Consider the following 72,089-nt stretch of genomic DNA (forward strand, 5'->3'; position numbering starts at 1 on the left):
AATATGGAGAAGGGAATGCAGATGTGGGAGGAAATTGAGGAACAACGGCTTAATGGGCTGTCTAAGTTTGATAAATACAAAGACGAGATACAAAGATTGGGATTTGTTCATTTACTGAAAGATATATCGGCTGATGAAGCTTCAGAGAAAGCTTCCAATATGAGGTCTCAGATTTATATCTTGTGGGGTACTTTGTTATATGAACGTTCTGTTGTGGAATTCAAGTTGAGTTTGCCAACATGGGAAGAATGTTTGGAGGTTGCAGTCGAGAAATTTGAACTTGCTGGAGCTTCTTCAACTGATATAGCTGTAATGATAAAGAATCATTGTTCAAATGACTCTGCTGTTGATGGTAAAGAGATTTTTTTTTTTGATTCTTTTTGTCTGTTAGTAATTTAGAATATTTGTTTTTGTTTTGTGTTCTTATTGCAGGTTTCGTATTCAAGATTGATGAGATAGTACAGGCATGGAATGAGATGTACGATGCGAAAAGGTGGCAGCTTGGCATGCCATCTTTCAGATTAGAACCTCTATTCAGAAGGAGAGCTCCAAAACTCCATTCCATGTTGGAACATGTTTGAGATTTGTTCTTTTTTTTGTTATAGTAATGTCTTAAAAGATGCACGAGATTCCAGCTGCTGCCTATTTGCTATGTTTTCATCAAGTATGATAGGTAAATCATTATCTGCTTTCTACGATTATGTTTTAGTTTTGACCTTCATGAGTTCAATGTGGTAACTTGGTGCTTTATCTTTATTAGTAGTTTTGAAATGCATAGAGAACTAGCTAGCTAGTGGTGTTATCAAGTTGGAGCATACACCTCATTCATGTTTGAATGTTCCCAATTTGTCTTTTAAGTCTGAGGTGTGATTTTATCGAAAAAATCACAATAAATATGGATTGCACCACCCATGGTAGCTGAACTGGTAAGAGTCTTCAACTTATGAAGTTGAAGTCTCAAGTTTTATTCCCACTGGAATCACTTTGATAGTAAGGGTAAGATGGAGTAATGGCAGTGGATAATTATGCAAGCCTCTTCCAAAAAATAAATCCTAGTCTAAAATAAAAAGTAAAAAACATATGGATTACTTATAATTTGTGAGTTATTAATAGTTACCTTCCTATGTTTCTTTTGGTATTTTTTTTTGCGACCAAAGTTTGTTCTCTATAGAAAGCTAGCACGATCCCTCACTGGTCTCTCATGTAAATAGGGTGTTCTTAGTTAGAATCAAACTTGAGCTACTTTGGTGGGTTGTTTCTTTTGGGGTTGGATTGTGCTGCCCTAATTTCTTGCTTAACATAATTATAGTTTAAAATTCCACGAACAAAGTATCCCGGGCACCACCTTTGGAAATTGCCAGACATCTTGAGCCCTAAGTTGAGGATTAATAATGGAACATGGTGAGGGGGTCATGTGCCTTTAAGCTTGGTAGATTGTGATCACAAAATATATGGACTTTTATTTTTAGTTTTATGTCTGATGTATGCTTTCATAAGTATTATAGGCAAGTGATTGTGATATGATTTGAAGGATTTAAGTAAGGTTTTGTAATAGAAATCGGATCAACTAAATTAAAGAAGTGAGAAAGGAAATGCCTAATCTCCTGAGAGAACCATGAAAATCTTTCATAGCTAAGAAAACAATAGGTGGACTCGTGACACTTTGTTTCTGTCTGGACTCTGGATCGGTTACATTAAGAAAAACAATTGGGCTTCCACAACCAAGTACAAAAGTATATATGGTATTTTTTTCTCTTCTTTTTAAAAACTAAGGCACAACCCCACCACTTCAATTAGGGCGTTTTCAGTTCCAATTAAAAGTCTCTTAGGCAAGACTAATAGTTTTTTTTTGCTTAAATTTGTAACATCATACTTTGTACTTATCTTGATTAGTAGTTTTAAATGCACAAAGAACTGTAGTGTAGAAACTGCTGATTTTGTAAATTGGATTGAAATTCTCATTTTTTTGGCCAGTTCACAAATCCTGCTATGTATAGAAGATGAGTGGATAATTCATATTTTCATCTGATCTTGCAGGTTTTGGCCAGTCTCACAGTTCGTTGGAGGCAAAAACGATGTTTTCTGCCATATTTTCCGTTTTTTCTCTTCTAATTTGAATCGACTATGGAGCCAGCCATATAGGCATTCTTTTGACATCCCTGGTATTTGGAGGAATGAAGAACTCTCAAAGTGGTATTTTAATTCTTTGACCCTGATAGTTAATTTGAAGATTTTGGTGGTTTCAATATTTATTGGTTTTGTAGTCATATTTGAAAAAGGTTAAACTATTGTTGCTATTATTTCATTGTTGTCAAAGAAAAGAGGTTAAAAACAACGGGTTTAATTAGGGTTGAGTTTTGTTTTGGGCAAATCCAATCCCAACCCATTTTTGTTTTTGTTTTGTATAATCTATTTCGGGTTGGTATAATTTCGGATTAAATATATTGATGAGATAATAAATTTTTGAGTAATATATTTGAGTTATTATATCATCTCATTTAGTTTGGTGGTAAACCATAAGGACTCACCTTGTTAAGATCATAGTTGCTTTTATTGGATCTATGCATTTTGTAACATTTTAAATAATTATTCTGCACAATTAAGGAATTTATTCTGGCAGTCTAATCATATGGAATCTTGCAAGTTATTTGATATCGATTAATATTTTTGTGGCATATAAGTTTCATTAAGTTGTAATAGTGTTGCACACAAGTGTAATATTGTTTTTTTCTAAATGTAATTTTATCGGTGTTTTGACATTTAAATTTTGTATTCATTTTAAGATTCTTAACTATTTAGTCGCCTTCAATAAAATAAAAATTGTTTTGATGAATTTAAGCGAGTTGACAAATCAAATTTTCGACAATCGAACTGAATTGAGATAACTAGGGAGGGAAAATGAAAGAATACGGGGAAGAAGATATATATACAATTAAAATATTTGAGAGTTTTAATTTTAATTCTTTTTTTTATACTTCTTATTAGGAATGATAATGGGGTGGTTCGGGGCGGGGAATGCATTTACCATCTCCGCCCCGTTTTAATTTTAGGGATTTTTTAATACCATTCTCGCCCATTCGGTTTTTTTCGGTTTCGGGGAATCCCGCGGGACACCATTAATAATTTTTTTTAAAAAATAAATAAAAATTATATAAATAAATTGTAATATATTAAAATTCTATATTATTATAAAGAAACAACCTTATTACTCTTACAAAATATAATAAATAAATAAATATATTAGTAATTTAATATATTTAATTATGTTTATGATGTTCGGGGTGAAATCGGGGCGGATCGGGGGCGGAGAACACAAATACCATTCCCGTCCTATTCCCGTTTAATTTCGAGGAAAAACCATCCCAAACAAAATAATTAGGTTGAATTTTCGCGGTATGTCAAATTGCCATCCTTACTTCTTATTCTTTGTATTGTTTCCTTTTTCTTTAATATCCCAGAATTAATAAATCAACATCCTAATACATGTCTCTTTCTTTCAATTAGTAATTTTTTTAAAATGATATTGATAATTAATAAATGTAATTAATTTTATATTATTTTTAACATAGAAAAAAGTATAAAAATTAATCACATGTTTGATTTTTTTATTTTGCTACAAAATTATTTTCTAGATGAATAAGTACAAATAGTTTAATACTTTTTATTTGATATAAAATTATCTGAAGATCTATATTATTGTGTGTGCTTTTTCTTCATTTGGCTTAAAATTTACAACCATAACATAATATTTGTTACTTGGTTTATCCTTGCAGCAATACATTCACAGCCTCGATGTCTCACTCCGAGAAGAGATGTCGAGGAATGCACCATTATATGGAGCAGGTTTAGAAGCTTTATCGATGAAGGAATTAGAAACAGTAGCACATATCCACGAAGAAGGTCTAAAACAGATCCATACTCTCCAACATCGAAATGGATTGTTGTTTCCATCAAATGCCCCTCAAATGGGTGTCGGTTTGTCTCCTTCTTCGAATGGGCATACTAATGGTAACATAGGATCTTGGTTTAGCCATTCTACTACACCCATGTAAGGTGATTGATTCTCTCTTTTCCATTATTTTTTTTTTTTTTTTGTCTTTCCCATTTCCTCTAGATGGCTTTGAGCAATCTATATTTGTGTTGGGTTAGGCTTATTTTGGCGGATGATAGAATTGTTGAAATATGCAATGGAGTAAAGAAATAAGATAGAGATTTCAAAGCTATGGCATATAGGATTTTTTTGTTTTGTTTTTGTTTTGTATTTCTTAGGTTTCTTATTAGTTCAACAGTAAAACATCTGGTATTTGAAAAAAATGCCTTATTGTCACCATTCCTTTTTTCTTTCAATGAAAAAGGTTCTATTTTTATGGAATAATTTGTTTTTTATTTTGCCAATCTTTTAATTGTTGAAATTTTCTTATTGATGAGTAGGACTGATCTCAACTTGTCTAAAGTTGGCATACCGCCTTACTTTCGTTTGAAAGTTGACGGTGGTGAGTTGTTTCGTACGATCTCGTGATTGTGAGGTTGTTCTAGCTTTGTTAGAGAATAAATTTTGATTTTTAGAAAGAAAAATTTAAGTATGAGAAACAATATAAGTTCTTAGTTGTTTGCTATGTATTTGTCTTTTTCAGTATTATTTATGCTTTTAGGAAGTCTATTTGTAGGATTTAGATTAAGATACTTATGTGATAGAGTAATTGTTATGATATTATAATAATTTTAGGTTAAGAAAATATATTATTATATATTTTTTTAAAGGGTATATTAGTGGTGTACATTTAAATTGATCCGAACATTCCATCCAATGTATCTACAAAATTTAAATTTTATAATAAAAATTGATATATTATTAGTGTTGGATATTATATCAAGTTAAATGTGAATTATTAAGTGTATATGGTTGAATATTTAAATAATTATCCGGACTAAATTTATTTAAAAACAAATATCTAATCCAATGTCTCTTAATCATGCATGACAAATTTTGTTACAAAATAAAAACAAATTTTAACACTATTTTTTTTACTTAACTTATAGAGAGAGCACTTCAAGGGTGTTTGGTTGAGATCGATAATTAAGTTTTGTTTGGGTAGAGGAATAATACCGATAATATTTTATTGGTACAGTAATTAATAATTTTTATATTTAACTTTTATATATTTATAAACTTTATTAATTTTGTTTATTCTTTTTCTATTATTATTTAATTAAAAAATATATAAATAAATAAATTAATTCAATGTATATAAATAAATAAATAAGAAAAAAGAGAAATAATTAGTCAAAATTAATTTTTTTAATAAATTTTATATTTAATTTTTTATTCTCGTTATATATATTTATTAATTATTGTGATGTAATTTGGTTTATTTATATTATAAATTTCAACATGTTTATTTGAATAAAAATAATTTTGATAATTATTAATTTATGTCAATGTATTTTTGTATTTGATTTTGATATGAAAAAAATATTATCTTATATTAAAATTAATTAAACAAGAATCACTAAAGTTATAAAATATCATACTAAATAAAAAAATTAAAATTAATAAATAGATATTAAATCATACCTAATAAATCGCAATTTATATATATCCACTAAAATAAAAAATATCGAGTTATAATAATTTAATCTACAATTAATGAATTTTATACAAAATTATATCTACTAATATAGAAAAAAAATTCACTTCATTAATTAAAACAACCTACCAAATATCCATATTTAATTCCTTTCACAAGTACAAAACCAAGTACCAAACACTAATTAAATTTATTAATATATACTTACTAAAAAATAAAAAAATAATATTTAGAGTGTAAGAATGGTGCCAAAAGCATAACTCCAATATTTTGTTTTTATTGGAGCACAACTTTATTGATTCACAAAGTAATTTGTAATCTTTATTATTTTTGGAAAGAGTGATATAAGAGAAAAAATTGAAGGAGGAATATATGGCATCTCTCACAGTTCAGATCCTCTGCTACCGATTGCCGTGTTCCCCTGTGGCGGACCAATCAGATTGCAGCATTATTAATTTAATAATAAATCAATCTGGGCAGGAGACGGAGGGAGGGAGAATCCGGAATCCGGGTTTAGGCCCGGGTTCACACAAGACGCCGTTAACGGAAGCGCCTGTTAACGCCAGGAAATAATATAATATTCAGATGATAAACAGATAAGATATCTTCGCTCCGGGACCGTGTCAGAGGGAAGGGTGAGATGCGATGGGAGCGAAGATCTACACGCCCGTTGCCATGACCCTCATGTAAACCCCCCATACCCACTCATGAGAAGACCGCCTGCCTTCCATGAAAATACACTTACACGTTTATGTAAAGACCGAATTGACAGGGATTTTATATTTACGTTTATTAAATATTAATTTAATTTATTAAAATACACATGCAACGATATAATATTCGCTTCAATTAATTCATTCATTTTTTTCTAGGAATTTTATTTAATTTTTTTATTTCATTTTTTGGGCTTGGAGACCCTCAGGAGCGAAGATATATTTGCTTCAATTAATTTTAATAATTATATTTCCGTTTATTACATATTAATTCAATTAATTTAAATTTTTTTTAATTAATTTTATTTAATTTTGTTATTTATTTTTTTTTGCCTCGAGACACTCTGGAGCGAAGATATATTTGCTTCAATTAATTTTAATAAAAACATCATGTAAACCCCCCAATCCACCCATGAGAAGACCGCCTGCCTGTCATGGAAAGACACTTACCCGTCTATGTTAAGACCAAAATGACATTGATTTTATATTTCCATTTATTAAATATTAATTCAATTAATAGAAGATGACATGCAGCAACCGAACAAATCTTCGCTTCAATTCCTTGGCTATTTTTTTTTTTTATTTAATTTTTTTTGGCTGGAGACCCTCATGAGCGAAGATATATTTGCTTAAATTAATTTTAATAAAAACCTCATGTAAAACCCCCATACCCACCCATGAGAAGAGCGCTTGCCTACCATGTAAAGACACTTACCCGTCTATGTAAAGACCAAAATGACATGGATTTTATTTTTCCGTTTATTAAATATTAATTCAATTAATTGAAGATGACATGCAGCAACCGAACAAATCTTCGCCTCAATTACTTTTCTATTGTTTTCCTTTTTTTTTATTAATTTAATTTTATTGGCTGGAGACCTTCATGAGCGAAGATATATTTGCTTCAATTCATTCTAATAAAAACCTCATGTAAAACCCCCTACCCACCCATGAGAAGAGCGCTTGCCAACCATGTAAAGACACTTACCCGTCTATGTAAAGACCAAAATGACATGGATTTTATATTTCCGTTTATTAAATATTGATTCAATTAATTGAAGATGACATGCAGCAACCGAACAAATCTTCGCCTCAATTACTTTTCTATTGTTATCCTTTTTTTTTATTAATTTAATTTTATTGGCTGGAGACCTTCATGAGCGAAGATATATTTGCTTCAATTCATTCTAATAAAAACCTCATTTAAAACCCCCCTACCCACCCATGAGAAGAGCGCTTGCCTACCATGTAAAGACACTTACCCGTCTATGTAAAGACCAAAATGACATGGATTTTATATTTCCGTTTATTAAATATTGATTCAATTAATTGAAGATGACATGCAGCAACCGAACAAATCTTCGCCTCAATTACCGGCTAGATTTTTTTTCATATATTTTTTTTTGTTTATTAATAAATGTTAATTTAATTAATTTAAAATGACATGCAGCGATATAATATTCGCTTCAATTAATTCATTACTTTTTTTATTTATTTAAATTTTTTGGCTGGAAAAGAACATTTGTTCGCCTAGACCATGTTCCATGTAAAATGGATTGAATAGTCGCTTCTCGAGAGAACACTTATTCGCCCCTGGTCCCTGTGTCATGTTACATGGAATGAATAGTCGCTTTTCGAAAGAAGACATGTTCGCCCCGGTTACATGAATATATATACCCCCTAATATGATTATTTTATAATCATTTCCGCCCGATTCATCTCTCTCTCTTCCTGCCTCCTTTTCACGGCGATTCGTAACCGGCTCCCCGTCGACCGAACCTGAATCCACATCTTCACGACTCCACAATGGTACGTATTCCTGAACAGTAACTTTTCATATTTAGGATTATGGAACTACTACACTAGATTCTGTTATGTGATGTTGTTGTCTCTTTAATCTTTAGGAAACCCTACTCTCAAAATGTCACCTTCACTGTAAATCAATGTTATTTAGGATAAATTACCTATTGTTATGTTTTGGGATATTATTTCCCTGAAACCCTAGTACATACTAACAAAGACCGTTTTTTTTTTTCATGCACGTGCAGGCAACTGCCTCAGCATCCGTCCAAAACTTTGGCAAAGACTGGATTTTATGTCCAAATCAATTAACAAGTGAAGAGATAGTACTCTTCGTGACATTTCTCCCTTTTTTTTCCATATTGTTTAAGTTTTCATCCTGTTTAACTGAAATATTTATGATTGTTCTTAAACAGCACTTGATTCAACAATATGCTAACACATGTGGTGCCACGGTGTCAATGAGGTGGAGAGACGATGTGACCCACGTCATAGCATCCACCGATTCTAATGGTGGATGCGGTCGCACTATCAAAGTATTGAAGGGCATATTGAACGGGAGTTGGGTCCTTACCATTGATTGTGAGACTCTGTTATTCTTAACCCTTTACTGTTAACTCAATATTCCTTTTAACATATATGAAACTAAAAACACCTATTGCTTTTATACAGGGATAAAATCATCAATCAGATTTAACTGTTACGTGGACGAGGAACCATACGAGGTGCAGCGAGATAATCATGGGACTGTGGGCGGTCCAAGAGCTGGCAGAATGCGGTATTTGAACAATGTAAGTTTTGTCTTATTCCTACTCCTCCATATGATATTCAATTGTCCATGATTACTAATAATGTTTTGTATTTTCTTTCAGCTGCCCAAACTCTTCGACAGTTACACCTTCATATTTGCAGGGGAATTCATCCCGGCTTACAAACTTGATCTTATGGGGTTTGTAATTGCTGGAGGAGGTACAACTAAAGAAATGGAGAATCCATTTGTCGAGCCCGAGCACGACAAAACTATAGTTGTATACGACAAGTCTCGGCACGATGTTAATGAACTTGTTTGGGTATTTGAGGCAGAGAATCCTCTGAAGACATATTTGGATGTGTTTGGTGTTCCTCACACAAGCTTGCTAGAATCCATTGCTGCTTGTGATTTGCAGCCTTTGTTTTTGTAATAGACATGTGTTGGTTTAATTTGTTACTTAATATTTGAATATTTTGCATTCTTGAAAATTCAATGTCATATTTGATTTCAGAATTATCTTTTTTTTTTCTTCGAATTGTTTTTTTTTTAAAAGATGAGCCTTATATTTAACTAAATCTTGAAACATTAAGAAATACTGTATAACTTGAATTATAAATTTGATAAATAATTAATATTTTTTAAAACTACTGTCAAAATAATATTTGTAAAACAATTGTGAAAATAATAATGTGAAGAAATCTTCGCTTACTGATTGATTGATTGATTTATTAATTTAATTTCATAATAATTTTTGTCATTTAATTATTAAAATGAAATAATTTTTTTAACAAGTCACCTCACCGCCACCTAACACCTGCCACCTTTTCATTAAATGCTGCATGCAGCAAGCCATGCTGCTAAGCTAGACAACTTTGTACTCTTCTCTCTCTCTACTGTACGACCATTTCTTCGCCGGAGTTATACTACATTGTCTACCATCGACCTCTCCTTCGCCGGAGACTTCATTATAATATCAATCCATCTTCCTAAATTATAAAATGGTATGTTTTTGAATGTCATCTATACCTTCTTTACTTTTCTTCCCAACCTTTTCTATGTTTTTTGAATACTCGACATGAAATGTTCTGTTCTGTTTGATTATCAGGAAGGAATACGTATCAGCGAGAATGATATGGACGAGAATGATATTATTGATTTAAGGTAACATTGTTTAACTTCTCCAATTTTTGTAGTGCACATGTAAGCGAAGATCTCTTCACTAATATATTATTAGATAATATCTTATAAAGCGAAACTATATTCGCCTAATATTACAATCTTCATACTGTTGAAGTGAAGCTTTCTTCGCTTATATTGTTTTCATTTTCCAATAATCTACAAGTTCTGGTTAGTTGAACCTTTATTTTCCACTTGTTCAAACTGAACAGCGAATCTGCTACTTGTCGTCGTCAATTGAATTTCGATGGAAACGGCCAACCTTTGGAGGACATCGAATCCAACTTAATTCCACTTTTAGGTAGAGAATTTGAGAGTGAAGAAGAAGGCTACGTATTCTACTTAGCATACGCTAAACTAATAGGATTTGGTATAAGGCGCAGTTCAAAACATGTAGACAAGGAGGGTAAAATACTGGATAGAGTTTTTTGTTGTAGTGCACAGGGTGAACGGGGAAAGGACAAACGTGATGTCTATGTGAAACGTAGACGTTCTGTGACTCGGTTCTGTTGTGAAGCGAAATTGAGGATAAAGAGGGCAGACAATGGAAAGTTCCAAGTGGTAAATTTTATTAGTGATCATAGTCATCCTCTTGCAAGTCCAAAGAAAACTCACCTGTATAGATGCCATAGGAATATTTCTGCAGTTGCAGGCTTACATATCGAGATGGCCACTAACGTGGGAATTCCTCCTAAGTCATCACATGCTCTAATGTCTAAACAAATCGGTGGAAGGGAGAATCTAGGTTTTCTTCCTGAGGATTACAAAAATTACCTGCACACGAAAAGAACCAGAGAGTGTAATTTTGGGGAAACAGGGGGTGTATTAGAGTATTTGCAGAAAAAACAATCCAATGATCCTGGCTTTTATAATGCTTTTCAACTTGATGCGGACGATTTGATAACGAATATTTTTTGGTGTGATTCCAACATGCGGTCCGATTATTCATACTTCGGAGACGTGGTCAGTTTTGACACCACATACAAGAAGAATAATGAAGGTCGTCCAGTTGCGCTTTTTGTAGGCGTCAATCATCACAAACAATCAATTCTTTTTGGAGCAGCTCTATTATACGATGAAACTGCGATGACTTTTGATTGGTTGTTTGAGACTTTCACCAAAGCTATGCATGGGAAAAAACCAAAAACCATTCTTACAGATCAAGACGCGGCCATGGCTAAGGCCTTGGCGTCTCAATGGCCCGAAACAAATCATCGTCTCTGTATTTGGCACATATTTCAAAATGCAGCCATACATCTTAGCTCGGTGTTCCATAATTTTAGAGATTTTTCTAAAGATTTTTCTTCGTGTATATATGATTTTGAAGAAGAGATAGAGTTTGTTGAAGCTTGGAATCAAATGTTGACAAACTACGGGCTTGAAAACAACGATTGGTTGAAACGCATGTTTATCATCAGGCGAAAGTGGGCATTAGTGTATGGACGACAAATGTTTTGTGCTGATATGACGACAACACAGAGAAGTGAGAGTATGAACAGTATGTTGAAAATGTACTGCTCCTACAAACACAAGTTTTTAGAATTTTTCAAACACTTTGAAAGACTACTCGATGAAAGAAGATATGATGTGTTGAAGGCTGATTTCAAATCAATTACCAGCCAACCAAGTCTTAACTATCCAGTTTTGATCTTAAAGGATGCCTGCAAAGTTTACACCCCAGAGGTCTTTAAGTGCTTTGAACAACAATGGTTTATGTCGCATGATTGTGGTGTAGAAATGTTAGAGGATGTCGACACACACAGAAAATACAAGGTAACACCCCACACTAGGAGATGCTCTCATACAGTTACAGTTCATAAGAATGACGATAAGAATATCGAGTGTAGCTGCTGTAAATTTGAATTTGGAGGGATTTTGTGTGCTCACATCCTAAAGATTTTCACAACGATTGACGTGTTGAAGATTCCTCCGGCGTTGATATTGAAGAGGTGGACAAGAACAGCCAAAGATGGAATATTTGGAACTGATCCAATCGTGGACAGTACTAATGTTGATCCGAGTGAGCTTCATAACATAAGATACAGAGATTTGTGTGGGTTGTCCATGCATTTATTTACCAAGGCAGCCGAAAGAGATGACACTTACAATCATGTCAAAGAAATCATGCTGAGCCAGTGCACGTTTGTGGATAAAAAATTGCAGGAGAGTATAAATATGCAAACTCCACCAACCGGTTTATCACGTTCTGCCGAGGGTGCCCCTGTTCAAGCAAAAGGAATGAAAACTAAGAAGCCAACAAAGTCGGGTAAGAGAAGGAAAGGTGGACTGGAGAAGAACTCAAGAAAACGAAAATCAACAAGACTAACTAGTGAATCACATATTCCGGTATGAAATTGCTGACTTACCTTCTTTACTAATAATTGTGTTATTAATATTCATATAATCACATACTTTTAAATAAATTTGATATTCCTTTCCAGCCATCAAGTGCAATGCCAACGACAACTCCTCAGTTCTCAACTCCTCAACAATGGGACGAAAGTTTCAGCATGGACGCCAATACTCCGTTCACTGTTCTTTTGTCATCTCAACTATCGAATTCCAGTTTCATGTGAAATCTGATATGTATATAGTATTGTATGTACGTTGGATTTGAAACAAACAATAAGGTCGAATGTATGCATGCGAAGTTTTATGAAATACCAAATGAATGACCACACTAATTCATTTCTAAAAAATTACAAACACCTAAATCAATCGAATATTTATTTGCCCCCAGTCAACTAATATTAAGTATCCTTTTAGTTGCAAATGGAGAAAATGAAACATAAAACTGAGGCGAATATGTGTTCGCTTGAACCTCACCATGTATCTCGGTCGAATATTTATTCTCCTCATATTTGTCTGATGAAATTGATCTTTATGTTGAAACTGGTATTTACATGTCGGGGTAAGTGCAGTGACATGACAAGTCATCCCGCTTCTCATGGATGAGATGGTGGCTTTACATTATCAATAATTTGAGGCGAATATGTATTCGCTTCATCGAAAATATGTCTTAGAGGCGAATATTTATTCTCTTCATATTTCTTTCATGAAATTCGAGGCTTCACATATATATTTTATGAAGAGAAGGTCTTTGAAGCGAATATTTATGCGGCTCATGTTTATTTCACTTAATTTATTCATTTAACACATAATTGAACAAGTATTGGAAAATCAAATTTCATAAAAAACACACTTCATGTATACACGTTCATTAGTGTGAGGATGTGAAGTAACAATTTTTGAGAATTGAAATTACACAACATATTCTTTATTGTAACAATAAATCATTACAATTATAGAAATAGTTTAATTACCCCATCTGTCTATGAGTACATTATTGTACTCATGTGAACTAAAATTCTTTGTAAAATTTAATTACACAATATGTATACAGTTCCTAATTCATTGACTTATCCATTTACGGCAGGAATTGTAGACCTTGCTCCTGGCCTTGTTGAGCTCCGAGCCAATGACACGCCAACAGTATTCCATCCTCAATGTCTTTATTTGGTTCCTTACATTTCTTTTAACTCCAAAGCCAGTTTTCCACCCCTTCACCTCACCTTCATACGTCTCCATGTGTCTCATGCAAAAAATCCCGCAGTTAGTGTAATTCTTTGAATCCTGCCATGGCAATTTCAGACATATCTTTTCCAAACCGCCATACTTTTTAGCAAGAACGGGGTCTACGTCGTTCATATATTGTTGAATGTAGTCATCCTGATACATCATTACAAACAACATTATGTAATGTATTTTAGTGCTACTAGAATTCCAAAATTGAACTATTTTAAATTTTAATTGTAGTGTCATACCAAGATTTGTGCATTCTTATATCTTCTTTCGAAGGGCGATTGCATAGGTGACTGCCGGTTATCAATTACTTGAAATTGCCTTTGTATGAAGTTATAGCAAACAAGGTAGAAATGTCTGTCATCAATGATTGGGAAAAACAACTGTGGATAGAATTAAAAAAGATTAGATTTGAACTGAGTGGTAAATGATATTATAAGGTATGACAGCCAGAGATGTACTTACGAGGTCCACTTCCCAGAGGTCCATTTTTGAAATTTGGAAAGCCCGACCTTCTAGACAGAACCTGTCATTGAATTTTTCTCGCGTAGTTATCCCACCTTCACGAAAAATCTGTTTACAGCAGTCTTTAGTCTCACAAGAATAACATAATTGATAAATAACAGTGCTAGTACAACTTACGGTGAGCACGGTTGTGTAGAAAATCTTCTTGTAACGACGTTTGACATTTTTCCTAGAAAGGTCGTGCAAAATGTATGACCAAACATCAATAATCATACTGTCTACCCAGGTTTGATCAGCCATTGTAAGCATGTCCCCGCGCGTCACGTGTAGACATAGGTTTTCCGCAATAAATAACATTTCACTGCATGAAAACAGCAAAACATTTTTCAAAATGGTGTACAATTCCTATTTTTTATGAATAATTAAGCATTTGCAGGAAACATTACCTTGGATCAAGTCCTCCAGCAAATACAAAACCCACAAAAATCTTCTGAAAGTTTGTTAGTTTCTTGTCATCCCTAAACATTTTATTGAAATGTGGTGTTTTCAAAGCTGTAGGCAAGTCCAATGCTTTAAGCCATTCTTTCGTTTGCATGTTTGGACGAGAAGAGCCAGTTTGAAGTGGCGGTAGTATGGATGAGATGCCTTCTTCAGGTTCATTCTTTACTATCTCCAAAGAAGAGGCTGTGTGAAGTGGCGTTAGTAGACTGAAGATGCCTTCTTCAGGTTCATTCTTTACTATCTCCAATGAAGAGGCGTTTTGAACTGGCTGTGGTAGACTGGAGATGCATTCTTCAGGTTCCTTTTTAACTATCGCCAAAGAAGGGGAGTTTTTGTTGGTTTCGGTTTTGATGACATCGGTTAACCAATCAGTTTTCAAATTTCGTGGGGCTTTTCTTTGGACATTTAAGGCCTTTGAAGGTCCTGCTTCCTCTTTTTTTTGGATAATTAGGGTAGGAGGCAAGGCTGGGGTGGTTGGAGTGCTGGTGTTCGTGTTGGTTTCTGTTTTGGGAGTAATTGGGTTGGCTTTGGGTTTGGCTTGTGCCATTGGAGGGGGTGTGGTTTTGAGTGGATGAATGGGGTTTGCTTTGGCTTGTGCCATTGGAGGGGGTGTGTTTTTGAGTGGAGGAATGGGGTTTGCTTTGGGTTTGGCTTGTGCCATTGTAGGGGGTGTGGTTTTGAGTGGAGGAATGGGGTTTGCTTTGGGTTTGGCTTTTGCCATTGGAGGGGGTGTGGTTTTGAGTGGAGGAATGGGGTTTGCTTTGGCTTGTGCCATTGGAGGGGGTGTGGTTTTGAGTGGAGGAATGGGGTTTGCTTTGGCTTGTGCCACTGGAGGGGGTGTGGTTTTGATTGGAGGAAGGGGGTTTGCTTTGGCTTGTGCCACTAGAGGGGGTGGGGCTGGGGTTTTGGTATCTGTTTTGAGTGGAAGGGGGTTCTTGTGGGATTGGGGTGTTGGTGTGAGGGTGGGTTGTGTGTGGTCTAGGGTGTTTAGAGGATGGGTGTTGGATTTGGCTTGGTTGTCTGCGTTGATATTTTTGTGGATGTTGGGAGAAAGTGTGCTCTTGTTGGATGGGGCCGTTGGTGGGTGGTTGGCTTTTGTCTTCGTTTCGGTGGTGGGGGTGAATGTGTTCTTGTTCGATGGGGCCGTTGGATTGGTGTTGGCAGGGTTGTTGGTAGGAAGGGTGTTGCCTTTCGCTTGGGTTGTGGCTTCCGTGTTGGGGTTAATGCCACTTCCTCTGGGCTGCTGCTTTTTGTTTTGGTCCAGACTCCGCTGTAACCCTTCCCTCAGGATTGCATTGGAGTTTAGCACCGTGGCCAATGGCTCAAATACAGACTGTACAAGTTCCATGGCGTTTATCTGGTGCATCTCATTCAGATATTTAGCCCCTTGTGCCAATTCTTCGGCAGCGGCAACAACCTTCCTCAAACATGACGCCAGGTTTTGTGTAATTGGAGCATGCTCAGTTGGATGGTCATCTCCAGTTTGTGGTGGTGTTGGCTGCACATTTTGTTGCATCGGTGGTTGCTCATTCGGAATGGCTATGCGAGCAACCACCCTACCATGTCCAAACCCCCCCTGTGCAGCCTCATACTCAACCCTTTCGTACATCTTCTTCTCGTCCCAGCATCCTAGAATAGGAAAACTCCTTGAGATCTTACTGTTTACCTTGAACTCAACCACACGGTCCAAGTAGCACAACTGATACATTAGCATGAACAAATATATGTTACGTTCAAAGTCATCAAAAAATTATGAATGGACAACCTCCAGCCAATAGATTTCTACACTCACCAAAAGAAAGGTTAATGGTCCATGGAAATAGGATGTCTTCTTTGCTTTCCACTTATAAACACTGTCGACTAGCCAGTCTAACGTGAACTTGCACCAGTTGTAGTCTTTGATTTTAGATACATCCTGGAGGGATTTCAGTACTTTGAATCTGAAAATAAAGAAGTAGTGACTCAAGCCATGTAAAATGATATTGAAGTTCTAAATGAGATCACAGAATTAATGCTAGGTTCTTTGGGTTTACCTGCACTGTGGATTTTGGGATGTCCACAAAAAACTGGATACAACAAACACCACGAAGTCCATCTTGAAGTTACTGTCTCCTTCTGTGTTCTGTAGAATTTTGTCAGGCATTTGGTAGGTTGAAGGACCTCCACTGTTCTCGAATCCCCATCTCCTTCTCCACGCCGTGAGATGGTCCTTGTACACCTTGTCGTCCGTGTGATTTCCTAAACACTCTGCCACAACTAATTCACCTCTGGGTATGTTCAATACACATTGAACATCCTCTTCATCAATCTGCATCTCCTCTCCACTGTGTAGGACGATGCTCCTCCTTCTGGGATTGAATAGACTCACAATGCACCGTGAGAATTGAAGTGGGCATTTTGATATGCCAAGTGACAGAAGGGAACCAAATCCTATGTCCCTCACAGCCTGCTTCTGTTCTTCAGATAACCTGTTAATCAGGTGATGAAGGCCCGATGGAGAGGTTCTGCTCTTGAAATCGACATCAGGGTCACGAGTCCTTCTTCTTTTCTTCTGAACCTGGTTCTCACTAAGTGCTTCATTCGCCGCGTTGGCCAGAATATCCAGTGGTGTCGTGGGCGTGCCTGATGCATCGGGTTTTCGTTTCCTTTGTTGAACACTACATTATCATTCGCAAATTGGATTACTTACCTAATCCAAATATAGTCAAATTTTAACAATTGTAACATTCGCGTAATTACCTTAGTGTGTTCACTTCAGTCGTGGATTCAGTATATGGAACTATTTGCATATCGGAATCCTGATTCTGAGATGTTAAAGTCACATTTAGATTCGAACGACCTAAACTAAGAAAACGAAATATGCACAAGCATGCAACCGTAAACACTTCTTACCATTTTTGCTGGAGCCGAAGATACTAACCGGAAGAGAAATGGATTCGTAGTCGAAATGCCGGAGACGACAGCGCTAGGTCAGATGGTAGAATAACCTGGGTGTATTACGGCCGGATTCGGGCTTCAGATGTTTTACAGTTTTACTTTGCAAAGTGCACTGTTAGTGTGAATGTATTTTCATGAGGCCGTATCGGTTTTCACAAACATGAATAAGGAGTTTCTCATGAACTTCGTACGAGTCGAAGCGATATTCGCTTTTGTAGTGTGAAAGGTAATTATGCATTATGAAAAGTAACATACTACAATAGACGAGGATGTATTCGTGCAGAACTCCGCAATGTACGAATATATCTTCGCTTAGTACATGTCTTTCTTGTTTCACATTATTTGAAAAAAAATTCCCACAAAATGAACAACTATTTGCTTCTCAATGCTGAATAAGCGAACAAATCTTCGATCTTGCAATCTAACAGATCGTATCCAATCAAAAGGAATGACATTTGATTCGATGGTAGCGATTGACTGGCCGTCGTCACAAAGCCTGAGACTTTGTGACAGTTGACTTGACATGTGGAAAATTTTTTGGCGCTTCATTGTACTAATTTCCTTTTTAATTGAGCTGTCAATTAAATTTAATTAATTTTTTTTTAAATATAAATGACAATGTATATATTTTACTTTGACACTCATGTAATAAATATAAGGTTTGTTATGTATGAACAATTTAATATTTCATATAATGTTAATTATAGTAAATGTAATTTTTTTATTTATGACCGTAGTATTCAGCATTTTTTAATATAAATTTTTGGTTTCGATAATAAGTGTAACAAGATAAGATCAAACATCACCTAAACTTTTTAATTAACAATATATAAATTATGATTGATGTTCCCTATCTAAAATAATGAAGACTGGTCCGATTCGATGTATAATGATTACTTTAAGATATGATGTACCGTACAAAAATATGTCTGTAATGAATTATAAATAAAAATGAAATGTGATCCAGGGGATAGAAATTGAAAAACGGTTTGTAGCGAAGATTTATTCGCGGCGTGTATTTTCCTCCCACATTCATTCATCATTTTGGTCTTCACATACAAGCGTTGTTGTACTTACATCAGGTGTAAAGGGTCTTCTCATGTAGGGGTTGTGTGTTTCACATGTACGTCAACTTAGAATTCATTCAAGCGAAGATATATTCGCTTCATACTAGTTTCTCATAATTTGCAATTTTCACTGAACACGGATATATGTTCGCTTCTTTTCTTCTATAATTAGATGAATGCATGTGTTTAAAAATAGAAAAAAAAAATAAGTTGCAACTGTATTAAAATATACTATTTTTTACTTTTTGTGATGTGACAACAATACTGCACACTGTTCAGATTTGACATGTCATGACAGGCTTATTACTTTTACTGAATCCATAGATATGAAACGATTTCTTTATAGGGTTTTATACAAAAACACATTTCTTTTTCAATGATGACATATAATTTCTGCATGATGTGACAATTCAAAGGACTGCCTACTGATCCGGCAGGTCATTTGAGCGAATATTTGTTCGCTTAATGTCAGTTATAATAATTTCATATAATATGAAATAAAGGGAAATTTAAAATACATTTAATTTTGGTCTACACATACACGGTTTAGTGTCTTTCCATGACAGACAAGCGGGCTTCTCATTGTTGTGTATGGGGGGTGTACACGGGGGACAGGTCGAAAACAATTGTGGCGAAGATTTCTTCGCTTATGGAGTTAGTTTAGATCAGATATCTTCCCTGTTCGTATAGCAAGACTATTATAGTATTATATTGAATATAATTTTATAATTATTCATGAAAATATTTTTATTAATGTTGAAATAATTTATTATCTAATATAATGTGAATGACAATATTGAATTATTTATTTTATTTAATATTATTAAGTGTTATTACTTTTTCGTGAATGAAATTACTTTTTCATGATGTGACAAAGTGACTACACACTGTTCGGATTTGATATTTCATCACGGGAAATTTACTTTTTCTGAATCAATAGATCTAAATATTTTATGAAGAAAACAGATTTTCTGTTTGCTATAAATGTAGGGATTACATGAACAATCTTCGTCGGCAGCATGAAATATCTATTGAGCGTTTTTGTTGAGAGTGTGTGTTTTTTTCATATAGTTTGTTGGGATGTATCATTTGGGAGATTCTCTGTGATGGAAAACTTGTACAATGAAGATCAACTGGTGGAAAACATCTTCAGTTACCACGAATGCTTGGTAACTCAAGTAGAAACTACCGATCAAATGAAGATCATTCGTGTACACTGCTGGTGGGAAGCGCCAACTGTGGGAGATTCCCTGGGATGGAAAACATCTCAAGAGATAACTCAACAGGTGTATGACCCCAATTATGCGTGAGAGATCCGCTGTGGTTGCTTCAATGGAGATGCCTTGAAGCTGGAGATGCAGATGAATATTGTTAAAATGTACAAATGTTTATGAAACGGGGAAATGTTTATGAAACTTGTAATGAAAATTTGTACGTCGAATTATCATATCTACTCTTCTGGCTAAGTATACGTTTCCCATAAGTCATATCATTGCCATAATTTTAAATGTGAGTTTTGGTACGATTCGATGTGTAATGATTATAAATAAAAATTAAATGTGATTAACGGATAGAAATTGATAAATTGTTTGTAGCGAAGATTTATTCGCGGCGTGTATTTTCCTCCCACATTCATTCATCATTTTGGTCTTCACATACAAGCGTTGGTGTACTTACATCAGGTGTAAAGGGTCTTCTCATGTAGGGGTTGTGTGTTTCACATGTACGTCAACTTAGAATTCATTCAAGCGAAGATTTATTCGCTTCAAATTAGTTCCTCATAATTTGCAATTTTCACTGAACACGAATATATGTTCGCTTCTTTTCATATATAATTAGATGAATTCATGTGTTTAATAATTGAAAAAAAAACATAATTTGAAACTTTATTAAAATATAATATTTATTAATTTTTGTGATGTGACAACAATACTGCACACTGTTCCGATTTGATATGTCAAGACAGGCTTAATACAGTAATCCATAGATATGAAATGATTTCTTTATAGGGTTTTATACGAAAACACACTTCTTTTTTCAATGATGAAATATAATTTCAATACATTTCCGTTCAATGTGGTCGACCTCAAATATGAAGATCAAGCGAATAGTATTTCGTTTCGTAACAATGTTGTGTTTAATATAGAAACTTACAGGCGAATGATTCTTCGTTTTCAAATTCATTAGAGTATGACATGAAAGTGTCAACAATAATATGTAACTTCAAAGATTGGATGCGACATCATCTTCGTTTTCAAGGGTTTTACAGGCGAAGAAATGTCCGTTCGATTTACTGATTAGATCTGTGTAAGGAAGCGAGCAACCAATCGATGGATCAATCTAAGGGGTTTACATGAACAGATCAGTTGTTTTACATTATACTTTGAATTGATCATGACATCCAAATTGCAATCAAAGAATCAAACATAACGACAATGAGTCGATTTATATCACTCCAGAATAAACTCACTACATAATGTAAAATAAAACTTCAGACTATAATCAAACATAACTTCATAATATTGTTGAATACACAAAAACATTCCATAATCCGTTTACATAACTACTGCACAGATTAACCAACAATATAGCTGTTGAACAATACAAATGAAGCTCTAGTCTGATTCATGAGAGGATGACTCGTCTATCGGTCCTGTCAGCGACACGACCTCATGTTCGATGACGGGTGGAATGTATAGCTGAATGGCTTCGTTCACAGCATTGATCCATCGGTTGGGGATGAAAACCGTCAAAGAATTTTCAATTATTGATGCGTACTCTAAGTAAAGATGTTGAGGAGTAAACATGAAGTCCTCCGGAGGATTGTGTCCATTTGAAGGTAGGGGATTCCGTAGGCCAAATTGTCTGTATATGACACTTGTGCAGTAGGAGGTAGTTCCCTGAAGGCCCAACAAAATGATGAATGGAGAACCCCTCATCTCGTACATCATTTCAGTAAACAGATACCACGGAACAATGAACCTAATTGGGTGAATATCCGAAATAAAATTCGGAGGCACGAGTCCATTGACCCTTTGCACTTGTAGATTGGCAAAGGAAGTGTAGGGAATTGAAGGACGGGGCAACCAATGCAACTTGTCTAACAACCAGAGGTATAGAACCAAAGGTGATCCACGGCGAGAATAGTTGTTTTCCTCGGGAACAAATTCGTTAAGACCAAGTAATGTCTCAGCAAGTACCAGGCTAGCCAGGTTTGGGGCGTTTCCCATCAGTGCAGGAACTACCTGCAGGATCCTTTCCGAAGGCCGTCGTCCTGCAGCCGGACATAAAAAAAATGAGCCAGAACCACAAGCATGATCAGTTTGCTTTGTGTGTGGTTGATGGTCATCTCAGCTCCCTGGACACGCCAAATGTACTCGTCTATGTTTGACATATTCAGAAATCCATGTTGGAGGGTAAACAAAAGAGCATCAAACATTGTACATCCATAGAAGCTGTCGCAAATGTGGGCGGCCATATGAGGATCTTGATGGACAGGCAAGATCATGAGTGCAAGACTACCACACCTAAGGATTGAAGCAAAGTCCTCTAGCGTCGGGCATATGTGCATTTCCCCAATAACAAAAGAACGAGAGTCCGTATTCCATCTGCTTTGCATGTGGGCCATCAGTCCGTCGTTAACGTTTATTCGTAATAGAGGAAGAATCTCATCTACATGATAGACACTAAAAGGGACAGGGTCATCGTTGATCAGACTTAAGTATCGCTCCAGCTGTTGCTGCGATAAAACAAGCATGTCTGGGTCAATCTCTACATCCATCTTATGAGTTTTACGCTAAAGGAATGAAGGAAAGACACCGGTAGATAGAGATTTGGGAAGGAGTGAGAGTGTAATGTGAGAGTGAGAGTGAGAGTGAGAGTATGAGAGTGATGATCTTGATACAGCAGTAGTTGAAGTAATAAATGAGTTCTCATTCGTGAATTGACATCAATACATACCACAGGTAGGGGCATTACATGTTGCGAGGATATTTTCGTTTATGAATTGGCAAACATATAGTGAAGAAGATATCTTCGTCTCGGATATTAAAAATATGGATTGCACCAAAAAATAACATAAGAAGATATCTTCGTTTAGGATTTCGAAAATGTATGGTTGCGAGGATATCTTCGTTTATGATTTTAAAAACATATAGTGAAGAAGATATCTTCGTCTCGGATATTAAAAATATGGATTGCACCAAAAAATAACATAAGAAGATATCTTCGTTTATGATTTCGAAAATGTATGGTTGCGAGGATATCTTCGTTTATGATTTTAAAAACATATAGTGAAGAAGATATCTTCGTCTCGGATATTAAAAATATGGATTGCACCAAAAATGAACATAAGAAGATATCTTCGTTTATGAATTCCAAAATTTTCAGTTAAGAAGATATTACGGTTGCAAGTTTTTCAGTTTCATGATGTTGACAATATATCTTCGTTTAAGAATATTAAAACACACAGTTAAGAAAATATCCTCGTTTATGATTTTAAAAAAATCGGTACAAGAAGACACATCAAACATCAATACATTATAACTCCATACATTAACATCTGAATTGCAGTCCATACATTAAGATCTGAATTGCATTATAAGTTATAATTCACTATCAAACATCCATACATTAAAAAATGTGAATTGACCTGTGTAAACATAAGAATTACTGTACAAATATAATTCCGTATAAGACATACAAATCCCTAATATCTTGATCTAATTGCAGTCTTTAACTTGAACCTATTGACATTGTGCTCAGACATAAGAATTCGGTATAAATATTTTATCCTCAACGTACTCAAAGCTTCTTCGGCCTTCAAAAGAACAAGAGAAAGTATAAGAACATCTAAAATTGTTCAATGTGGCCTACTAAAATATGATATAACACTTACATTATTTTCGTTGATGTCAATAGACCAATTCTTCGCCGTTCCTCTATATGTTTCCATATGTCTCATTAAGTATACACCACAGTCTGTCTTGTTTGTTTTGTCTTGCCAGTCCAGCTTTGGGGCCGTTATCCTGTATTTTTTAACCTTGGCAGCCATTCTTTCCATGCCTTGACTTAACAAGAATTTCACAAAACAATCGAGTTGTTTACTCAAAGTGACATACTTGTCCATAATTTTCATTCCATGAGGACGGCCGGAGTTGTCTAGTACAATGATTTTGGAGTCCTTAATATTCACACAAACAAGGAAGAAATGTCGGGAAACGACAACGGGTAGGAATATCTGCAAAAAGAACACAAACATTTATTACTTTATTGCATATTATTTACTTGGAATTGAGGGATATGTACAGACCACGTCAGCGAAGATGAGGTCTTCTTTTGTGACTTGGTAGTTTCTCATGTCTTCTTCAATGGATTGGGAAAATAACGTGGCATCATGCTGCATATTAACTTGCAAAATAAGGGCAGAGCATCAAAGTCATGAACATCAAACAATACATAGCAAAAAAAAAGAGATGCACTTACATGTGAACATGATGAGAAACAAATTATTCTTGGTTCATGCCTTGGCAGCCTACGGCATTTGAAGTGCACAATTATGGACCAAGCGTCAATCACTTCGCTAGAAATTTCGCGACCAATTTTCATTGAACGAAGTAATTCACGGGTGATATTACCAGGTGCACCTTCGTACAGAACGTCACTGCAAAATACATTCATTTAGAAGACCATAACTAAATAATTTCATTTTTAAAATTTCTAAAACAATGCGAAATAACTTACGATCCAGGCAGGTCTTCATCAAACACAAAATCGGCTAATCTCTGTTCCTTGTTGGTTATTTTGTGGTCCAACATATCCGCAACCTGTTGCATGTAAGGGGATCGAAGGTGCACAGGAATTTTTGAGATCTTCCTCTTAGGATATTCTTTAATGTTGATGCGTCCCCCCCCATCACCTTCATCTTCATCTTCAGAAGATTCAACGGCCTTAGAAGCCTCAACCTGTTGCTTGCCTTCACCCTGATCAGTTGGTGCAACAGACTGAGCTTGGGGTTCCTCAACATTTTCCTTCCCTGCACCATGATCTTTTGGTTCAAAATGCTGAGATTTGGGTTCCTCAACCTGTTGCTTGCCTTCACCCTGATCACTTGGTGCAACAGACTGAGCTTGGGGTTCCTCAACATTTTCCTTCCCTGCCCCCTGATCATTTGGATTTTCATGCGGAGATTTTGGTTCATCAACCTGTTCATTCCCTTCAACCTGATCATCGTCTTCAACAGTGGTTGTCTGCACTTTGTGTGCCCCATCCGGTTCCTTCCATTCACCCTCATGATCAGTTGGTTCAACACTGGGTGATTCATCTTTGTTGGGCAGAAATGAATCCTCATGTTCGTCCTGCTGAGGAGGGGGTGACTTGGCTTGACTGTGCTGAAATACAGCCTCTACATCTTCCTGTTCAACAAGGAGTGATTCATCTTCAATGTCCTCACGTACATCCTCAACAGATTTCGGTTGAATAGGGGGTGACGGAGCTTCATTGGGCAGAACGGCAACATCGAGATCATTCTGTTCAACGTGATCTGATGGATTTTCTTCATTTGACATCACTGCATCCTCAAAATCATTCAGTTCACCCTGTGCTGGTGGATTGTCTGCATGGTCCTCCACTGCAGTCTGACATGTGTAATCAACCCGGGGACTGTTGACTTTCAAGCCCGCACACTGTAAAGTGTCCCCAAGTGCATCCCTTGTAGGATCTTCCACACCTACATGAACCGGACCATCGATCACCACCTTCAAGTGTTTCATGAACCCTTCAGACTCTCTGAGGTTCAGGAAACCGGCCTCAAAAAAGGGCTTCGGATCGATGTTGCGTTTCTCCAACTCCCCTGATAGGTAATTCAGCTGTTGGGCTGTATCTTTAAAAGTTTGCAGGATTTTGGATGTCAACAACTGTACATTATGAAAAACAGACTTCATTAATCTTGAAAACAGGATAATAAAGAACAATGGGAGTCAATTTATTGTTTCCACATACCTCATTATCGTCTTCTTTTACTTCAACCGAGTCAACTGGATTCTCGGGTTGTCTAACTGCTAGGCGCGCCCTTGCCCTGCCCAGCCCAAAACCACCGGCACGACCTTCTAAGTTGGTAAACTCTAACACGCTGACGTCATCCCAACATGAGATAATTGGAAATTTTCTTTCGTAGGGGATACGTTCACCTTCCACAAAAACACCATCTAGGTAGCAAATCTGGAGTAAAGGAGTGGGAAACATGTTAGAAAATATTACATATCTATAAATCATATATAAGAGAGGCAACAATACTTACCGATAAAAGGGTTATAGGTCCATCGAAATATGGATTTTTATCTTTACTTGCTTTTTCTTTCCAACTTCTTACACTGTCAACCAATCGTTGTAGTGTAAAGTGGCACCAGTTTAGTTCCTTTATGTTATCAACCTCCATTAAGGATTTGAGAATTTTGAACCTGAAATGAAAAAAATACATTTGTCAGTATTCAAAAATACAATTAGATATATAATAGGTTTGAATACATGTTTACCTGGCTCGTGAATTTTGAACAGGACATAAAAAACTAGAGACGACAAAGACAACGAAGTCTATTTTGAAATCGTTGTCTGCACTTGTGTTACTTAATATCTTGGGGATCATAGAAAGTGTTTCGGAAGCTTTTGAGTCTTCCCCGGTCCATCTGGTCTTCCAATCCCTCAAGAAATTAAAATAATCAGGGTCCTTAGTCTTGTCCAACCCAACGGACTCGACTACGTTCATTGCCCCTCTAGGGAGGTTCATCACGAGCTGTACGAGATCTTCATCGATACGGATCTCATCACCGTTGGCCAATACCAGAGAACTCTTATCCGGGTCAAAACATTGGATTACGTGTCTGGAAAAATGAGCCAGGCACTTGGAGACGCCCATTGTAAGAAGAGAACCAAACCCGATTTCCTTCACGGCTTCCCTCTGTTCTACGCTCAATTGAGGAATGAGTTGAGCGAGGCCATGAGGTGATGATCTGGTTAGAAATGTCAGTTTACGTTTCTTGCGGGTTTTGGTGTTTTGGGGAGATGGGGGAAACTCTTCATCGAATGGGGTAGTAGACGGAGAAATATTAGTGGTTTCTGGGGGTGGTTCTGGTAACTCTTCATCGACTGTTGGAGTGGAGGTAGGAATAACATTTGGTTTTTTTTAGGGGGAAAAGGGGGTGGTAAAATCTCATCAGTAACTGCAGCAACATCAGTATGTTCGACAGCAACTGTGGAAACTGATTCAGCAGTCGATGACGACTTAGTATTCGTCTTCGGATTTCTCTTCCTCTTCCTTTCATAGGTCCTCGAAGTCATTAATTTTGGTGGGAAAGCATAAATCAGTATTATACGAAATAAATTGAATAAACATGTGTAAAATGAGTATAAACACAATAAGATGAACATACCTCTCTGGTTTAGTGCTGGGATTGACGTTGGATGCCGGAGTGGGTGCAGTTTCGTTTTCGTTTATGCTCCTACAAACTTGCAAGACGACCTCTCGGGAGTCGATGGGATGATCCACTTCCATGTTGTTGCCTTGGTTACCCGACATGTTCAGAAGAAATCCTTGTAGTATAAACGAAATATCTAGGGTTTCGACGTTCAGTGTTTGGATTATCGCCGGGAGATAGAGAGAGAAGAATATGAACAGTTGCTTATGAAAATGAAATTGAGGGAGAGTCGGCTTGTAGCGGGAAATTGAAATTATATCAACTAGTCATGGAAGCGAATAAATATTCGTTCGATATCGTAAATTCATAAAAAAATAATAAAAATAAATGTAAAATGAAAACTATTCATAGAAGCGAAGATTTATTCGCGGAATGTAAATGCACGGGTAAGTGAATTTACATGACAGGCAAGTTGGCTTCTCATGGGAGGGGAGGTGGTTTTACATGAACGTCAGGCTAAAATTATTTGAAAATAAGAAATCTTCGCTTTCAATCGTCTACTCGAAAAACAAAATTCAAGCGAATATTTGGTCGTTTACTGATTGTCAATTTAAATTAATTACATTAACATTTATTAATAAACGGAAAAAAAAAAATTAAAAAAAAAAATAGCCAAGGAATTGAAGCGAAGATTTGTTCGGTTGCTGCATGTCATCTTCAATTAATTGGATTAATATTTAATAATCGGAAATATAAAATCCATGTCAGTTTGGTCTTTACATAGACGGGTAAATGTCTTTACATGGTAGGCAAGCGGTCTTCTCATGGGTGGGTAGGGGGGTTTTACATGATGTTTTCATTAGAATTAATTGAAGCAAATATATCTTCGCTCATGAAGGTCTACAGCCAAAAAAAATGAAATTAAAAAAAAGGAAAAAAATAGAAAAGTAATTTAGGCGAAGATTTGATCGGTTGCTGCATGTCATCTTCAATTAATTGAATTAATATTTAATAAATGGAAATGTGAAATCCATGTCATTTTGGTCTTCACATAAACGGGGAATTGTCTTTCCATGGCAGGCAGGCGGTCTTCTCATGGGTGGGTTGGGGGGTTTACATGAGTTTTTAATTAAAATTAATTGAAGCAAATATATCTTCGCTCCTGAGGGTCTCCAAGCCCAAAAAATGAAATAAAAAATTAAAAAAAATTCCTAGAAAAAAAATGAATGAATTAATTGAAGCGAATATTATATCGCTGCATGTGTATTTTAATAAATTAAATTAATATTTAATAAACGTAAATATAAAATCCCTGTCAATTCGGTCTTTACATAGACGTGTAAGTGTATTTTCATGGAAGGCAGGCGGTCTTCTCATGGGTGGGTATGGGGGGTTTACATGAGGGTCATGGCAACGGGCGTGTAGATCTTCGCTCCCATCGCATCTCACCCTTCCCTCTGACACGGTCCCGGAGCGAAGATATCTTATCTGTTTATTATCTGAATATTATATTATTTCCTGGCGTTAACAGGCGCTTCCGTTAACGGCGTCTTGTGTGAACCCGGGCCTAAACCCGGATTCCGGATTCTCCCTCCCTCCGTCTCCTACCCAGAATGATTTATTATTAAATTAATAATGCTGCAATCTGATTGGTCCGCCACAGGGGAACACGGCAATCGGTAGCAGAAGATCTGAACTGCATCTCTCATTGGTGGAAAAAAAAAAAATGGGAAGAAAGATGATTTGTTAGTAAAAAGAAAAGATGGAAAGAAATATTATTTTTCATCAATCAGATTAAGCTATTTTTTTAATTTAAAAAGTTAGACCACTCTTCAAGATTACAAAATTTCATTTTACTTTAAAGGTTTTTTTTATAAATTTCGAACTCTTTAAACATTATCTAAGAGTTGCATTTGAATATTTGAATTTGTACTTATTGAAACAACTAATTGACATTTAAATTCAAATTGCACCAGAATTGATATTGAATTATCATTCAATTCTTATATTTGGAAAAAATTTCAAATTGTAATTCAATTCCAATTCATATGTTTGAAAACAAATACAATATTTTTTTCAATGTTATCTACATTATATAATATTTGTTTGACACAACATATTAGGATAACTTAAGTATTAAGATTTTTTTTGTTATATGTCGATTTTCATAAAGAAAAAAAAATACCTATTTGATATTTTAATTTACTAAATTAAAATGATATCAATTTTGCATGTTAATTTCCTAAATTCAAAAACACAAAATATTGGTTCAACATTTAACTACCTAACTTAAAAAAATTAAAAATTAGTTCAAAATGTCACATACTAAATTTAAAAAAATATGTGTTCGAGATTTTAACATTTTAAATTTTAAAAAAAAATTATCGATTTAACAGGTTAACCATTTTTAAATGATAAAATAATAATATATTTTTATATAAAAAAACATAGAAAAAAATTTAGAATTACAATTCTGAGTTAAAAATAGTAGAATTGAGAATTATAAAAACACACTAGTTTGAATTTTATTGAAATTAAATTCTAACTCTAATTTAAATTCTTAATATTAAATGCTCCACTAAACCTAAGAATTAAAAATATTCTTTTCATTTTCAATTCCAATTCTATTTTAACACAAATAGACTTACAAATTTAGATAAATTTTCACCACTTTAATAGAATTAAGTAGAAAACTTTTTAAAATGTTAGGAATTGATCCAGAACTATTTCTAACATCTTTTTAAAATGTTAGGAAACTTTTCAAACTGTAATTCTTGAGCTAGAGCTCAATAATAAAAATCTAATTTTGAGAATTTTCAAAATTAAATTTATCTTGATTTGTTCTAATTTAATTAAGTAGAAATCTTTGAGATGATCTTAGGAACGTTTTCAGATCAAGAAATTAAGCAATCAAATAGTATTCAAAACTGGTCGAACTGAAAGGTGGAAATTTCATTTTGAATCTGTAATTGAAATTATAGATAAATTGAAGCTTATAGTGTGTTGAAGAACCCTCCTGGACTCTTTATGAATCTTTGAGATTATCTAGGTACGAACCTTAGAGCCTTATACAAAATTCTAAAATTTTCAAAAAGTTTGAGAAATTTTATTGGGAGATTTTGTAAGTGTTGGATTGGAGGCTTGATGTTGTTCTCCTTGCTTTCGTTTTGGGTGGATAAGGCTGGATAAGGCTATTTATAGCATCCTTAAGTCGGTTGTGGATGCAAGTGGATCAAATTTTAGACAAAAGGTCATTAATGACTTTTGTATGTTCTTGATCAATTTCATCCGTTTAGGCAATGATAAAGTCTATGATCATAGGTGAAATGATCACCATGTTAGGGTGATCATTTCAACTTTTGAATTAGTCAATTCAATTGAGTATCGATGGAGTTTCATTTTTGAAAAATCAAAGATTACATATCATTATCTTGATCGTCGCGACGAGGAAGACAATCCAGTGTTGAAAATGGTGTCGTTTTAGGCTAATGCGCCGACGTTTAAGCGTTCCGTCCGCATTTTGTCAGCATTGTGTGTTCCGCCTGTGTTTGGGATAATGACGTTGAGGCGCACTTTAGTTGATCCGTTGTTGCACGAAAGTGCTTTCCTTTTGTTCCAGCGTGCGACTTGCTATTATCCATTGGATGAGGCATAAGCGCTCGTCTGATGATTGTATGGTTTGCTGCATCCGTTCTTTCCATTTATTATCCACTTGCATCCGTTCTTTGCATTTATTATCCACGGGATCACAACTCTTTTTCAGCTTTAAAACTGGTTTAAAATTGATTTTTCTTTACTCCTTTATGGTTTTATATTCAACAGAAAAAAATGTACTAAATATTTAAAAAATATAAATATTAATTTATTTTTTATATTTTGTAAGGGGATAAATAATTAATTTGGGATTTAAATTATTCAACATTCATCTAAAATTGTTTTTTTAATTTATTTGAGCCCTTAAAATTAATTTGGAATAAAAATAATATAATATTTATCACAAATTATTTTATTAAATTTATTTTTTTAGCCTTTATTTTAATTAATTGAGATTAATTAATATAATAATAAATTGTTTAATCTTAATTTAAGATTATTTTAATTATTTTAAATTTATTTATTCAAAATAATTATTTTAATATTTATAAATTGAGTTACGTAAAATTGAAATTGAAGTGTTTACACATTTATTTATATATTTGTTTCAAATTTAATGTTTTTTAAAAGTACTAAGCAAATTAAATTGAAAGCTTGAGATATTAAATAAGATTAATCTTATTCTCTCATATATTAAATTTATTTTTATTTTTTTATTTTATTTTTAAACATTTAAAAATTATTTTTATTTTTTTTTCAGCCATTTTATTTAATAATATATATTTTCTATATAATATAATTATTTTTTATAATATAATATAAATAATTAAAATATAATTTTGTATCAATTATTTAAAACATGTCAAAATATTATTTATAAATTATGTTTTGTATTAATATTTTAAAACTATTAATTTTTATATTAATATATACAAATAAATCAATAAATTATAAAAACTATTTTATATATTTAATCAAATATAAAAAGTGATATATTTTATATTTTTATTATTTTTAACTTATAATGTTACAAAATTAAAAATAATTTTTTTATGAATATTTTAAAACTATTAATTATTCTTTTATATATATATATATATATATATATATATATATATATATATATATATATATATATATATATAAATTAATTCATAAAATAAGATATATATATATTCAAATAAAAATAATTAATCCCAGTATATTTTAATATATTATAACAGTTAATAAATGTTTATTATTTTAATTTATAATATTAATGTGGTTAAATATTTTAATTTAAAATAATATTATGTTATTATTGTTAAATAAAAATAATAGTTAATGTTATTTTAAAAAATATTAATTATTTAAAATTTTAAAAAAATGAAAAATAATTAAATTTATAAAATATATGTATTTAAATTATAAACTTTTTTTTAATTTACAATTTTTTTTAATTGTATAATAAACTTAATAAGTTCATAAATTATTTAATTTCATAAATAATATATATATATATATATATAATTAAATAAAATAATTAAGAAACTTATTATAATTACATATTTTTATCAAAAAAAAAAATATAATATATAAATATTAAAATCAAATATATTACAATATAAATCATTGATATATAAAAGTAATATATATATATATATAATAATAATAATAATAAAATAATTTAAATATTAAACATTAAAATAAAATAGTAAAAATTAAAAATATTTTATTAAAAATTGAAAACTAATTAAAATAAAATATATTAAAAGATAAAAATAATTATAAATAAATTAAATATATTAAAAAATAAAAATAAATTACCTTATTTTTATCACAATTAAAAAATTACAAAATTTATTATAAAAATTTAAAATATAAAACTAATGATTAAAAAAATAAATAAATAAATTGATTTGTGCTTTAATATTTTATAATTATTACATAATAATAATTACCATATTTAAACTTAAAACTTTAAATTTCATAATAATTATATATAAGTTTTCATTAATTATAAAATAAATAACAAATAATAAAATTTTAATAAATTAAATTAGATTTGTTTTTAAAAAATATAATATTTGATGTAATTAATCAATAAATAAATTTTAAATATATAATCAAATTATAATTTAATATATATATTCAAATACTATTTAAAACTTATATCAAATTTTAAATTTATTATTATTTACAATTTATTAATAATATTAAAATTATTGTTTATCATTTAAAATAATATTATATTATTAAAATTAAAATATTTTTAAAATTTGAATTATAATTATAATATTTTTTAAATAAATAATTGGATATGTACATTTTAATTTATTATAAAAATATATAATATAATTAATTATTGTTTTATAAATATTAATTAGTTTAATAGTTATTTTTTAAAATTATAATAGGTAAACTAAATTATTAAATATATATTTTTAAATTAAAATAATCATATTTATTATTTATTTTAATTATTATATTTTGTTAAATGATTATTTTAAATTATAAGTTGCTTAATAATAATAATTATATTTCAAATTTACATATCTTCTAAATTTTATTTTTACTAAAACAACAAATTTTAACTTTTAAAAATTATTTATTTATTTATTTTTTATTTCAGATTTTTTATTTAATAATATATATTTTCTAAATAATATAATTACTTGTTTTTATAATAATAATATTAATTTTTAAAATAAAAAATTGTATCAATTATTTAAACATATCAAAATATTATTTATAAATTAATTTTTGTATTTATATTTTAAACTATTATTTATTCATATAAATATATATACAAATAAATTAATAAAATTTAATAAATATTTATATGATATATGTATTAAAAATAAAATTGCTATAGAGGTTAATGGAGTTTTTCAATTATATACGATCAAATTAATTATTATTATTATAAAAAAGAAATATTAATTAGTTATTTTTATAAAAAAAACATCATTTATTTTACATGATTTTTTTTTTTCTAAATTTTATCAAATTAATTATTTTTTCATAATTTTCAAATTAAAATATACTTTGCAAAATAATATAATTTACTATTAAACTCACTTACCTTAATTTTTTTAATTATTTTATATTTTAAAAATATTATTAAATATATTTAAATTTAATTACTTATATTTTCATATATCTATTTATATATTTAAATTATTATTTTTATATAATAGAATATAATAAATGTTATTTACACAATTTTATTTAATACATTATTAATTTAAATTATTTTAATAATATATTTTATTCATTATTTTCAAACTAAACTAATTTATTATTCAAAAACTTAGTTACCTTATTATTATTTAATTTTATTTATATTTTTATTAATTTATAATTTAATTATTTATATATATGTAATATAAATTAATTTATGTATATTTTACATATTTAAATTATTATTTTTATATAATATAATTATTATCATAACTTGAATTATATTTAATTTTTATTTTAATATTTGTGAAATTTTAAATTTATAATATAAATTTTTAAATGTTATATTAAGTTATATTTATATTATAAAATTAATAACTGTGTGAAAAAAAATTATGTATTAAGTAAATATTTAAAAAAATATTAAGTATATTATAAAATATTAATAATAATATATATAAAAAAATAATTTAAATATATTTAATAATAAGATATAATATTAATAAAGTATAAAAAAATAGAGTATGAGTTTAATATTGAATTATTTTGGAAATAATTTAAAAAATATTAGTTTAACCACATTATTTAAATGTAAACGGTGACTACTAATTTTTTTAATTATTATACATCAAAATAAAATGTATTATAACATGAATAAAAAATATTTCAAAAAATTATTGTAAACTTATTAAATTCACAAATTATTTAATATATATATATAATTAACACTACAAAAAAAATGGTCCATTAGTAACTTATTTTTGCAACTTAAATATAACTAATACATTTTTTGAGAACATGTAACTTAAATTATAACATAAATTTTAAATGGTGGAAATATTGTAACATTTTTTACATTAATTGATTGTTGATAAAAAAAAAATTAAAAGCTTCAAATAAATGGTTGTTAAACAAGTCATTAAAGAGGGAATAATGTTTTATTAATTAAAATGGTGCAATTTTTTATAACAAGTAATCATTACAACTTTTAAAGCCACGTTAATATAGAGATAATACAAATAATATTGTTAATAGTTTAACTACCATATATATATATATAAATATTCCAACGTTTTCATCCACTTTTATAATTATAATGTTTTATTCCAATAAAAGATAAATAATAAGTGACCATAAAAGTTGGAAACTCTAATCTTATTTTATTGTGCAACTAAGTTTGTGTTAAATATTATTAACACTAATATGTAACTTGTTTCGCAACAAAACTATAATTATATGTTGCCAAATAAAGTTACAAATATAAGACAATATAATTTGATTTATTATTTATTTTATTAAGATGCTTTCATACTTAATTAATTCTTAATTAATTTTAAAATTTATTAATTATATGTTAAATAAAAATTCAATATGTTTTGCATTAACAAAAAAAAATTGTTTTACTTTACAAATGATATTGTAAATGCGGTATTTTGAAGTACGAAGGGTTCAAAAATATATAAACCTAATTTTTGTAGGTTGTTTTATTATTTAAAAATATATTATATATATAGGAATATTATTGAATTATTTCTTTTTTATATTGAATTAGTAATTGTAATTAGAAGGCGATAATTATATACAAATAAATTGGAATTTTAAAAATTATAATATTATGGCTCAATATCCTATAACAAAACTAATTATAAAATAATAAAATATAATTATTGGATAAAATCTTGAAAATGAAATGGCTAAATGTATAAAATTCTATAAATATATTTTTTCTCGTGGGAATTATAAATTAAATATTAATTACAAAATGTTGTTAAATCAGTTAGTAAATTAATTCAGAAAATAAAAAATATGCCATCTAAATATTGAAAACTATATTGCACAAGAAATGACTAAAGATATTAGTAAAATTTATAAATATGTATTTTTTTTTTTTTGTATAAATTACAAATTATGTTGAACTATATTTGAGGTAAAAAATATATATTAATTGCAAAAGATTTTACGGAACCTATTAGTAATATTTTGCAAAAATTATAAATATTATAAATTATGTTGGAGAACATATAGATAAAAATATTGATAATTTTTTATAAATAAATTTATATAGATTGCAAAAATATATTGTAGAATAAATTGGTAAACTTATTGTAAATATTTTTAAATCTGTAATTTAAATTTGATTGTAAATTATGTTACTGAACAAATTGTTAAAGTAATTGATAAAATTTCATGAATACATTTATATTTATATGGATTGCCAAATATATTGTAATACTTATTAATAAACTAATTGGAAAAAAAACTTAAATATATAATGTAAAGTTATTGTAAATAATATTATAAATGAAATGGCTAAAGTTAAAGTTAGTGTTAAAATAAAAAATATATTAAAAAATATATAGCAGTAAATGAAATTAATAAAATATTAAAAATTATATATTAATTACAAATGATATTACAAGTGAAGTTTGAAAATTAGTTGCTATATTAAAAATATATAATTGCTTGAATGGTAAAATAAATTACATTTAAAATTATTATATTTATAAGATAAATGAAATGATTGCAAACATAGTTATAGAACATTTGACTAATTACATTTTAAGAAATATTTTTACCAACTTAAATATTAATATATATTTTTTGTTGAAAAATATAAATAAGTTATTAATAAATAAGTCATTAATAAACAAGTCATTAATAAATAATATTATAATAATTATTCCAAAATAAGTTATAAAATACAAAATAACATTAATAAAATCTATCATGTAAATAATGTTTTGAATACTAGTTTGAATAATATATATTGAAATAAAAATGGCTAAAGTCTAGTTCCAAGTATAATTGTAAAAATAGTGACAACATAGGTTACAAAATCTGCAACTTCATAACCGCATCTGATTTATGTAACATTGCTGATTATATTAGAATTGTTCTCAAAGTGACTAAATTAGTTGATAAATACTTATTTTAATGCTATTTTAGTCTAAAAGAACACTATTGCAAAATATCATAATTTTTGTAGTGTGTATATGAAAAAATATCTATTTAGATAGAAATTAATGTCCCTACTCCAATTTAAAATTTAAAAGTCTTTTAAGTGGTAAATTAGATTTTAGATTTTAAAACTTATCCAGTTAAGTAACTTCTTACAAAACAAAAATTGGTGCATATTCATTATAATTTAATAATTAAAAGTATTGAGAAAAAGAAAATAGTTCTAAAGAACTAAAATCAAATACACTTTTTATTTTTATTTTTCTTATATCATGTTATTCAAAATGTGAAGAAAACTTAACTTTGAAATTTAATAATTTTTATAATATACATAGATTGATTTTATATTGTTCTTAAATATTTTCTTTTAATTAAAAAATGATCCATGCAATTATAATTAAAAAGAGAATTACACTCACACAAACATGACACTACAAAGGGAGGACAAATAAATAAATAAAATATCATTGAAGGATTAGAATGAAAATATAACTCAAATATCTTAAAATCTAAAAATTTAATCACATGTTGATTTTTGTTTTATCTTAGGTACAAAATTATTTTCTAGAGAATTTCACAACAAAAACTAAGAGAATTTTTGTGTGATTGAACAGGGACAAAAATATTAACCAAATAAATTAAAAAAAACTTTATAATAATTTTGAGATATGTAGTAATATTAGAATACAAAGTTGTAAATTCAAACTAATTAATATAATAGGAGTTGTTCATATTATTTCTTATGCAATTAGAGAGATAGATAATATAAAACTATAAAATTATTATATTTCATAAATTAAATCTTATATTTAGAATTCAATAGATGTTATGATTTAAAATTCAGTTTATTTTTTATTTACTTAAATAAATTTTTGTAAAGATCTTAATTAAGATTTACGTTAATTAAGGACTATTAATAAAAAAAATATATTTTTTTTTAACCCAAAATACTAAAACTTAGTAAAAAAAATTTTTGTATAAGTTGGATTTGCTCTTTTTTATGTTGATTTGTATATATACATATGTATCCAATTTATTATTATTATTATTATAAGGATGTTTAATTTTAAAAATGTCATTTAAAAAAAAATTAACTATATGTTAGTAACGTTACATAAGAAAATAATGAGTTTTTTAACCAAGTCATTATATAAACTGGTATCCCATGCATTTACACGAGTAATAATATAAAAAATGGTGAAAAAATATTACGGTAAAAATGTAATAGCATTTTTAATTTTATTTTTAACCGTTTTAAGTTTATGGGCGGGTCAACCCACAATCCGACTCAAGTATTCATTTACTCTCACATTACAGAACAATCTCTAAAATAATTGATACAGTTTGATTTCTCAACTCAATTAGTTTGACCTCTATAGTCCACTTCTTCCCCATACTACGAGTGAAAAGGAAAATGTAAAGACTACCATTAAAGTAGCCCAGACAAACTTACTATATTCGTATGAATTATGTCCCATATCTTTATAAATATGACAGAATTATTTCATTATTACTCACTAATAATATTGAAATCTATAGCAAAGTCAAAAGAGAATTATGATCAATTAAAAACTATTGATGAACCACCGCGTTCATCAAATTTGGTGTTGAATTTAAAATATAGTGTTATTAACCTAGTTGATTAAAGAGTTGTACTTATTTTGTTATGTTGCAAGTTTGAACCATACCTATAGCATTTTTAATTTTATTTTTAACCGTTTTAAGTTTATGGGCATGTCAACCCACAATCCGACCCAAGTATCTATTTACTCTCACATATATATCCAAATTAATCACAGCTCTCGATCCGGCAATCCGAACACTTTAAAAATTAAGCATCATTATATATATATATATATATATATATATATATATATATATATATATATATATATATAATATGTTAAACTAAATATCAAACTAAAATATTTTTCAATAATCAATATAAATGAGAGAAAGAATAGGATGAACAAAGCAAGTCAATAAAAATTAAAAAATCAGAATTTTTTCTAAAACAAATTAATTTTAATTTCATGGGTGTACTGCAACGATGAGAAGATTTGCGAACAATAAAGCAACTACGATATTATCACACTATGGTAAGAGGGTATACAACATTGAAATACACAAAGTTCTCTATGTAGTAATGATTATCGACTCAACTTAGTCGTATCATAAGTCCATACCAATATTCAGATTTAGTATGTTTTCAAATTGGCAATATAGAACCCGACTTTTTTTATCATCACTTCGACTAACCAACTATCTCATTTCATATTTATACATGAGGAGTGATAAGGGGAGAAAATTTATGAGAAAGAATGAGGAAGGAAATGATGTGTCACCATATCACTGGCTGAAAAAAGGATAAAATGTGAGGAGAGAGAAGAGATAAAAAATTTGTTATTTTTTCAGTCAATCAGATTGCGTCACGTCATTTCATTTAAAATTCCCTCTCCCAAATTCTATCACCCAATATTTTCTATTTATACACCAATCTTGATCGACCTCTCTCATGACCTTACACTTATATTTCAATCAGATCATCAATCTCCAACATTAACTCTCTTTTACCCATCACTTTGTCTCACCAATTCTTTCGACTTCTCGTCTCATTATCTTACATTTTTACTTCGATCAAATCAATAATCTCCAACATTACTAATCTCTTTTACCTCTCACTTTGTCCATTAATCTCCAATCAACCATCTCCAATATTATCAATCTCTTTTATCCTTCACTTTGGCCCACCACTCCCCATTCGACCTTTCATCTCGTGACATTGAAATACAAAGTTCTCTATGTAGTAAATGGTTACCAACTCAACTTAGTCATGTCATACATTAATACCAATATTCAGACTTAGTATGTATTCAAATTGGCAATATAAAACCCGACTTTTATATTCTCATTTAGTTAATAAATTAACTTATTCCATATTTATCTATCAATCTCAATCGAACTCTCATCTCATGACCTTACACTTTCACTTCAATTAAATCAATTATCTTAAACATTACCAATCTCTTTTACTCATCACTTTGTCCCACCAATCCATATTCAACCTCTAATCTCGTGACCTTACACTTTTACTTCGACTAAATCAACCATCTCCAATATTACCAATATCTTTTACCGCTCATTTTGTCCACTAATCCTCAACCAACCATATTCAATATTACCAAAATCTCTTTTAACCCTCCCATTGTCCCACTAATTCCCATTCGACCTCTCATCTCGTGACCTTACACTCTCACTTTCAAATCAACCATCTTCAATATATTCGACCTCTCGTCTCGTGTCCCGCCAAAATCTCTTTTACTTCTCACTTTTCCCGCTAATCCTTAATCGACCTCTTATTTTGTGATCTTAATACTTTCACTTCGATCAAATTTGTGCATGACCATAAAGAGTCGCCAAGTTTGAGTAGAAAAAATATGGACTTATACATATTTAATTCTGCTTGATTGAAATGTGAGGGAAATCAACTTTATGTTATAAAAAATTAAAGTAGAAATCGAGACTTTATAGACGACTCCATAACTTACCATCTCGTAAAATCTGAGAGATTAAGATATTCAAAGAGAAGTTATCATAGGCCTATTTAGAGTTTTTTGATTTCTTATTAACCTCACGACTAATAGTGACCACATAATTGTTTTTTTTTATAAAAATGAGGAAATATAAATTAGACGTATGCGCATCACATTTAGAGATTTATTCGAGTTCGGTACTTGGTTAAGTGTGAGAAATAGTTCTTGCGCTATGTCCCACAACACCCCCTTGGATCTCTACAAAATACTTTTGGCCTTTTTAAAATAAAATGTATGCTTTACATTTTGTGTTTTTCATTTTTTACAAGTATACCATAAATCTAAGGTTGAATTTATTCACTTTTGATGTGAATTTTTGTGTGTTTATGTAAAATAATAAAAGAAAGTAAATGTACAAATATGAACCAACCTAAATCATAGGAAAATAAATCACACATAATAGTTATCCTAAGGATCAATAGGCTAAGAGTTTAGAAATTCCATATTTAAGGTTATTCTAAATCTATTCGATTTTTAGAAATATTTGAGTGTTTATATTTCGTGGAATGTTTATATTTTGGGGTTTTTATATTTTTGTGTATTGATTTTGAGATTTCATAATTTTATATGCTGGTTTTAGAGTTTTATAATTTTGTGTTTGATTTTAGAATTTATACTTTTGTGTTTGATTTTAAAGGTGTTATGATTTGGTTCAATTTTAAGTTGTGTTTGAGTTTTAATTTTTTTAACATGTGATTAAATAAATCACAAACTTACAAACATTCAAAATCAAACAAAAATTAAAAAAAAACTAAAGAAATGACAGAAATATAAAACAAAAGAATGGCAAAATTAGTGCATCGGAAAATGGCCAACAATGTCTTTGGATCGGGTGAACGGTAGCAGCTAAGCAACAACGACCAGGCTAGAATTTTCGGCCGGAAGCGTCAACAAAAAGGACCAGCACCTCAACAAAAAGGACCAGCACCTCAACAACGACTTGATTTATATGCAAAATAAGAACATTGAGTGCAAAAAATTTAAAAATTAAACCGATTATAAATTAGATTACCGGAAATTTGTAATTCTTGAACCATTCTCAAACATTTTCGGTCAAGGCCATTTTATTTATGTTAAATTCAAATTTTTCTGGGATCAATTGATTAATATGTTAAATAAACTATTAGTGCAGAGAGATTTGCAGATTGAATTGATTTTGAATTGGATAACCGGAAAATGTGTAAATAACTAGTTTTTAGGGTCGGTTTTGATTATTCTATCTTTCTCGGTCAAATAATTCTTGTTCAACTTTAATCTTAAAATTCTATAGACTCAAAGGTTCAAAATAATATTTAAACACAATGAGCCAATTTTTTTTAAGATCAAATTCAAATTTGAAACAAATGACAGGTCATGACACAAAATGTCCATTTTGGTTTTTTTTTTTTTTTTATGGTTTTTACTTGTTTTCGGTTTCTTGTTTTTATTTTTATTAAATTTGTTTTTCTTGACTTTATTTACATATTAGATAAATTTTACACTATTAACCAATTAGGGCAGAAAGTTTAAATTAAAAAGCAATGATCAAGAAGCATGCAAAATTAAGGAAAGGGAACATACAAATCATGCATAATCTTATTAATGAAAAGACAAAGCAAAACAAATGGGGAATCAAGATGCCTTGCATGATAATGGCGATCTTCATTCAATGAGGGTTGGGCGAGACCTCTTAAACAATAAATTTTTGTCACGAAACTTTTTTTTATGACATTTTTGTAGCCTTACTTTTGTTTCCGAATATGACAACTTTTTAATTTTATTTATTTATTTCTCTATTTTACCAAAGTGATCTTATATTAGTAAAAGTTGATTAACACTAAAAACACATAATCCCAATAAATATATATGAATAAAATAAGTTACTAAATATTATTTATATTCATTAAATTAAATTTTAGGAAAATAATATATTTATTTTTTTCACAAAATTGACTAAAATTTTATTTTTAAATTTAGTTTTTTAGAAAAGAAAAATACATGTTTCCTAAAACTAATTTTTAATGAATATGAAATATTGGGATACTTTATTTAAAAAATAAAAAGAGAAATGTAGGTATAAAGATATAATTTTTTAAATAATAAACCTGCAGATCATATAACACTGAAATTTCACTTTAATTAGAAGCAAAATGCAGTAACATATTTTTCTATATATATATTTATTTCAATTTTGGTCCAATTTAGAAATAAATCACGATTTATTTACCAATAGGGTGGGAATATATATATATATATATATATATATATATATATATATATATATATATATATATATATAAATGTCTATTTGGATAGAAATGTGACAAATGTCCCTACTTCAATTTAAAATTTTAATTTTTTTTTTTTTTTTTTTCCTTTTCTCTTTTTCCTCTTAAGAATAAGGTTCATGAGAAGTTGGAAAGACATTTTTTTTTTTTCAGTACATAGTTTTTCTAGCATTGGAGGATGTCTTATTTTTTTTCTTTTCACAATTCAGATTTGAGTTGGTATTATATTTTGTTCGATGCAGTATCTTATTTAGCTAGATCGAATTTTTTATCCCGAACTTTTGTGATTCGAATAATTCTTCTCAATCTTTGGTGCATCGTTTGCTGATCATATCTTCCGATTGTGTTGGTAATGTTTTCTTGAGTCCGTGTTTGTCCCTTTAGTAGCAACAAGGAGATGAAGTTACCGGGTCTAAAGATGTTTTTCATTTATCCAATAAATAGTCATCGAATAAGATCTTTTATTCGGAAACCCTCTTACAAGTATCCTCCCATTATTTATACAGGTTTCTCAATTTTTTTACTATATATGTAAATGGTCAGTTATCACTTGACATGACATTTTTCGGCGTTTCTTATCAACCTTCGGTCAAGGACAAAATTCAATGCCGCTCATAATATTTTATAGAGATTCTTTCGACACCGTATGATTAGTTTGTTCGGTTTTCTCTAGTTCATCACTCATCGTTACGGATCTTTGAAGTCAACTTCAAGAAATTGTTAAGGGTCTCGATGCCCGCTACGGTTAGGCTCGCAGATTCTGACAATGCAACATAGTTGGACTTTCATGTCGATCCGAATGAATCATTTTTTTCACGGAGATAAATCTTGTCTGTTAGGCAAGAGGATATTGCTCGCGGATAGAGAAGGAAAGAGTGGTGTTGTCAATAAAAATAAAGATGGAAATGAGCTCTTGAGTCTTGACCCTCCAGCGCCCGCCTAAGCTCGGTCTGCCAACGAGGGGAAGATTTACAAAGAGGAAAAATACAGTTGGAAGAGCAGCAGCATTCAGAACGAGTTCCACAAATATCTCATGAGACTGAAAGGCGGTGGTTCAAATGGATTTCATTGAGGGCCTTTGTTTGGTAGGGCGGGACGACTTTGTTTGCGTTGAAGCTCAAATTCCCATCCTTTGTTGTAACATTCAAGGTGAAACTTTAATATGTGTTGGCATGAGGTGTGATCTTTTCAAGGTCGTGTTTAAGTTCCAAATTCCAACATCACACGTTACTTTGTAATATTTTGAGGAATCTCTTTGCCATACTTTGGCATGAAAGTATGAATTTGTGTGATATTCAAGTTGAAATTTATGGCATTCGAAAATGATATGTGACCTGAAATTTAATGCGATTCGGCAACTCCTCATAGTCGAAGTTCCCATCCCCTGGAGGTTTACAAGAGATTCGGATACGGAAGAAGAAGAAAAAGAGGGAGTGGAGTCCTGTATCACCTGACAATACGGATCGAAAAGTCGGCCCCCAACCAAAAAAAGAATCTGGAACTACCTTTCCACTATAACCATTAAGTCAAGTTATAAAAGTGGACTGGATGGACCATACTGAAAATAAATGCAAGTAGGGATGGCTGCGATTATAGGGGTGTTCAACCGGTCGGTTAAACGGTTAAACGGTTCCGATTTTACCTTTTTTTTACAAACCAGTTAACCGACCAATATTGGTATCGGTTTTATTAGTTTTGGAACCATTGGTTCCGGTCAGTATCGGTCGGTTAACCGGTTTAACCGTAAACCGATAATTCAATTTTTTAAATTAAGTATTAAACTTATTAAATAATTTTATTTTTCAAAATCCTTGTTTCCGCCGTACTTTTATACTATTTTCCATTTTTATCTATATTATAATATAATATTTTATAGATATATTTAAAAATATTTTATAATATATTATATTATTCTATCAATATAATATATTTCAAAAGTATCTATTTTTAAACTAATAACCGAATAAATTAATTTTTTTTTAAACAATTTTATATAAATTATAATTAAAAATTAAAAAAACTAATATATAATTTTTAGATATATTATAAATAATATTTAACAATATATATAAATATATATATATATATATATTGTTAAATATTATTTATAATATATCTAATATTTACAAAAATAACTAATATAAATATATATGATTAAATTATTACCGATTTACCGGTTAAACTGCTAGAAAAATAGTTCAACTAAAAACCGAACCGTTTAACCGGTAAAAAATCGGTTAATCGAAACCGTTAGAATCGGTTAACCAATAAACCGGTAAAATGAAACCGATAAACTATCGGTTCGATTGGTTTATCGGTTTTCCGGTTTTTTTGCACAGCCCTAACTGCGAAACCTGAATGATTGCAAAGGAAAGAAAAACACTAGTTAGTAATTGAGTAACAGACTAAGCATTGTTAAGAGCTCAATGAATGCAATGATTCTGGGTAATTTCCGAACTCTAATGAGGAACAAAAAATCACCCATGAAAGCTATGGAAGTAAGGATATAAGCATTCATTAAAGCAAAGTAACTTGATACACGTTCATGGGTACTTCCTTGCTTCATCTTTTTGACCTAGTCACTCTCTTGCCTTATAGTTAGAAGTGTTCAATAAAATTTGTTCTTATTTTGATTTTCGTTGATATCGATGTAATTTAATTATCGATAAAAAAATAAATAAAACTCTTTTAAGCGATAAATTAGGATTTGGATTTTCAAAATAAGAGAATTTATTTTAAAACTTATCCAGTAAAGTAACTTCTTGCAAAAAAAAAAACATGGCGCATATTCATTATATATAATTTAATAATTAAAAGTATTTAGAAAAAGAAAATAGTTCCAAAGAACTCAAATCAAATACACTTTTTATTTTTCTTATATCTTGTTATTCAAAATGTGAAGAAAACTTAACTTTGAGATCAAATAATTTATGATAATATATATATATATATATATATATATATATATATATATATATATATATATTGATTTTATATTGCTCTTAAATATTTTCTTTTAATTTAAAAAATGACCCATGCAATTATAATTAAAAAGAGAATTACACTCACACAAACATGACACTACAAAAGGGAGGATAATTTTTCACTAATATAAATCATTAACATAGCTACATATTATTATTTATTTATTTTTTTGATTTAGTATTGAAATATTTTTTCCCCTCAAATTATTACCAAACTTGTTAACATGACAAAATAATTCATTTTTTTTTTTAAATACGTCTAATCCTTTGTAATAGAAACCAAGAGCCTAAGAGTTTGTCAGGCTTACTCTAGTATAGGTTACCCGTTGTACCTGAATTTGTTTTTTTTATAAACTCCTTTTTTAGTATATATAAATTAGTATTTTGTTTATAAACCCTTTTATCTCGGGCTCTAATACTTGAGTATTTTTAATGTGATATCTACATCATATTATTTCTTTTTTTCTTTCATTTTCTTTGAGGATAAGACATTTTTATTTATTTATTTATTTATATATATATATATATATTATTATTGTTATTATTATTATTATTATTATTATTATTACATTTGGAGATGAAGAATGATCGTCATTGTGAGTATCAATACGTATAAAAGAGTTTTCTATAGGACCACTTTGATTATAAGAGTGACTATTACTGTGGAATCTTTAGACCAAATGAACATATTATAGTAACTAGCATAATGCATTTTAGTTAATATTATATCCATGTTGAATAACAAAATCATAAGGAATAACAATGCCCTATAAAATTTTATAATTATATCAATGTTAAAACACGACAATAACATATATAACAATAAAAATAAAAATTAACATCATGAAAATTGTAGCGATTGAAAATTCAGTTTTCCTTCAACACATCCATGACTTGTTTCTCCACCACCATACTCCGGATTCATGACACCCACCAAAAAAGAAGAGAAAGATCAAATAGTTGGAAAACAGGCATAGTAAGATTCACACGACTAAGGGTCCTAGGGACAGAAGAATGAGACTATCCCTAGAAATTGCTAGAAGAAGGTTCTTCGACCTTCAAGACTTGTTAGGATTTGACAAAGCTAGCAGAACTGTTTATCGATAGCAGCCATTCATGAACTTTCAAACAGTTCTGCTGGTTTTGTCGGTGTTTCAAACACTCATCCTCATAACGTAATTCGTCAAAGGTAATAAAAGGAAAGTAACACTGCAAAGTGAACATTTCTTGAGACAAATCAATGAATAATTTGAGACAACAATCAACATTTGACAAAACCCTTCTTTACTAAAAAAAAAAACAAAATCAAGAACTCTCTTCCTCTTTCTGGCTATTATAGTACAACAACTTACATTTTTTACCTTCCATTCAAAACCTAAAATGAAATATATAACCATTTTTACCTTGATACAGTAAAAAACAAAAATTGAAGGAATTTGTATATGTTATAGTCCAAAGGTCTTCGAGATCCTATCAGAAAGATTAGCTATCATAAATCCCGCAAAAACCTGTAATAATTTCCAGGACGTCAATACCAACTTAAAACATGACAATACCCAAGTTTGGTGATTAATCATTTTTATTACCTGGACTGAACCGAGAACATAAATGGCTGAATAATGCCGGCCATGAATAACCATATCTGCGACCATAGCAAGTGGGATCGTGAGAGACATGCCCAAGGTCGCTACCAGTGGAGTTGTCCACACAACGCATAATGCCCTAATATGAGAGACAAATACTTTAGTACAAGAAAGCAAGAATATCTAGTTTATTTGATATAATATATGTTCCATTGTTTTGGCTTTACCAAAAGTAGTCGGAGACCACGCTTCCAACAAATCCATTGGCTAGAACAACTTCGTCCATTTTAGCTGAATGAGGAATCGCAAACTTGGGTTCGATTCCTAGAGCTGTCAGCGGCAATACTAAGAAAGAGGAGCAAAATCAATTAGAGTCTAAGCCAAAATTAATAATGAGATATGATCAATATGTAAGATATAGCTAAAGATAATTAGATATAAATAGTAAAAATACTGTCCCATTAGGAACACTTTCTGGAGCTGGATATACGTCTGAACGAGAAAACATTAACAAATCTATGAATATATGTCTAATTTAGTTATTTTTAAGAACAACGTCTCATCAAAATCAACGTCCTGATGATATTCTTGACAATAAAAATGTTTCTAAGGAAATTTATCGACGTTTTCTCGTCCAAACTAGGGATGGCAATAGGGCAGTAAGTGGATTTATCCTCCTGTCCCGTTCTACATGGGAATGTTTTTTAATACCATCCTCGTCCTGTTCGGGTTTGGAAAATTTCCTCAGGGCATCGTTTATACCATATTCTCTAAATAATAATAAAATCTATGATAATATTATATAAAATAATGTTTTTATCCCAAATGGTTAATCTCGTGTTTCGGAATTTTGTATTGCTTTTATCATTAGGCTTAAACAACTATCATTTATATCATATTGCATACTTTTTTCAAAAAATAAAATAATGTTTTTATATAGAATATTTAGTATAATGCGCTATTGATTTCACTATTATTAGTGAGTGATAATGGAATAATTCCATCATATTTATAGAGACGGACATAATTCACATGTATATTGGAAAAACATATTATTAAAATGTAAACTTACAACTCTTATAAACGTGAAGAATAAATAAATATATTAACGATGTTATATATTTAGTTGTGTTTATTAGTATTTGAGGTGGAGTCGGGGCGAGGGACACAAACACCATCCCACCCCATCTCCGGTTAACTACCAGTCAAACCGAGAAAAAATCAAATTCAAATTGGAGACTGCGGGGCGGATTATAATTATCATCATTAGTCCAAACTAAGCTTTAACTCCAGAAGGTGTTTCCAAATGGGCCCGTGTAAGGTAGTGTTGTGCAATGAAATGAATGATGTAATCTCATAGTATCCATTTTCTCTTTTCAAGCCTAAGAACTTCATAAGCATTTTTTTTTGTTAGATTTCTCTAAACCTTCTATTTATAGGTCGTTACGTAATGGGGATAAAAATCATTTCATTTATGTTTTCTCAGCTGGGTGTAGAGCCATTTGAAAACAGTGTATATTATAGCTTAATTTAGCCAAGATCCAGATACGCCTAAAAAATGCGTCAACAGTGTTAAAAAGTGATGGTTTTTTTCCTTACCGAGCCACCATAAAGCTACGAGCGTAAACAAACCCATATATCCAAACAACTTTTGCAAGTCAATCTTTTCTCCATCCTCGCCAGCAAACTTCTTAAGAAGCACTGCAATAACAACTCTCTAATGAGAATCAAAATAAATGACATCAATTTGAATTCACCAAAACAGATACCGACCAGTAAACAGTCCATATGCCACAGCTGAGAGAAGGCCAAAAAGATCACCTACAAGAGTGCGTTTCCCATTTCTTCAAAAATAAACAACAAGTTCAATTGTCAGTCCAACACCCTGAAATGTACGAATAAGCAACTGATAAAGAATATAACATGTTAACAGAAAATGAATTAGTTTCAAATTTCAGGAAAGTGAAAATGAAACTTGTTATGAAGTGCGTATACCAAGTGAATCCATTTGTTATTCTCAGTAGATTGAAATTTAAAAAAGGTATACATTGATATCACTGAAAAGCGATTACAGAAACAAAACAAAATGAAGGCTGACAAAAATATATATAAGACTAAATCCAATCTTACTCCGAATTTTTCCATCGTTCCTGGGCTTGTTTGATTAGAAAGTGGATTATTTATGTCAAATTCAATAAGTAAATACCCTTGGTATTTGATAGTTTAAGACTATTATAAATAATAAGATAGGGAAGATATTTAAATTAATGATTTGATGAGAGAACTGATGGTTGATGAGATGTTGAATCCACATAAAAAAAGCCCTAACCGCACTTATTCACTTTCTCAGACCAAGAGCTTGTTTGATATTTAAAACCTATTTTTTTGGAAAAAAATTATTGCTTCATGAGAAAGTGAATTATTAGGGTTAAATAACTAAAATATCCTTTGTATTTAATATTTAAAATATTATAAAAAAATTAAACATGCTTTAGTATTTTGGTTGATGATCTGAATGATTCATTGATGAAGTAACTGATAATGGGACAAGAGGTCAGACATCTCATCCCTAACCAACCCCATTCATTGTCATGTCATTTCCGAAGAATGAACCTACCCACCAATTCTAGTTGACTTATACACATACTTTTCAGCAATATTCTCGACAACAATAATTTATCAATTGCATCTAAGAATCTATAGAATGCAAATGGAAATTGAAAAATACGGAAAATTAGAACATACGAAGAAGCATTCATGGAATCGTCTGCAGCCCATGTCTTTCCCAAAGTTGTCATGACAACACCAGCCATGCTGATAAAAACAGCAACCACCTTTGCTACATTCAATGAATCTTGACCAAGAAACACACCAATGAAGAGAGTGAAAAGTCCAGAGGTTGAAGATAACACTGTTGTGCTCGCCACACTCGTACGTGCAAGCGCAGCATTAGACAAATACTGCAAAATAGAAGAAACAAAGATTGTGAAGTTCCTCGGGTTGTTTTGATCTCTGAAAAATCAATATTTGTTATGTTTGTGAAAATTCACAATGATCTAAAACAGAAAATATGATCATCATGATTCATGATCCAAAAAATAATCTGACTATGATAGTGAAAGAAAGTTCGATACTAAAATAAGTTATTTCCATAGCAAATGAAGAAACAAAAATCACACTACAGAAAAAAAAAAAAAAATCAATTTTAATTCTATTGATTTTCAAATGAGTTCATGATTGGGCAGAGATGGTAACAAAATAGACTTTCCAAATAAGCTTGCTACAACATAAAAGAAAAACGCCATCAATTTACGGTTTACCTCTGTAACAAACCAGAGAGGAGCAATGTAAAATCCGTACTTCGCGATTTCCTTGTTCGTAAGCTGTTTTGTAGCGTCGTTTTTATGCTTAGGAACAAAAGGCAACCCTTCTTCCTGAGCAGAAAGATCTACATCACTGTCTCTTTTAGTAAGTGAACTTTCAAGTTCAATCTCAAAGTTTTTACGATCGCCAATGGATTTTAAAGGAGAGCAACAAAGTGTCGTTGAGGTTTCAGAACTTGCTGTTGTATTTTTCCCACTTCTAGATGAACGTTTCTTTATTATATTGTAAATGCAATCCTTAATGAATGCTAATGGAAGATAAATCACCAGCAAAGAAGCTCCTAAATATGTCACTGCAAATGGCTGCTTATAGTCTGTAAAAATATCCTGTTCAAGAAATGATATAGATATAAGTATTTCAATGTAAGCAGGCATATGCACACAGCAATTGTCCAATGAACTTACAAATTCTAAGATCAAGAATTATTGAACAATCAAGATCTCCACCATAACATTATAACTATTTATTTATACTTTGATCACTTAAGTAAGAATCTTTCCACTTGAACTACCATAATGGGTTACAATATAAATCTCACCAAATAGATCTTTAAAGCAAATACACATATATGCACTTCTCTAATGGCTATAGAATAGAAATTAAATCCAATTTGTTAAAAAAAAAAGAGATTACTGAAAGATTCATCTGAAAAGACAAAACTAACAAAAAGCAAACAATGATAAATCCAAAAGCATATACTGATAAAATCTTAAACCCTAGTTTTTTTACAAGAATTTAACCTGAGTAACTTCAGCAGAGGTAACCCATATGATGACAACTGCAGCAATAAGAAACAACCCAGCTCTATACCTCCAACCCATTGACAATTAAGCTCAGATCTTAACCAGATTTATCAGGAATTCAAGTGAATCTCGCTTTTTAGATCGATTGGAGGTCGAGGGCTAACCTGGAGAGAGAGAGAGAGAGAGAGAAAGAGTGGAGAGAAGGGGGTCAATGGTGTTGAAGTTAAGTTAGATGCTTTTTAAGCTAAAAGACAGATAGAAAAAGAGCTTAATACAGAATACAGTTTCATGGTGGAACGGATATTCATATCCTCCTCCTCCTCAACTACTACCATAGTAAGTATATAATATGTGGGTTTTTCTCACTTGACTTTTACCTTACCTTCATCACGTCTGGCGCTCTGGATCGTCTTCTTTAAGATGACTTTAGCTTTACTCCTTTTCAATTCATGCATTCTCTTTCTCTTTCTATGTAACTTCTTTACTTTTTCTCTCCGTTATATCATAAAACCGACATTTTAGTTCTCATTAAACTATTCTTTATTAAACTTATTCCAATATCTAATATTAGTGTGTTTAATACTCATATTTGGGATTTTCAAAAATAAATTTAATAAATTTAAGAACTCTTTGTTATTAAAATTATAAAAACAAGTTATGTATTAACGATTTTAAATATTATTAATTTATTATTTATTTTTTTATAATAAAAAAATAAAAAATTTTATGTAGATGTAAACATTAAAAATCTAAGTATCCAATTTATAAAATTAAAATAATTATTTTGATTTATTTTTAAATAAATAAAATTAAAATAATTAACCAAAGACAAAACTGAATTAAATTAATTAGATTAATTATTGTGATAATTAAATCTAATTAATTAAGGTAATGGCCAAATCAAGAAAAGGCTACGGGGAGATCGGAGCAAGAGGGAAGGCCGAGGGAAGGCCTAGACGATGTTGTTATTCGTGGGCTGCGGTAAGTAGATGGAGAGGTGGTACCGCCTTATTGGGATGAATGTTGTACTTACTTTATCTTATTATAATTTTATAAAAAAATCAAAAGATAAAAATAAATAATTTAAGATGAATGAGGTACCCATTTCATCCCAAAAATTATTTATTTAATCCAAAAATATAAAAAAATAAAATAAATTAACAAAATATTTGTCATATTTATTTTAATATTTTGTGTATTTTAAAATATCAAAATTTAAGCTAAAAGGGTTAAGAAAAATCAATTTCAAACAAACCCTTAAAATTTTAAAATAAAAATAAATGTGTAATTGGGTGTAGCCAAAATACAGATTTATTGCTACAACCGGAACCGCGTATATCGGATAGGCGTTGTAATCTCATTCAACGCCTCAGACGCGCCCGCGTAGCCCACTATAACGGAAGGAGCGTGCGCCTGCGAAGTAGCGAGCCGGCTAACGAGAGTGTTAGCTCTGTCAATCAGAACGCAACAGAACGGCCAAAACGCTGACGAAACGCCAACGGACCGCTCCGCGTTCTCGCCTGAAACGATGTCATTTCACGCCCCGATCATCTTCTTCATCGCGAACGCCGGAAGGATAAGGACGACAACCATCTTTGATTTTTCAAAGATAGAACTCCTCCGTGAGTCCAACATTTCGGCTGATTCGAAAGGTGAATGATCACCCTACTACGGCTCCCCTACATCTATAGGCATGAATCATGCCTATTCCGGCAAGTTGGATGAAGAACAACCAAAATACCATAAATAGATTTTGGCTAATTTAGTCCACTTTAAGCCCTCAACCGACTTTAGGTGGCTATAAATAGTCTCCCTTAACAATTTCAAAGCTAAAAAAATCCATCTCCAGCTTCAAATCAAAAGAAATAAAAATCCGCCATTAAAGCTCAAACTTGCTGGATTTTTCGAAATTTTGTGTAAGACCTTAAAGTTTGGATATAGGCATCCCAAAAACTTCCTTAAGATCTAATGAGTGCTTTCCAATCACCCTTTACTTCAACTTCCAGTTTGAATTTGGAATTTTTATATTTCAATATGCACAAGTTTGTCTATTGTCTGATTGTTGAATTTTAAGATTGGAAATCGATCCTAAAATCATTTCCAAGCTTTTTGTTTAAATTATAATCAATCAATCAACCTTAAACAGAAAAACTCAAATTTAAAAAATCCAAAAATTGAGTTTGTCGTTCTTGGGCTAATTCTCAATAACATCTGCCCAGAAAGCATCCCAACATTTTCTAATCATATTGAGAAACTATTTGGATCATTTTTGATCGAAATCAAAATAATTGAGAATTTTGAATTTTTGAATTGGTCCAAACGAACAGTCAATGTTCATGTTTCGGTATCAATCATATATGTGAAGTATAAGGAAACTATTGGCAAACTCCTTACACTTCAAAACAATTTTAAAACCAAAAATCCAATTTTTTGCCTTTAAACCAATTGATCGTCATCTAGGTCGATTGATACCTTGGAAAGATGTTCTAAATGTTCATGTGATCTTTCTGAAGCTACCTAGGCTCTTGGATCAAAGAATCCAAGCCTCCATCAAAATTGAAAAACTTGCAATTTTGATGTTCTTGAGGACCGAGAGGTCCGACTGAGGATTTTTACATCCGACCGAGAAGTCAGACCTAGGACCAATGATTCTCGCACCCAACCGAGAACTCCTAAATCCAGGACCGATGATTTCCACTTAGGACCAAGAAGTCATACCTAGGACCGAGGAGGCTCACACCCGACTGAGAGCTCCCGAACCCAAGACCGATGACTTTCACTCAAGATCGAGGCGTCCGGCCAAGAATTATGGAACCCGACCGAGAATTCTAGCAAAGGACTGAGAGACCTTAGCACCCCGACTGAGGGACTTCCGCACCCCAACCGAGGATTCTGAACCCGGACCGAGGGGTTTTTGACCTAGGACCGTAGGCTTTTTAGCCCCCGACCAATAAAACGAACCTAAGACTTAGGACACTGGTCCTAAGGCCTGTTTGGTTCCATTTTTAAACTCCAAAATTATTTAGGTAATTTTGAAACCTCAAACAATTTTATAAAAATCTCAAAAAAAATTAGAAAATAAGTTCAAAATATTGTTTGGGATAGTTCCACAAAAAATATTATTTTGACAAAGTCTTGTGTTATGATTTATTTATAAACCCTAATGCATTCTAAATTGATGATCATTAAGTATTTTCCTCCCTAGTCATCATTAGCAACATGTACTAGCATTTAAATAATTGTCGTTGTAATTATTTAAATAACGTTAAAAATATTTACGCATGTCTATGACCAGAAGAATAATTGGTTAAAATAAAACATTATACAACCGATTTTCAAAAACCAAATTTATAAGTAGAGACTGTTTTCAAAACATGTATAAAGGATGAAGCGCGAAAGCCCTTTTTCGAGTATCACTAAATTACGAACTAAAATAAACTCTAGTTAATACGTTTACACACGTATACCATTTTTATTGCTTTTCAAAAATCAATTGGTGATTATGTTTCAAATAAATAATCTTTTAAATTAATTATTTTTAATTTATTTAATTAAAGGAGTTTCTAAAAAATAAAACTTTAATTTGATTATAGCAAATCTCCATATTATTTAAATTTGAATTCAAATTAATTATTTTAATTAATTTTAGAAGCGGTCAGAAATTATTTAAAATATTTTAAAATAATATTTTATTTTAAAATAATATTTTATTTTTAAAAAATTCATAACAAATAAACCAATAGTAAAATTTTTGAACTTGAAATAAATTATTCAAATTAGATAACTAGATTAATAACTGAATCTTTTATTTTTATTTTATTTTTAAATTTTGGTATAATTGTGAGATTTAAAAAAAAAATTAAAATCTCAATTGTCTTTGTTATATATTTAGAAGACCCAATTTGAACGTTTAAAATTTGATAAGCTTTATTCTCTTCATTTTATTATATTTAGTTTTTTCAGATTATCTAGATTAATCCTTAAATATTTATATATTTAAAATTACTCATTCCACCTTCATTTCAAATATACTCTTATTTAGATGACCCCAATTTGAAGTCGTTTCAATTTTAATAAGTTTAATCTCTTCATTTTATTATGATTATCTAGATTAATCATTATAATTATAAATATATATATATATATATATATATACCAACTCCAACCTATTACAAACTCATTTTCTTCTACAACCTAACGGACGGAAAATAAAAATGAGAATTTCATCGTTTTATCTTAAGAACACATATATGCGTTCATATTCACATAAGCATAATTAAATTAAATTAAATTAAATTTTAAAAAAGACCTTGAAGTTTATTAATGTTTTTGATAAGTTAATTTTTAATTTAAGGGAATTTTTATATTTAATTTTGTATACAATTTATTTATATGTTTAATTTTTAATTTTTTTTATATTTTTATTAATATTTGTTACGTATCATAAATTTATAATAATAAACAATATTTATAAAAAAAATTCAAAAATAACAAACAAAAGAAATTATTAAAATAAAACACAAAATAGAAAAAATAAAAAATCGTTAGACTATGAAAATGGAAAAGACATTTAGATTACTATACTCAAAAATATAAATTACATTTTCCAAAATAATTAAAAATATAACATAAATAATTTGTGAATGAATTTGGTTAACGGGTTTGTGAATGGATCTAGTTGACCTTAAACTCTTTTTCTTTTTAAATTCGTGCACATTTAGCTTCAATAAATACTCGAATATTTGGATTTTTTATGAAACTCGAATCATGTAATAATTTTTTTAAGTTGTTGCACATTATAATCTATAAATATGACATGCGTATTTTGGTTTGCTATGTACCAACAACGATATAAACGTGTTAGAGTTATCTCATATGTTCTCAAAATTTTAAGTTAAGGTATTTCTCATCGAGTTCTTATTTAGCTGATAACATATATCTAAAATGATCTACCATTGTGCAAATAATTCATAAGACACGTGGTTCGATGAAAAAATATTTTGTAATGAAATATAAATCATATAAAAAGGACGTTGAACATGCATTTGAAGTTCTTCAATCACGTTTTGCAATTGCAGAAGGATTGGTACATTGGAGAAAATAAGTATTGTATGATATAATGACTAGTATAATTTTGCATAACATTATTATTGAGGATGAACTTGACCATAGTGCACCTATTGAAATTGAAACATTTTCGTCGAATATTAAAAATACTCGATTCTAAGATTTTATTACGAAAAATAAGAAATAAAGAAATTCACATTCCATTTTGTAATGCATTAATTGATCATTTGTGAGAGGAGTACATCTAAGAATTGATAAATCATTTATTTGGTGTGTACGCAGTATCTTTTAGGAAAAAAGCTCACTTAGACGTATATATTTGTACAAATAGCTTACTTAGACGTATTTACTAATAAAAGGTCATTTAAACATATGTATTATTAAAAATAAACTCATTTAGCCTCTTTTAATAACCATGGTTAATTTTTATTTTAAAATTTATATATTTATTAATTAAATATTAATATATTTTCTCTCTCCTTCTTTTTCATTAATTAAACTAGATAATTTATTTTATTCTTAAATTTTTTATTATTTTAATATTAATTTCTCTTTTACATTTCATTTTTTTTTATTAATTTTTATTTTTAATATTTCTTAAATTCTCATGTTTTTAAAAAAGTTTAACAACTTATGAATTTTATGTTTTACTGTAGTATTTTTGTGAAGGTTTTTTTTTTATTGAATTTAATATAATAAAAATGAAAAAGGGTTTTTTCTTATTTAGTTTAATATAAATAAAAATGAAATTAATAAATTTTTTATTTAATTTTTATTCACGATTTATATTAGTAGTAAATGAATTGTTTTGTCTAATATTTGATTATTACTCTTTTAGTGTTTGATGAATGAGTTTTTATTATTATTCAATTCTTAATTCTTAAATAATTTATTTTTGTGTTGAAGAATTTTTATTGTTAAAAGAATTTTCATTGTTATATTCAATTATTAGGATTAAACAATGTTAAAATAATTAATAATTAATGTGAATATAAAAAAAATATATATATAAAAAAAAAGAAATATAGAGTTAAAATAATTATTGATGAATACTCGTATATATAAAATAAAATTAAAATAATCAATCATAAATACTCATATAGAAATAATAAAAAATTATAAAAAAAATAAAAATAAAGGGTTCATTTATTAGTAATAAATGAAATAATAAATGAAAAGGAAAAAGGGAGAAAATATATTAATATTTAATTAATAAATATATAAATTTAAAAATAAAAATTAACCATGGTTAGGCTAAATGAGCCAATTTTTGATAGCACATACGTTTAATTAACTTTTTATTAGTACATACGTTTGAGTGAGCTAGTTGTACAAGTACATACGTCTAAGTGAGCTTTTATCTTTTAATAATAAATTCGTTTAATGTAATTTGCGTTTACTTTAATAATATTTCTTTTAAATAATATATCGTTTAATTTATTAATCAAAATACTAAAATATTATATATTTTAAATTATTATTTATTTATTATATATTAATACTCTCTAAATCTATTAATTAATTTTTATTTTTTTTTATTTTTTTTGTTACGTTAACTTTTTTTCGCATGTTATTTAAAAATTCTTAATCCAAACTATCATCTCTTTTATTTTTGTTTAGAGCATATATTTAGTTTATAAAACAAAAAATATATTATTTCAACTTCAATCATAGAAAAATGTACATGTTCTTAAAACTAAGTGCCCATCTAATTTTAATATTTTTAATTTAAAAATTGAATACTCATTTCATTTTATTTATTAATTTAATAAGAATAAAAAATTCTTTTAATATATCTAATTATTTTATTAAACTTCATAATAATACATTTCATTTTAAGTAGTATTTAATGTATTTAAAATTAATGTTGAATATAATTTTTATAAATGTATTTTATTTTAATCAAGTTGTTTTATTTAATTATATATATATTAAATAATTTGTGAATTTAATAAGTTTACAATAAGTTTTTGAAATATTTATTATTCATATTATAATACATTTTATTTTAATGTATAATAAAAAAAATGAGTAGTCACCATTTACATTTAGATAATGTGGTACTTGGTTAGGTTTACTAATCTTCAATCTTAAACTAATTTTTTTTTCAATTATTCCCAAAATAATTCACTATTAAACTCTACTCTATTTTTTTTATACTTTATTAATATTATATCTTATTATTAAATATATTTAAATTAAATTTTTATAATATAATTAATATTTTTAAACATATTTACTTAATACATAATTATTTTTTTCCACAAATTTATTAATTTTATAATATAAATATAACTTAATATAACATTTAAAAATTTATATTATAAATTTAAAATTTCACAACTATTAAAATAAAAATTAAATATAATTAAAGTTATGATAATAATTATATTATATAAAAATAATAATTTAAATATGTAAAATATGCATAAAAATATATAAATAATTAAATTTAAATTTAAATTAAATATAAATTAAATTAAATTAGGTTAGTTTGAAAAAGAATGAATAAAATATATTTTAAAATAATTTAAATTAATTATGTATTAAATAAAAATGTGTAAATAACATTTATTATATTATATTATATAAAAATAATAATTTAAATATATAAATAAATATATGAAAATATAAGTAATTAAATTTAAATATATTTAATAATAAATATAATTTTATTAAAATATAAAATAATTAAAAATAAATAAGGTAAATGAGTTTAATAGTAACTTAGATTATTTTGGAAAGTATATTTTAATTTGAAAATTATGAAAAAGTAATTAATTTGGTAAATTTAACAAAGAAAAATAAAATCATATAAAATAAATGATTGTTTTTTATAGTAATAACTAATCAAGATTAGATTTATCATAGAAAAGTGAAGAACTCTGTTGAAGAACCTCACTTAAATACATTAATTTATATATCTTTTAATTTTTTAATATATATATCATATAAATATTTATTAAATTTTATAATTTATTTGTATTTATATTTATATGAATAATTAATAGTTTTAAAATATAAATACAAAAATTAATTTATAAATAATATTTTGATATGTTTTAAATAATTGATACAATTTTTTTATTTTAATAATTAATATTATTATTATAAAAAAAATAATTATATTATTTTGAAAATATATTATTAAATAAAAAAATCTGAAATAAAAAATAAATAAGTAAATAATTTTTAAAAGTTAAAAATTATTGTTTTGGTAAAAATAAAATTTAGAAGATATGTAAATTTGAAATATAATAATTATTATTAAGCTATTTATAATTTAAAATAATCATTTATCAAAATATAACACTTAAAATAAATAATAAATATGATTATTTTAATTTAAAAATATTTATTTAATAATTTAATTTACCTATTATAATTTTAATAAATAACTATTAAACTAATTAATATTTATAAAAACAATAATTAATTATATTATATATATATATATATATATTTATAATAAATAAAAATGTACATATCGAATTATTTATTTAAAAAATATTATAATTATAATTCAAATTTTAAAAATATTTTAATTTTAATAATATAATATCATTTAAATGATAAAAAATAATTATAATATTATTAATAAATTATAAATAATAAATTTATAATTTGATATAAGTTTTTAATAGTTTTTAAATATATATTATATTATAATTTGATTATATATTTAAAATTTATTTATTGATTAATTACATCAAATATTATATTTTTGAAAAACAAATCTAATTTATTAAAATTTTATTATTAGTTATTTTTATTTATTTTAAAATTATTGAAAACTTATATATAATTATTATGAAATTTAAAGTTTTAAGTTTTAAATAAATATGGTAATTATTATTATGTAATAATTATAAAAAATTAAAGCACTAATAAATTTATTTTTTTGTTTTTAATCATAAGTTTTATATTTTAAATTTTTATAATAAATTTTGTAATTTTATAATTGTGATAAAAATAAGGTAATTTATTTTTATTTTTTAATATATTTATAATTATTTTTTTATCTTTTATTATATTTTATTTTAATTAGTTTTTAATTTTTAATATAATATTTTTAATTTTAACTATTTTATTTTAATGTTTAATATTTAAATTATTTTATTTTATTATATATATATATATATATTATTTATAAAATTAAATAATTTGTGAATTTAATAAGCTTAGAATAGTTTATTTTAAATATCAATTATTTATATTGTAATACATTTAATTTTAATATTTATATATTATATTTTTTTGATAAAAATATGTAATTATAATAAGTTTTATTTATATTTTAATTAGTATTTTATGTTTATAAATAATATTTTTTATTATTTTAATCGTATACTATTCTTAATTATTTTATTTTATTTTATTTTATTATATGTATATATTATATTTATGAAATTAAATAATTTATGAATTTAATAAGTTTATTATACAATTAAAAAAAAAAGTGTGAAGATAGATAAATAAAATAAAGTTAATAAGTTAAATACATATATTTTCTAAATTAATTATTTTTTATTTTTTTAACATTTTAAATAATTATTTTTTTTAAATAACATTAACTATTATTTTTATTTAACAATAATAACTTAATATTTTAAATAAAAATATTTACTAGCATTAATATTATAAATTAAAATAATAAACATTTATTAACTGTTATAATATATTAAAATATACTGTGATTAATTAATTTTATATATATAAGAGTAATTAATAGTTTTAAAATACTAATACAAAATTAATTTTTAATTTTGTAACATTATAAATTAAAAATAATAAAAATATAAAATATATCACTTTTTGTATTTGAATAAATATATAAAATAGTTATTATAATTTATTGATTTATTTGTATATATTAGTATAAAAATTAATAGTTTTAAAATATTAATACAAAAACATAATTTATAAATAATATTTTGCCAGGTTTTAGATAATTGATATTAAATTTTATTTTAATAAATAATATTATTATTATAAAAAATAATTATATTATATAGAAAATATATATTATTAAATAAAAAGGCTGAAAAAAATTAAAAATGATTTTTAAATTTTAAAAAAATAATAATAAAAAATAAAACAATAAAAATAATTTAATATATGAGAGAATTAAATTTTATACTTATTTAATATCTCAAGCTTTCAATTTACTTTAATTAGTAATTTTAAAAAGCATTAAATTTGAAAAAAATATATATAAATAAATGTGTAAACACTGCAATTTTACCTAACCCAATTTATAAACATTAAAATAATTATTTTAAATAAATAAATTTAAAATAATTAAAATCAAGCTAAATTAAGATTAAACAATTTATTGAATTAATTATTATATTAATTAAATTTCAATTAATTAAAATAAAGGTCAAGAAAATATATTTAATAAAATAATTTGTGATAAATATTGTATTATTTTTATTCTTAATTAATTTTAAGGACTCTAATAAATTAAATAAATAATTTGAGATGAATGTTGTATATATTTAAATCCCAAATTAATTATTTATAAGGCTTTTAAAATATACAAAAATAAAATAAATATTTATATCTTTTTAAATATTTTGTACATTTTATAAGTTGAATATAAAACCAGAAAAAGTAAAAAAAAATTAATTTTAAACAAGCTTTAAAGCTAAAAAAAGGGTTGTGATCCAGTGGATAATAAATGGAAAGAACGGATGCAACAAACCACGCAACCATTAGACGAGCGCTTATGCCTCATCCAATGGATAATAGCAAGTCGCGTCGCACGCTGGAACAAAATGAAAGCACTTTCGCGCAACAACGGATCAACTAAAGTGCGCCTCAACGTCATTATGCCAAACACAAACGGAACACACAACGCTGACAGAATGCGGACGGAACGCCCAATCGTCCGCGCATTAGCCTAAAACGACACCGTTTTCAACATTGGATTGTCTTCCTCGTCGCGACGATCAAGATAATGATCCGTAATCTTTGATTTTTCAAAAATGCAACTCCATCGAAACTCAACCGAATTGGCTGATTCAAAAGCTTAAATGATCACCCTAACATGGTGATCATTTCACCTATGATCATAGGCTTGATCATTGCCTAAACGGATGAAATTGATCAAGAACATATAAAAGTCATTAATGATATTTTGTCTAAAATTCGATCCACTTGCATCCACAACTGACTTAAGGAGGCTATAAATAACCTTCTCCGACCAAGACGAAAGCAAGGAGAACAACATCAAGCCTCCAATCCAACACTTACAAAATCTCCCAATAAAATTTCTCAAGCTTTTTGAAAATTTTTGAAATTTTGTATAAGGCTCTAAGGTTAGTTCCTGGATAATTCCAAAGATTCATAAAGAGTTTAGGAGGGTTCTTCAACTCACTATAAGCTTCAATTCATCTATAATTTCAATTACAGATTCAAATTGAAATTTCCAACTTTCAGTTCGACTAATTTTGAATACTATTTGATTGCATAATTTCTTGATCTGAAATATCCTAAGATCATTTCAAAGATTTCTATTGAATTCAATTCGAATAAATCAAGATAAATTTGATTTTGAAAATTCTCAAAATCAGATTTTTGTTATTGAACTCTAGCTTAAGAATTACAGTTTGAAAAGTTTCCTAACATTTTTAAAAGATGTTAGGAATATTTCTGGATCAATTCCAATCTATTTTAAGCGTGTTTGTTTGAAAATCAAAAATTTCAAAAATCTGGAAAATATAGTTTTTGAATAATATAATTCATGCTTGGTTCCATTTGATCCTAATATGTATAAAGAATCTATTGACAAGCTCCTTATATCCAATTGAATCTTAAAAATCAAAATCTTATTTTTCCCCAATTACTGTTTGAATCAAATTGAACATCTTTCCGACCGATTGATACATCATGATGATGTTGAAAATGATCATTGACACTGACTTTACCATTTTATATGAGATCATCTCAAAATTCATTGACATCGATTTAATAAGAGTATAAATGAATATGACATACTGACCATGGTAGGTGTCACAAGGGTTAATAACGCAGTGGAATTTTTCTTAATTTTTTTCACCCTTATACGGCTTGTTTCGCGCACCAAAATAATCAGCCAACTTCCAAAACTTATTTCTTGCACAGAAATAAGCAGTCAACTCACAATAATCACTAAAGTATGCAGGAAAGAGAAACACACAGATTACGGGCTACGCCCAACTTTATAATTATATTCACTTACAAATAACGATTACAAAGGACCATAAACACTCAAGGCTACATAAAAGACTACTCACTAGCTGGACAATATTTATCTACCAAAGTCCCCCTAAACGTCTTGTGCAGCTCAAGAGTTATTTATAGACAAATAATAACAATTTGCCTAAGAAAATAACCAACTCAGGGTGTGGAAAATAATTGTCAGACAGTTGTTGCTGAACGTGGATTTTAACTGCCAGTAGTGGGTCATAACCAACCACTACTCCAGACCCACATTATCCTTCGGTCCTAACTGTGCACCAAGTCGCTGGACGTGGGTATAACTGAAAGTAGTGGATCATAACCGTCCACTATATCCACGTTCTCTACCGATACCAACTGTTGCTGACTTTTTTCACACATTTGCCCATCATGCCTACATTTCCGGTCCTCAACTCATTATGCCTATATTTCCGAGTCCTCAACCAATCATGCCGACATTTTTAGGTCCCTCACCTGGTCGTCATCGGTCCTCTTCTAACTGTCACACCAGTCGGCTCCGTCTTTTTTGCACTCTTTGCACGCATTGTCTCAATGCGTTGTCCATTGTCACTCTTATGCCCATGTTGCACGCACACAACTCCTCCTAGGAATTCACTCGGTCCTGGCATTCCGCAATCATGCCATGACAAACTCTTAGCTCAAACTTTGTGCCTATGTCGCACGCATACGACCCTTCTTCGGCACCCTTCTCTCAGTCCTGGCCTTCCGCAATCATACCATGACAGAAGGTTGGTTATTTCAACACTTCTCATTTCCGGTGCCATGTCGCACACCCGCAACTCTTTTTAGGCACCTCTCGGTCCAGGCCATCCACAAACAATCCAAGATCGATGTCGTATATTTAAAGTTGTAACAGACCACCCCCACCAGAAAAACCCAACGGCCTCGTTAGGGCCTGCGCCAATCTTGCCTCGCCCAAGTACTTCAGAAATACTTCATCGGTCTTTCTAGACGAAACCACTTTCATCCTTTCCATCAGGACCGTGTACTTGGATAGTCTATCCACTCCATGTATAAATGTCTTCCCGCTTGTATTTGGGAATTTCGCCACACCCAAGTATTTGGAAAACACTTCATCGGTCTTCTTTGTTGAACACGCCTTTAGCACCACCATTAAGACTGTATACTTGACTGATCTATCCACTCCCAGGACAAAGTTCTTCACACTCATATTTGGGAAACCGAGAACAAAACCTTTTGAGAGATATTCCCTCGATCTTCCTAGAATATATGACGATTGCTGCAGCAAACCCACTTCCATCTTCTTCTCGGTCTTGTCCAGATTACACACTAGACAAGTCATCAGCTTCGCAAGCAACTGATGTGTGGAGTCCTCATTGGTTACCTTTCGAGCATCTTTCGAAATTTTGGACTCAACAAACGTCGGGACCTTAACACAGGCCGACGCTTGACCCTCTCTAGCCTTGATCTCCAACCAAGTCGACGCATCTGCCTCCTCTTCCCACATTCGGCTTTCAACTAGATGAATGGCTGTGAGGCGTCCCGACTTTTCCCTATTTAGAGAATCGTAAGTTCCTGCTATGAATGAGGGATTATTCGGATCACCAATGAAAATTTCTCCCAAGTGAGGCATCACCACCACCTTCGCTTGGACCAGAAACTCAATCCCTATAATGATATCATAATTATGTAGGGGACAACAATTAACTCGACTTGCCCCTGCCAACATCCCACCTGGAGGTCAGCACTAGCCATGCCTTTTTTGGCTTGGCTTAAAAATTCACAACCTTAACCCGGCCTCTATGTTGGGACATCTCCAATCCCAACTTCTGAATTCGTTGGTCTGCAACAAAAATGTGTGTGACCCCCAAATCGACCAATGACATCACTTCTCTCTTATTGATGCAGACTTTGACAAACATCAATACATTTCCTGGAATTGATTTATCCGCATGCAAAACATTCAATAGTTGTATCAGATTCACCCTTGCAAGAGCTTCTTCGCTAGGCTCCTCGTCTTTCTCGGCTAATAGTGCCACCACCCTTACACGCTTAGGGAGTCCTTCATGCGATGGTTTCCATCACAAATGAAGCACCTGTGGCTGGCAGGGTCACGGGAAACTAAACTCACTTTTGTTTCCTTCCTATTGCTAGATTCCTCGGACTTGACTACATCTGTCTCATAGGATTTAGTCTTCCCCTTGTCCCTTTGAGTGTGCTTCTTGGCATCGGGATTCTCCCCTCGATGGCTTTGAAGTCCACTAAGCGATCAGCCGCAACAATAGTCGATGACAAGTTCTTCATGTTTTGCCTCCTTAGTTTGGTTTGCGCCCACGATTGCAAACCAGATAAGAAATTAAACAACTTATCTTCTTCGGACATTTCCTTCACGTCCAACATTTAAGAGCTGAAATCCCTCACATAATCCCTAGTCGATCCGGAATGTCTCAAATTCCGTAGGGATTCTCTCGCCCTCCATGACGAGTTGCGAAGCAAAAATTGTTCTTTAAATTCACACTTTATGATTTCTCACGAGTCAATCTTCGCACGATTCGCATCTGCATCATCCGATAAGCGTGCTCTCCACCAGAGCTTGGCATCCTCCGCAAGGTACATGCTAGTAACCGAGACCCTTTCCTCCTCAAGGATCTTCGCTGCTGTGAAATATGTCTCCATTTCCCACATAAAGTTCTCTAACTCTTTGGCACTTCTCATGCCACCAAAGGGTTTTGGTTCTGGAACCTTGAACCGATTTGAAGAAACATGTGTTGTTACCATTCCCGAGGCAAAAGCTTTCTTCAAAAGCTTGATCTCAATATCAAGCTACTCCAGGTCTTCCTCCAATAAAAGCACATTTCATCCAACAGATTCTGACATTTCAGCAACGTTATCTCATTTGGACAACCATTATGTATTCAGACTATCTATCTGAACAAACAAAGAGTCATCTCCACTAGAGGTTTGGGCACCAACCAAGTCCTCAAGGCATCACACCCTTACGTCCATCTCATGGACCAGACTTTTTTGTTGTCTTAGCTTTGCCCATCTTTGATAAATATCCAGCAGTGTGTGGCTCTGATACCACTTGTCACAAGGGTTAATAACGCAACGGAATTTTTCTTAATTTTTCTCACCCTTGTGCGGCTTGTTTTGCGCACCAAAACAATCAGCCAACTCACATGGCTTATTTCTTGCATAGAAATAAGCAGCCAACTCACAATAATCACTAAAGTATGCAGGAAAGAGAAACACACAGATTACGGGTCACGCCCAACTTTATAATTATATTCATTCACAAATAACGATTACAAAGAACCATAAACACTCAAGGTTGCACACAAAAAACTACTCACTAGTTGGACAATATTTATCTACCAAAGTCCCTCTAAACGTCTTATGCAGCTCAAGAGTTATTTATAGCCAAAGAATAACAATCTACCTAAGAAAATAACCATCTCAGGGTGTGGGGAATAACTGTCAGGAAGTTGTTGTTGAATGTGGGTCTTAACTGCCAATAGTGGCTCATAACCGACCACTACTCTAGACCCACGTTCTTCTTCGGTCATAGCTGAGCACTAAGTCGATGGACGTGGGTATAACTGAAAGTAGTGGGTCGTAACCGTCCACTATACCCACGTTCTCCACCTTCTCCACCGATACCAACTGCTGCTGACTTTTTCACCAACTACTACTAACTTTTTCTACCACATTTGCCCATCATGCCGACATTTTCGGTCCTCAACTCATCATGCCAACATTTCAAGGTTCTCAACCCATCATGCTGACATTTCCGGGTTCCCCATCTAGTCGTCACCGATCCTCTTCTAACTGTTACACCAGTCGACTCCGTCTTTTTTGCACTCTATGCACGCATTATCTCAATGCGTTGGCCGTTGTCACTCTTATGCCCACGTCGCACACACACGACTCATCCTAGGCATTCACTTGGTCATGGCATTCCGCAATCATGCCACGACAAACGCTTTGCTCAAACCTTGTGCCTATGTCGCACGCACACGACCCTTCTTCGGCCCCCTTCCAGTTGAAGTTATGAATAAAAATTAGCTTTACATGAATAAAGAATGAATAACTATGTAGAAATCGGGGTATACCTACATTATGCATTTTGAGAAGTTCACAAAAATTAGAGACAACATAAACAACGAAGTCTATCTTAAAGTTGTTGTCTTTAGATCTGTTCTCTAGATTATTTTGGGGAATTTCATGCGTTGGAGGACCTCACTTGTTCTCCTTTATTCCTCATCTCCTTCTACACGCCCACAACTTGTCCTTGTACTCTAGCTTGTTACATTCAACTTCAATGTACTCTTAAATTTTTAATTCCCCTCTTAGGATGTTCAATATACATTGAACATCCTCTTCTTCAATTTGTACTTAGTCTCCACTGTTTAGGATGATGGTTTTCCTTCTGGGTTGAAAAGGCTCACAATATTTCAGGAGAATTGAATTATGAATTTAGATATGCCTAGTGAAAGAAGAGAACCAAATTCAATGATCATCACTGCATCTTTTTTTTTTCCGGATAATTGTTGAATGAGATTGTGAAGATCCATTGGAGAGGTTCAGGTCTTAAAATTTGGAGCTTTCTCTGTATAAAGTTTTTTTTAAGTGGATGTGTAATAGAATCTTCATGAACTGATGTTGCTAGTATTTTCAAGGGTGTGAAATGGTTGCTTGATGTGGAGGGTTTTCTTAATTACTTCTCCTCGTGTATTGTTTTAGTTGAACTCTACAACTGAAATCTAACAAATAAGAGAAAGTGTTAAAATCCTTAAAAGTTCTAAATGAAGAGTTGTATTTCCTATATATATTTCAGGTTTCAAGCATTATAAGTCGTATTTGAACATTAAATCAAGAATTCTAAATGATTTTAACAACTTTTGTTATCCTATTTTATTTTTAAGCACTTCAGTAAATCGCATTACAGGTATGTACTATTGTTTAATGAGGTGTAAATCTTTTTACATGAATGTGTAAATCGTTTTACACTTTCATACAAATAATTTTATATGACAATTTGTTGTATATATTTCAGTATTCAAGCATTAAAAGTCTTATTTCCTATATATATTTCAATTTTAAAGGATTATAAGTCGTATTTGAACATTAAGCCAAGCATTCTAAATGATTTTAATTACTTTTGTTATCCTAATTTTTTTTAAAGCACTTCAGTAAATCTCTTGACAAATTTGTACTACAGTTTATATGAAGGTGTAAATCGTTTTACACATTCATGTAAATTGCTTTACATGACAATTTATTGTATATATATTTCAGATTTTATTTTTATACATATTTCAGTTTTCAAGTATTTTAAGTCGTATTTGAACATTTTAAATGATTTAAATGAAAACCTTTTGTAAATCATTCACTTAAAAGTTACTCAGTCTGCGATTGACATGAAAACATTGACATATGATTTAAAAAGTCCAGTCAAATTTGTATATTATCTACTTTTTAAATGATTTACATGAAAACATTCTATAAATCATTCATTTAAAAGCAAATTAGTGTTGCAATTTACATGAAAATTTGCACATTATCTACTTTAAATGAATATTACATAAATACAGTTTTAAATGAGTTATCTCCTAGTTTTATCTTCTAAATTCTTCATTGATTTAGTATATGTAACGATATATTTTTGTGATTCTTGATTATCAAATGAGAGATAAACGTTAAGCTTCAAAAGAAAATAAGATATAAAACGTAAAACTTGAAAAACTGATATAAAAAATAAAATTGAAAAACTTACCCTTTTCGCTTCACAAGACAAGAGCTTCAGAAGTGTTTGATATCAAGGTGCTCTAAAAAAAAGAGGCGAGCAAATAGAAGAGCAACTGAAAGAGAAGAAGAATAAACACGATCAAACGAAAGAGAAACTGAAAGAGAAGAAGAAGAAACGCGAACAAACGGAAGAGCAGCAGGAAGAGAAGAAGAAAAAACTCGAACAAACGAAGAGACACCACTAGTAGAGAGAAAAAATATTTTTCATTGAGTAGGAAAACGTTTTTTCAGTTTTTTTTTCTCCAACCTGGCCTGCACCTGAAATTTCAGGTCGGATTCGTTGCTTTGAACTCTTTGTCAATAGTTGCCCATATCACTTCTTCTACCATAGTCATCTAACCAAATATATAACACTTAAAATAAATAATAAATATGGTTATGTGTAATTTAAAAAATATATATATTTAAAAGATATGTAAATAATAATTTGTTTTACCTATTATAATTTTAGTAAATAATTATAAAATTAATTCTTATATATACAAACAATACATGATTATATTATATATATATATTTATAATAAATAAAAAGGTAAATCTCGAACTATCTATATATATCTAATAACGCTTAATTTGAAATGTTGAGGGTGTATATCACGCTCTCTCCAAAATGATTCTCATATCACAAGGTATTTTTTCATATTTCTCTCTCTTCATTTATGAATTGTTTTTCTTTCTCACCGTATATATATTTTCATGAATTATGTTAATTAAATTTCATCATTAATTATATTAGGGTTACTCCTTTATATATATACTTTTATATATATATATATATATATATATATATATATATATATATTAATATTTTTTTATTAATTATTTTAAAAGTAAATTTAAAAATTCTCCTCTAAAATATTATATATATTAATTGAATTTTTATAAAAAAAAAACTGCAAGAAGAATAAGAGTTTTAGTTAATATATTATATTAATTATAAAAAAATATTTATATTGATTCAATTTAACATTAAATATTAAATATAAAAATATACAAGAATAAAAAAACTTTTAATTATCATATTTTAATTATCTATTAATTTAATTTAACATTAAATAATGATTATATCAACTTATATAACTACAATTAAACCAATATGTTAAATCAACCCGACTTTTCATCTTTTCTCCACCCAAATATTTTCTCCTATAAATAATCTTATATCAACAAGGCTCAATTGAAAGGCTCAATTGAAGAGAGAATAGTCATATCGACTCATAATATTCTCAATTTCTTTATCAATATCATGCTTTCAATAATTGAATTTGCATTATGTTATGTTTCAACAATTCGTTGTTCAGCGTTTTGCATTTTTTTCCAGGAATTTGATCATTTCAGGCAGCTACAACAACATCATCGGTTTCCAAGCGTGTTATCTCTGTATCGACTCGAATCTTCTCAATTTCTTTATTAATATAATATTTTCAATAATTGAATTTGTATTGGGTTATGTTTCAACGAACAATCTGTTGTTCACTATTTTGAAATTTTTATTAGGAATTTGATCGTTTCAGGCACCTGCAACAACGTCATACACATTTCATCGATCTTCTTTTGAATCCGATCGTTTCAGGCAGCTGCAATAACATCCTACACATTTTATCGATCTTCTTTTGAATCCGATATGGTCAAAGTATAAGTAATGATTAAATTTTATGACTAATTAATAAAATAAAATAAAAAATTAAATGCATATGATCTCTATATTCTTACCTAATATTTTTTACTATTTTCCAATTTTTTTTGAAATATTATTATTATTTATTATAACATTTAATTAATTTATTTATTATTCACATTATTTTATAATATTTGTTTAATTAATTTATTTATTATTCTCATTATTGTATAATATTTGTCTTAATTATTCTATTTAATATATAATAATGTGATTTAGTCTGAATTTAATCATAGCAGGTTGTTAATTCTATCATCATTTATTATTTGGTTTATCCTATTTGTTCTTCTCGCTAGATACCTACTGTTTTAAGATGATAAAAGTGATGGCTATGTATAGGAAAATCTATAAAGAGGATTTCAAATGCCTACGTGAATTTAGAAAAAAAAAAATTATTATTTTTTATTTAATTATTTATTTATATTATTTCATAACACAGTCTAATAAGATATTTTACAATAAATTATAAGTAAAATTATATTTTAATAATTAATATTAATATTTTAATTATATGTATATAAATGTTAGAGATGTACATCAAGCTCTCTCCAAAATGATCTTCATCATATATATATATATATATTTTTTAATAAATATATATATATATATATATATATATATATTTTCATTAATTCTTAACAAAATTTCATCATTCGGTTACTTTTTTATATATATACTTTTATATATATATATATATATTAATATTTTCTTATTAATTATTTTAATAGTAAACCTAATAATTCTCATCTAAAATATTATATATATTAATTATAAAAAACTGCAAGAATAATAAGAGTTTCAGTTATCATATATATTAATTATATAAAGTGATGGCTATGTATAGGAAAATCTGTAAAGATGATTTCAAATACTCGCAAGAAAAATGGAAGACAAGGATTTGAAATCAAGAGAAAGTCGAAGATTCTTTGTCTATGTGAATTTAGAAAAAAATTAAAAATTATTATATTTTATTTAATTGTTTATTTTTATTATTTCAGAACACAGTCTAATAAGATATTTTATAATAAAATTATAAATAAAATTATATTTTAATAATTAATATTTTAATTA

General features: G+C 29.6%; 2 protein-coding genes across 3 annotated transcripts in view; one reads left to right on the forward strand and one right to left on the reverse strand.

Annotated features, from left to right (window-relative positions):
• LOC124930964 (protein PHOX1-like) overlaps positions 1 to 2,473 on the forward strand; it is a 4,176-nt gene extending 1,703 nt beyond the window's left edge. Inside the window, exons 2-4 of the mRNA XM_047471343.1 lie at positions 1 to 352; positions 433 to 673; positions 2,038 to 2,473. The exon at positions 1 to 352 is cut by the window's left edge and continues 1,530 nt beyond it. Coding sequence (XP_047327299.1) covers positions 1 to 352; positions 433 to 581 — 501 coding nt within the window. The 3' untranslated portion in view covers positions 582 to 673; positions 2,038 to 2,473. The remainder of the gene's footprint in view (positions 353 to 432; positions 674 to 2,037) is intronic.
• A 44,259-nt stretch (positions 2,474 to 46,732) lies between these two features.
• Positions 46,733 to 51,708, reverse strand: LOC124932068 (uncharacterized vacuolar membrane protein YML018C-like). Of its 2 annotated transcripts, XM_047472672.1 has the most exons (9): positions 51,642 to 51,656; positions 51,257 to 51,423; positions 50,453 to 50,842; positions 49,878 to 50,092; positions 48,906 to 48,976; positions 48,732 to 48,833; positions 47,360 to 47,477; positions 47,136 to 47,271; positions 46,733 to 47,057 (listed from the first exon to the last, which is right to left on the reverse strand). In XM_047472672.1, exons 2-9 carry the CDS (start codon positions 51,335 to 51,337, stop codon positions 46,995 to 46,997), a joined length of 1,176 nt encoding a protein of 391 aa, XP_047328628.1. In that variant the 5' UTR covers positions 51,338 to 51,423; positions 51,642 to 51,656; the 3' UTR covers positions 46,733 to 46,994. The 2 variants fall into 2 exon arrangements, with proteins under 2 accessions (XP_047328628.1, XP_047328627.1); XM_047472671.1 differs by having other exon boundaries at positions 51,257 to 51,708.
• Between the last annotated feature and the right edge of the window lie 20,381 nt (positions 51,709 to 72,089).

The sequence above is a fragment of the Impatiens glandulifera genome, chromosome 3 (assembly GCF_907164915.1).
Source record: "Impatiens glandulifera chromosome 3, dImpGla2.1, whole genome shotgun sequence".
Classification (NCBI taxonomy): domain Eukaryota; kingdom Viridiplantae; phylum Streptophyta; class Magnoliopsida; order Ericales; family Balsaminaceae; genus Impatiens; species Impatiens glandulifera.

Excerpts from the sequence above, each read along its gene's own strand:
- LOC124932068 (XM_047472671.1), bottom strand. The coding sequence starts at position 51,337 with ATGGGTTGGAGGTATAGAGCTGGGTTGTTTCTTATTGCTGCAGTTGTC. Across the intron at positions 48,977-49,877 it reads GATTCCATGAATGCTTCTTC|AAATGGGAAACGCACTCTTG; the intron begins GTATGTTCTAAT and ends TTATTTTTGAAG. Across the intron at positions 47,058-47,135 it reads ATGTTCTCGGTTCAGTCCAG|GTTTTTGCGGGATTTATGAT; the intron begins GTAATAAAAATG and ends AAATTATTACAG.